Source organism: Lycium ferocissimum, chromosome 7, assembly GCF_029784015.1.
Source record: "Lycium ferocissimum isolate CSIRO_LF1 chromosome 7, AGI_CSIRO_Lferr_CH_V1, whole genome shotgun sequence".
NCBI classification, from domain to species: Eukaryota; Viridiplantae; Streptophyta; class Magnoliopsida; order Solanales; family Solanaceae; genus Lycium; species Lycium ferocissimum.
In genome coordinates, this window is record NC_081348.1 from 15,198,392 (window position 1) to 15,269,580 (window position 71,189).

A 71,189-nucleotide genomic window follows, 5' to 3' on the forward strand; every position below is an offset into this window, starting at 1 on the left:
CCCCTGGGCCAAACAAAAGACAGCCCCACACTTGTCAACATAATATTCACCTAGCCAACAAGAAGTTAATACTATACTAAACATGATAACTAAAACCGAACTAGCCAAACATGATAACCGAGTTTAGTCCAAAACCGACATATGAACTAACGACATACTTAGAGACTAATCACGATAACGATAATTAAAACTAACATCAAACCGAAAACCGGGCTTCAACCAAAGTAATCATGCACTAGCCATACAAGTAGATGACATTATATTAAACTAAAACGAATGTACTTAGAGTATTAAGATCGCTAACAATACTAAACTAACCATTGATTTTAACAACTAATCGCAAATGTTAGCGACCACATGATAGATATGAAATAAAACACACACATAAACAAACTGAAGCAAGCTAATCTAACCACCAAACAAAATAGACCAATGTAAGCACAATGGTTTAAAGAAAGGGGAATTACATCTTCTGTGCACAAGTGGGTGCGAGAGTTTCGCATTTACTCGAAGACTACCAAATCGCAGCTCACGAGCCACGGCTTTCACGGCAACAACAAAGAGTAGATGAAAACGAAAATTGTTTTAGGATTTTTGACTCGATCCCTTGAACTACCACACTACTGCAAGCTTAATATTTGGGAATTTTATGCGGCTCATAGAACTCTATTTTTAGGGATTTTCGATCTGGAAAGCTCCCCTTCACTCCTCCCGAAAACCATCATTTATAGGGTTTAAACTAGGGTTTTACCACTGAAAATTAGGCGGGATCTTTCGAATCAATCCAAAATCAAACGTTAAGGGGGCTTCTTCTTTTTTCTGTCTTTGACCAGGGCACTGAGATGAAGAAGAAAAATACCATTAATTAGCACCACGAAAAATACAAAGGTGGAACAGATTTCAAACCTGCAAGCGGACGAAACCCATTAACCATCTTGTACCCGAAAGATCGCAAGGGCTGATAAAGTAGGATTTGAGCTTGCAAACGGACAAAAATCATTAAGGGATTTCGGATTTAAGCAGAGGGGGAGGAAGAAGAAACAAAAATTCACCTCTTTCAACGGTTGAAATCTGGATGGGGAGGCACAGGGTATTAATTTCCCTTCCCAAATCGACCATGCACGGTGCGTAAGGTGAAAGGCCTCTGTAATCTTTCCATTTTAGTTGAAGAGAGACGGAAGCAAGAGAGAGGAGAGGAAAGGGACGAGACGAGTAACGTTAGGGTTCGTCCCATCTGGGTGCCGAGGGACAAATTTCGTCCACGGCTAAAGTGGAGGGGAGGTGCTGGAAAGGAGGTGGGAAAGAAAGGAGGCGAAGGAGGAAGAGAGAAGAGAGAGAGAGGGAAAAGGGGGGTGCGCGCGTCAAGGAGAAAGAGAGAAAGGAACCACTAGCTTCGTTTGTTTGGGTGACAATTGGGTCGGGTCGGGTCGGATTGCGGTGTAAAGTTGGGTGGATGAATTAAAGGTGGAGCTGATGAGTATGGCTAATGATATTGGGCAATTAGCGGGTAGGGTACTATTTTAGGTGACGATGGGCTTAATTCTAAATATAGACCAATCTTAAATAATTATACCAACGCGTGTTAAAATATTATACGATATAAAAGTATGTATTTATTAGTACTTAGATAAAATAAAATGACGTCGTAATAGCCGTGCGATAATATATTTGAAATCCAATAGTAAATAAACACTATTATTTAATTGCGCGTAAATAAATGCAAGCGTGTGCATACGATGGTAAAAATGCCGAAATGATAAAATCCGAATAATAATAATATTGGTAGTAATAAATAATAGCAAAATAATAGTAGTAGTAGTAATAATAATAATAATAATAATAATAATAATAATAATAATAGTGGTAGTAGTAACGGTAATAAAATACCGTAGATAATAACGATCGACTATAACAAGATAATAAAATGTCGGTATTAGTAAAAGTCAATAATTATAATAGAAATATAAATAATCATTTTTTAAATTGCCAAAATTACTATAAATTTAAATAAATATTTAGGGAAGGCGGGACAAAATTGGGTGTCAACACTTACAGAGCATAATGATGATTTTTGCAATGTGAAATATTCAGATCCACGAGAATATTGTTGCGGGTTACACCGAGAATGTCCATATCGGCATGCCGAATCGGACGTCTTGTTCGTGACTTGAAAAATCTCAAAGCTCAAATCCCAACAAGGTTCTCAATGACCATGCCTTGAACTGATCCACATTCTTGTGAGATTGCCGTACAAAGGATTAGAAAAGAAAATAACAGAATGCTAGCAAGACATTGTAGATTTTACATGCTAAAGTTGGCCGAAGAACAAGCCTCATCAACCGGTAGAGAACTAACATCTACAGAAAGGAGATATGTCTTAAGAAACCCAAAATATTGTTCTGAGGACGATATTGAGAACTTCTATTCTGATGATAATTAGGGGTTATTTTGGTTCACTTGCTTAGTTTATGTGTCATTTAAGTTCCGGACTCATGATTTAGTTTGTATTTTTAATTTATGATGAAGTCATCAATTTGAAGAAAATTAGTATGTTTTTAATTTGCTTTGATTGTTATAGTCTATTATTAATTTATATAAGCTTCGTAGAGTTAATAATACATAAAAAGTTCAACAATTCACAATTTTAAAGAAAACACAAATAAATTAGTACATAAAAGGTGCCGATTACATAATACATGAAAACGTACAACTAATAAAAACAAAATACATAAAAATAACAAAAAAATACATAGAAATAATAAACAACAACAAGATAGCACAAATAATCTTCCAAAATTTCAGTTTTTCTTTCAAAGCATTTTTCTCGTGTTGAGTGTCTCTAAGGTTAGCCTTGAAAAAACTTTATTTTCTTTGGATTCTTTTAGCAAGACCTTCAAAAGGTCAATTTTTTCTTGAGCTTCCATAAGCTTAAACTGCAAGTCAAACTTCACGATATCTCTACTGATACGTGAGGTCGCGGTATCTCTATCAACATGAGGCTTTTCAAACTTCGCCGCCACCGTTTTATCCACGGGAATGCTATCTTCCCATCAAAAATGTTTGCAACCATTCATATCCTATAAACATTACAAGAAAATCAGTTTTTGAAAGTAAAATATGTAAATAATGTGAAAAAAATCTAAACCCTAAAAACTTATAAAAACACTTACTTCGGGCACTTTATAACGCCAAAAACAATGACCCGGATTATCTTGGGTCCTTGATATTCTTAGCTTATAATAATAACCGCATTCACAAACATCGGGTTTTATAGCAAAGTTTGACGTTTCGGAGCTTTGAGAAATGATTTTCGGAGGGCTAAAGTATGTTGAAAGAGTGAAAATGGAGGAGGTGAAGAGTGACTTGAAAATGGTGAAGTGTTAGGGTTTATATTAACCCCTATTGCGCATGATCTTCCTACGCAAAAGGACTTAACAGCGCCGTTAACGGTTAAGTCCTTTTGCGGAGGAATTTCCTGCGCAAAAGGTAGTAACGTAACTTTTTTTTTGGTGGTTTTTTTGGTTCACTTGCTTAGTTTTTGGGTCATTTAAGTTCCGAACTCCTCACCCACTTGATAGTTGAACAAAGTAAATGATACTCCTATGTGTTTTGTCTATCGACTTTTAACTTGATCATATCATGATTCAGTGATATGTATTTTTGCTTTAATTTGTAACTTTTAAAATTAGTTAAATTGTTAGTATTTGATTAAAATATGACGTGCAACTTGCAACTTGTGTTTATCTTGCAAGCAAGGGCAGAGCTACCCTTGCCCGAGGGGTGCGACGCCCCTTCGCCGGAAAATTATATTGTATAAATTGGTGAAATTTTGGTTTTATAGGTATGTATACTAGTTAGGGGTGTACAAAGGAAATCGACAAACCGCACCAAACCAATAACCCGACAAAAACCCGACCGCTATTGGTTTGGTTTGGTTTTAACTAAAAAAAGTCAAACCGAATCAAACCAACTCGACAATACATGTATAAAATTTCAGAAATACTTTATACATAAAAATATTTACTTATAATGTAATTTATAAATATTTCTTAAACTTTTTCATAGTTTTTTGTATTTTAACACATTATTTCAAGCTTGAAATTAGAATTTTGAATGGTCCAATAGTTTTATAGCCCATAGATATTAGTAATTCAAATAAAACCCAATAAAAATCAAATCAATACTAATGCTAACAAAAGAAATTCAATTTTAACACTAGAAATGACAATAATGTTGGATATCTAATTCTTTAGTTATATATTGGTTTAGATAGTAAAAATACATAACTTAATTTTAATTTTTTCTTTAATATTAGTCATGTAATTAATACTTATTAGCCATACTTATTTTAGCATTTCTTAGTAATTTTAGATTAAGATATGTCTTATAAATTAGCCGTATTATTATAGCATGACTTAGTACTTTTAGATTATGATCATTTTATTTTATGCAATTTCATTATGTTTTTTTGTTGAATATTTTAGTACAATGTCATCTCTCATCTCACATTTTGTGTTATTTTCTTAAAAAATATCTTAAATAGATAGTCGTATCATACTAGGACTAAAGAAACATTTGAAGTATAAGTTATATGTTTTGTATGAAGACTTTACCGAAAAAAACCCGAAAAACCCCAAAAAAACCGAGGTTGAAAAACCCGACTTTTGTTGGTTTGGTTTGGTTTATAGATTTAAAAACCCGATGCAATTGGTTTGGTTTGGTATTTAGAAAACCCAAACCAACCCGGTCCATGTATACCCCTAATACTAGTGTCGACACCCCTTGTCACAAGCTGAGGGTTTAGCGTAGTGGTTAAGGGGTTGCAAAACTTCTCTAAGATTGTGTGTTCAAACCTGGGTAGCAACATATTTGTATTTTTTGACACTCCTTAATATATATCCTGACTCTGCCACTTCCCGCAAGCATTGTCTACAATAGGTTTGTATGACCGGTGAGACCGGGGCCGAGGGCAAGTCCAAATGAGCACGAGCATGTTCGGTCTTTTCTTCATACTGAGGTATTGCACCGGATGAGCTGACCCGAGACAAGAAAAGTATGTCCGTTGGTCCGGTTACGCCGATCCAAACTCAACGTGTCCGTTGGTCCGGGTACGCCGATCTAAACTCGACGTGTCCGTTGGTCCGGTTAACCGGTTGCGATGCTGCCACGCGTCAAGAAACCGTTCTGCCATTTTGTACTGACGACCGTACGGGTGTCAGACCGTACAGTCCTACCTTATCCTTTTAGGTTTTCCTTATTCAAAAGGGTTTTGCATTGTATTCAAGGCCCATGAGGCATACCTATAAATAGAGGATATTTTCTCACTTTTTGAGGTTAGCTTTTTCAGATCTAGAACATTGTAATAGCCAAATATATGAAAGCTCTCTCTCTCTCTCTCTCTCTCTCTCTCTCTCTCTCTCTCTCTCTCTCTCTCTCTCTCTCTCTCCAATATTGGTATTACTGTGTTCTTCATATATTTAGTTACTCATCCAATATTTACATATTACTTAACACATATATTTAGTGTAAATCACACACACACACACACACACACACACACACACACACACACACATATATATATATATATATATATATATATATATATATATATATATATTTATACATTTCATATCAACTAAAGTAGATTAAAATTCATCCACATATCCTACACCTCACTTATAAATTTAATTGTTACCAAAATCCGGGGTAAATAGAAATATTGAAATTTTAACAAATATGATTATATTCTGAAATCATAATTTCAAAATTACAAAATAAATAGTACACCTATAAGAACTACAAAGGCAAGTCAAGTTGACATTTTGGATCGGCTGGCCTACTGACTACTGTACCGACTAAGAGAAACTAAATACGTGTTTCATCATGGTCCCTTGATTCAATTTACTTCAAAGAGATAAGATTTTCCTGATAAAGTAGATTTTTGACTTTATTATATACTCCCTCTGTTTCAATTTGTTTGAACCTATTTTTTTTTAATCCGTATCAAAATAAATGATCTCTTTCCTAATTTAGAAATAAATTCACTTTATGAATGATTTACAGCCACACAAATTTTTAAGGCTTATTTTGAACCATAAATTTTAAAAGTCTTTCCTCTTTTTTAAATATCGTATCTAGTTAAATGAATTCATATAAATTAAAACGGAGGAAGTATCATCTTGAGGTATTTGTTCCCTATCTTCCTCATTTATGTCGGATCCAGACAAGTCTTCTAAAAATATCATATCCTTTTCACCTTTTGGCCTGTCTTTAGATATTTTTCATTTCTCGTCAATTTTCTATTTGTAAGCAATAAATACGTAAAGTTGTGCATTTATAGGATGGACAAAGTCCAACTAGCTAGATTTGTCAAGTACTTCAATTAAGGCTTCAACAGCCAGCAAGGTAGAAATTAATACACAGCTAAAAGACATCATCATCCCTAGCACCAAAAGCAATGATATATCCATACATATAATATATACATTTTATATTATATATATTATATACTCCAATCTATTGTCTAGTCTACTTCTGCTCTTGTACCCTGAAAGGCTATATATGAACTTAGAAATGGAGCAATTTGAAAAAATGACCTTAAATCTTGTGCACGTAGTCGAGTTGAACAGAAGATAAAGTTAGTAGCCATGGAAGATTCCTTAAAGCGCATCAAAATTCAAGAACAGGACCAAGAAAACAACGAATCATCGATATTGATTCCTGGTTTGCCAAATCACTTAGCTCATCTTTGTCTTTCCAATCTTGATCCTTCACTTCTTTATGGCGTTTCCAAATCATGGAGACGCCTAATTTACACCTCATCTTTTCCTCATTTTTACTCTCTATACGTTGTATGCTCTCGAAGTAGCCCTTCGAGAAAGATACAATAATAGTAGTACTAGCAACAAGAAGTACTACACAAGAATTGATGAACAAAATTCCGTAGAATTTTTCTGCTTAGATCCAATTTCATCTAAGTGGAGTCCTTTACCAAATCCTCCTTCAGATCCACCAATTCGCGTACTTCGCCATCATCCATCTTTTATATCAAGGAGCCTTTCGATTCAATCTTTAACCGTTTCAGAACATATGGTTCTTATTGCTGCCACTACTCATAAATTTCTTCCAGCACTTGAACGTCCATTGGGATTTAATCCATTGTGTAACGAATGGTTTTTTGGTCCTCCGTTGCCTACACCGCGGCGATGGTGTGGTACGAGCTCCGTGAATGGAAAAGTGTATGTAGCAAGTGGTATTGGCTCAGCATATCATGGTGATGTAGCAAGGTCTTTAGAGAAATGGGAGATGAAGAAGAAGACTAGTGAATGGAAGTGGGAGAAATTGGCAGGGTTAAAAGATGGAAGATTTAGTAGAGAAGCTGTTGATGCTATTGGCTATAGAGGGAAACTATGCATGGTAAACGCTGAATTCTCTGACCATCTCACTTAAAAGTTTAAATTCTTTATGAGTCAACTATGTGAAATTTTCTCTTTTTTTTTTAATTTTTTTTTGTCGGATTTGTGAATATGGATCTTTTAAATTGGATATTAAGATGGATTATATGTTATACTATTTAAGTATATTATTAAGTAAATTGAATGATTAGGAGAGTCATATCAGAATTTTTGGGTCAGATTTATATTCTTACCAAGGGTTTAGTTAGATGACTTTTATGTGATACAAAAAAGAAATAGTAGTACTGAATTTTGTGTTATAAATCTTTACTTGAATTACCAGCAATGGAACATTTCCTGAGATTGTGTAATACCACAACAACAAATTTTAACCAGCTAATCAGGGTATTAACACAATCTCATCGTCCCTCACTATACTACCTCCTTTTGCCTAGTTGTGGAATCAGTAATTTGAATGAGGGTGTTCAAAGATTTAATATGAATGTGTTGAGAGTAGTCCTGATATTTAACCTATATATATATATATATACACACTATAACTCTCCGGCACTGACACTTCTTGACCCTATGTGGCTCCGCTTGGACTGTGTCATTGAATTATGTGATCAACGCATCTAATTAAAAGCTTGACTTAATTAAAAAGCTTAGAAGTATTTTTAATTATTTATTTAATTATGTCTTCCACAGGTAAATATTAAGGGACGTGCAGTAAAACAAGGCGCTGTTTACGACGTAACGAAAGATGAGTGGGAAGAGATGCCAAAGGGAATGCTAGGAGGATGGAATGGACCAGCAGCAGCAACAACAATAAATGATGAAAGCGAGATGTACGTAGTGGATGAGACAAAGGGGTCATTGAGCAAATATGTATCAGAAACTGATCAGTGGGAAGTGTTGATTGAGTCTTGTAATGAATTGAAAGGTGCTGAGCAAATTAGTGCTGGAAGAGGAAGAGTTTGTGTCATTTGTAGGGGTGGACGGCAAATTGTTGTAGTTGATGTTGCGGTAAAACCAGCTAATGTAATTCGAGTTTTGAGTACTCCGCCTGAGATGGAGGCGATTGCTTTGCATATATTGCCAAGGATTAGTGTGGAAGACTGATATGTATAGTAATGTTGAATTATCAAATTAAGGAAGAATCAAAATTCTACTCTTGAATTTACCCTTGTTTACAAATTGCCTCAAATCCTCGTATTTTATCTTGATAGTTCGATTATTAAATACTGATGGTGTAAAGAAAATTAATACAAATAATTATTCATAAACTTTATTTCTTCAGCCGTGGGGATGGGAACGAGGTTGAGTGAACTTAGACTTTTTCTTTGGTCTCTAGAAGCCCCGGGTCCAATAGTGCTTAATTAGCCAGTAATCTCTGACAAATAAAACAAGTTAAACACTATAAATATAAGATGTCTTTACTTTATCGGTTCATGTAACTCAAATCATTTTTTCTCGTACCTTTTACTTGGATATAGTATATAGGGTCATGTGTAATGATGGAAAACAACTTTTTTTTTTTTTTTTGCATTGAGTGTTCACAATCAAGAGTTACACCCTAATTCAAAATATTTGTTTTAAAAGATAAAGTCTCAGAAATCCTTTTCCTAGTTAATAATACCTTTACTTCGTAGATCGTATAGGGGTCATGTGCAGTGATGGCAAACAACTTGGTGTTGCTCTACCACTAACCTAGCTAGTATGCTTTAATTTGTTACTTAAGAATTCGCAATTCATGGATCCAAAGAGACGACTATCGTAAATAGAAATTTACCAAGTCAAAATACTATTGTTAAAAAAGAAAAGGTGTCAGAGACTTTAAAACTTTACTTCAGGAGAAAACAAAATTTCCACGAAATGATAAACATTTCCAGTAGATATGAAAGGAATATGCACCAAGTGTAGTAGCTAGTGCACATAATATATTTTTTAGGAAAAAGGTAGAATTTGTTATATTAGCACATGAGGATCAATTAAATTATTCATTGCATCGTAAAGCATACTCAACAAACTTTAACCTCATGCGCAAAAAGTTTGTCACCTAGCTCGAGTTCCTGGAAAAGCTTTGCACCAACATTATTAAATTGTAATATTCAATTGCCCTAAAGATAATACTTTACAAAAGTTGTGTCCCTAAATTTAATCAACCAGGACCACCTAAAAGTAAGTCAATATGTCATGACTCACAATTAAAATAACCAAAGGCGCGCACAGCAAGTAAAGACATGTTAAGGAATTAATCAATGATATATAGTATACCAAGCCACGATCTTTGAAAAGCCCATCATCTCAAGGAATTCAAAGCGGTTTTGTGTCTTTATCTGTGTGGGTTTTGTGATCTATCTATATGACACAGCCTGCATAAAGTGCATCATATATAACCTTAATACAATAATTAACCGACCTTTGCTTTTGTCTCTTTCTTACCCTTTGTTTCCTTAGTTTCTTTTTGAAAACCTAGTTAAGTCCATTTTAATATCTGATTTAACTATATACACTAACAGTATAATTTTGACCCTATTATTACAGGTTATATATATATATATTATATTATCTTCTAGACTAGATTACTAATTTTACTTTTCATGTGTGTGTATACATATCTTTTAGGTAATTATTATATTGTCCCTACGTGAAAAGTAAAGTCTGTATGATGTAATCAAACCAACCCCTAGATCATGTAGAGGTCCCAAGATTTGCTTAGACCAATGGGGCCTAGCTAACTATTTCCTTAAGCCAAGAGGCCTAGCTAGCGCCTAACATGACCAAACAGACAGTGAAAGGGTCCCAGATCATATATGGGATATTTATATTCATTGATATACAACTTCAGTCCAATAATTCTCATTCATTATGCTACATATATATAAAGTCTATATTTTAGCCCAAAACTTATCCTGCAGAAATGGAGATAAAGTAGTCCCATTATGAAACCTACATATCTCCCCATTTATTATTGGGAAAAGGGTCAAAAATAACCCTCTACTTTGAAAAAAAAGCTAAAAATATCCTCCGAACTTATTTTGGATCAAAAATACCCCTTCCGTCCTTAAAGTTTTCAAATATACCCCTGTCTTGACGGAAATTATCCCCCAAAATAACCCAAAATCATTTTTTAAACCCGCTCCATATGTAAACCCGACCCAACTAAATAATAACCCATAAGATCCCCTTATTCCCCCCAATTGTAACACCTCGTATCGTTAACCTAAGCTTTGACCATGATCCTAGACTTAGAGAAGTAGATAAAGGATGTGAGAATTGGAATTTCCCCGTTCAGGTTGTAAGACGGGGGTTTACGCCCATGAACAGGATCGTATTTCGCTTACGGTCGTAAATCAAGTCGTAAACCGTTACCAAGGATTTCTGAACATTCTGGAATTTGACATTTGGATGTTACATTGTTAAATACGGACCGTATTTCAAAATACGGCCCGTATTTCAAAACGTATTTGGAATTTGGGAAAACGTCCTTGATGAAAGTTGTAGAGCTTTGAAATACCTTTCCAACGTATATTATGGGGGTCAAACGACATCCGTACAAAGAGTTATAGCCATTTTATCGAAGAGACGTTAGCAGTCCTTTTTTCGAATACGGACCGTATTTCAAAATACGGCGATTTCAAAATACGGGCCGCATCGTGCTTCGGACGTAAACCGTAATTTTCCGAAACAAGATATATTCGTCCATATCAGTCAAATCATTATTTTTCATTCCTTCAAGCCCTAGAACGACCTCCTACCCTCTCCCATCATCAAGAACACCAAGGTAAGCCTACTCTAATTATTCCAACTCAATTCTAACATATACTCTAATGTTCTAAATAAGAAATCATCATTCCTAAAACTAGGGTTTTCAAGAAAACCCATCTCAAGGTTCAAGAATTCAAGATTTTGGAAATCCTCTTCAAAGCTCAAGTCTTTAATTCAAGTTTTGGAGCGACTAAGATATGTAGAACTTCCATCCACGCGGGAATCTCTACGTTCTTCCCCATGCTCCGTTTCGATATCCATGAAGTTCAAACCCTAGTGGCATTAAACCCAACATATTGGTAGCCCGTATTTATGTATTTATATACATGAACTTTGTATCTATATTCGTTATTGTATTCCTAATCTTCCATTACTGGTTATTAGAACCCTAGCTTAATCCATGAATCATGAATTCTTCCTCATGTGTTCTCATTATATTTATATGAAATTTTATGATTTTATGTAGCAAGTTACAAGCATGTTTTCAAGTCAAATTATATATATAATTATGAACTATTGTTATTACTCATGAATCAAGAACATGTTTGCAATACTATTACAAGTTATCTTATGAAATCATATTACAAGATATTTCATGAAACCATGTTACAAGTTATTTCGTGAAATCATGATTACAAGTTATTTACAAGTTATTTCACGAAAATCATGGGCTTCTTAGCCAACTATATCATGTTCATGTTTTTGATTGCTTAGTTAACCTAAGGCTCGATAGCCTGAAACTACGTCGCCACCGTAGGATAAGGGTTGTCACAAGGAGGCAACACCTTCATTATGCGCTGATCCTTACACGCTTATTATTACTTAAATCTCATATCCCCCGGCAAGGTGCGAGTGTTCTCCGGTAAGACGCAAGTACCGCATCATGTTGGCAGTTACACTATAGCATTCCCCACGTTACAAGAAGTTTTATATATATGTATTTTCATTGATTTACTATTTTCGTTTTTTACTCCCGTTTCATGCTCATGTTCAAGTTACATTCGCCGCTCATGTCCTATACCTATGTTCGTGCCATGTTCTTCATTTCAGCAGGTTTTACATACTAGTACTATTCACCATGTACTAACGTCCCTTTTGCCCGGGGCCTGCACTTCACGGTGCAGATACCGATTTTCAGGAGCATACACCGCGCAAAGTAGATCACCTCGGTTATCAAATCGCGAGCCCCACTCCTCTCGGGTTCAACATGGAGTCCGTATTAGTATGCAGCTTATGGTAGTCCAGGGCCATGTCCTGGTAGTTAGTATTCGTACATGTTTTAGAGGTTTCATAGACAGATATTAGTTCACGAGTCAGTTATGCTTTCATGTTTGCAGACTATTACGTTTTCATGATTTTTCATGCTATGAGATAATTTTAAGATTTTATTCCGCAAATTACATTTTCATGATTCATTTAAATCGCATCATATGTATATTGTTTTGATGCCCATGTTGACAAGCAAGCCATGAGGTTCGCTCGGACACATGCAAGCAAGGCCCGAGTGCCGTGTTACGCCTAGGCCATGGTTCGGGGCGTGACACCAATTCCCTCAAACTTCATACCTATGTATTGGGGGAATAAGGGGATCTTATGGGTTATTATTTAGTTGGGTCGGGTTTAAATAATGGAGCGAGTTTAAAAAATAATTTCGGGTTATTTGGGGGGATAATTTCCGTCAAGACAGGGGTATATTTGAAAACTTTACGGATGAGAGGGGTATTTTTGACCCAAAATAAGTTCGGAGGATATTTTTAGCCCTTTTTCCAAAGTAGAGGGGTATTTTTGACCCTTTTCCCTTTATTATTCCCAAGTTAGTTGGAAATCCATGCATATTTTCAACAACAACAACAAATTCAAAGGTAATCCCACAAGTGACGTCTGGGAAGGGTAGTGTATACGCAGACCTTACCCCTACCTTGCAAAGGTAGAAAAGTTGTTTCCGGTAGATTCTCAGCTCAAAGAACAATGCAAAATCCATGCATACATTTTGTTTAAAATAAATACTCCTAGTGCAACTTGACAACTTTACGAATTAATTACTGCAGAAGCAAGGTGTTTTAATTTTCACAGTTATAAAGGAGGTCCCTGGTCACGTTTTGACAAGTTTATAATTTTACGGTAGTGCGTGGGATCCATCTTAAACTATAGAGCAATATAAACATATAATTAAAGAGAATATAGAGTGAGTTCTATGAATTTAACTGAATTCTTTGTTTCTAATATATAAAAAAGAAGATTTGTAAAGTGTATTGATAAGATCAAAATTATTCTAAACCTACTAACTCTACATCTTGCTTTCACCTATCATGAGTAACATGGTAACATCTTGAGAACCTGCAAAATAATGTACACTATCTTGTGTCACTACTTTTTGAAAAGAATAAAGCAGCACAAAGTTACCTAACAAATGCCAAGAAGATAACTGCCATGGTAATATGACAAAAAAGGAGTTGAAAAGCCAAAAAAGCCTAAAAGCCAAAAACTTCATTCGTTGTGAAACACTTCAACGTAAACTTTTCCTATATCAACTACTCCATCATATTAGTTAAGTTATTTATTCTCCCTCATTAACCACTCCCAATTTTCTTTATTATCTTTATCTGTACCCCTTGTTAAAGTTATCAATTTTGAACCCCATCCAACTTTTTAATCTGCGTCTTTATTCACATGAATGCGCAAACAATAAAGGTCACTGCAGCTACATGAAAATGCATCCTTTTGTTGGAAATTTTAGCAATAATTGAGATTATTTAAAATCGATCTATATTTTCTTTTCTAGAAAGGTCCTTTCCAAATTTAAATTAGTCTTTGTTCACATAAATGCAAACAGTAAAAATTAATGCATCAACATGGAAAGGCATCCTTTTTTGGCAGTTTTAGCAATTGAAATGATCTAAAATCATACTCCAACTATAATGTTTTTGTTCTAGAAAAGTCCATTGCAAATGTAGTTGAAATCTTCTAAGAAAATTAATTATAGCGAGAAACTGGATATTCAGTCAACCAAATTGGAAGACATTCTGTCCACACCTTATGCTCTCAGTGACTTTAATATATTTATTTGTCATGAATAAGAAAGTTGTACTCCTCTTTTATATCATCAATGTTGTAAATAATATTATCAGTGAATGTCCATGTATTATAAAATATGTATTTATTTACTTAGAGAGCAAGGTTTGGTTGGAGACCAATGTAGGTAATAACTATAGTTACTATGGGACTCATCTAGTTAGAATCTAACTAGTTACTTGGTGACCAAGTATTTCTATTCCTATAATAGGAAGGTTTTATCTCCTTAGCATGAGATCAAAATTATGGCAATAAAATCTCTCCTTAAGCTTCCTTCCTAATTCTCTTGTTTCACTCTCAATTTGTATTATATTATAACACGTTATCAGCATGAGACTCTACCATTTTGAGCACTTACTTTGGTTTAATTTAACGTTTAGGAAGCAATTTAAAGAGAAGGTATGAACGAATCTCGTTGATCGATTTTTAAATGTTTAGTATAATTACAAAGCTACGGAGAAAGAAAGAGATGACAGGTATACATCTTTCTGTTACGAAGAAAGTACAAGATATCAGTAAAGAAGCTTTTTCACCAAGCCATATAAGGACTCTTGGTGTGAAGAACAATAATCATTTTCCTATAGCGGGTATACGTTTTTATGGGTTAATAGGTAAGTATTGAATTTGTTTTTTTTTTAAATTCAGTTTTGTAGTATTAGAGGCAGTTTGACCAAATGACTGCTACGAGCTGACACAAAGTATTATTGTTAACCTCATTCATTGTTCGAAAGTATGTTCGCACTTCTTTATGAGATTTGTAGCTTTATACATGCAAGTTGGCTTTCTCTGCACTCTTCATCGTTTTACTATGTATACATATAGAGTGTATTTTTTCATAAAAGATACAATTAAACTCCCATAGAGTTTGCGATGAAATATATGACCACTATACGTGGTAGTATTTTCTAAGCCTAGTTATTACTAAATTTAATTATGTTTAATTTGTAACCACCAGAAGTGGTAATATTTTCATAAGTATTTTGTGGCTACAATATTATTTATACCATGCCTCAAAAATTGCTCCCCAAGAGCAATATGAAAAATTTGAGAGATATTATGACATGATTTTATGGTCCACTTTGAACTGTAATACAGGTTTCAAGAAATTTTCGACCACAAGAATTGATATATTTCATGTCTTGGTAAAACTTAATTTTTGTTATGCGTAAAATTATAAAGTGGTATTATTTTAAAAGACTCGAGAGTGAGTCTCAGTACACTTTGGTCTATTATGCTTATTAGTTTAGGGTAAGATAGTGGATTCAAGCTTCATTGCACCAAGAGGGTAGGACATCGGGTTAGAGCCCCGGTGCACTATGATGATAATATAAGAAGTTGCGTTCAAGTCCATCACATTATGGCTTAAAATGCCTTTATATGGATAAGACATTGGGTTTAAGTCCCAATGCACAATATTAATGATATAATGATGACTAAGGCAGAATAATGAATTTTTAATAAAAGTTGTGAAGCCCGCCCGGTTTGATATGCTCCATTCCCTAAAGTGAATGTGGTAGCAACACATGATAAGTCTGAAAGATGACAAAATAATTATTGTGTCTGTATGAATGAACGTGGACCAGGCAAGGGAAAAAATAATAGGCATCATTTTGATAATTATAAAAGAAAGAACATTATGGGTTCTCAAAATTGTCACGACCCAGCTACGGGCCATGACGGGTATCCGGGGCTAACCACCGAACACCGCTCATTCTGTTACTTATCTGCTCTCATTCATAATATATATTCATAATCATAGAAAACTATCATCATTTAAAACAAACTATCATCATTTAAAACATATTTACTTTTATAAACATAAGCCCTTCGGCTATCAAAATAATATATATACACGCACGTACATATACATACAAACTATGGGACCATGCTACCCACACTGCGTATCTACGAGCCTCTACTAGAGTACTAGACATATGGACGGGACAGGACCCCGTCGTGCCCAATCATGGATATATACATATATGTACCAAAAGAATAATCAACGGCACCTCCGAAAAATGGAGTGCTCTCAAATCACCGTGCAGCTCCTATGAGTCCGGATCACCTCCCCGTTCACCCGGGCGAACACGGCGTCCGAAGAAAAGGACGTCGCACGAATATTGTACCGAGTATGTAAGGCATAAACAATAATAAGACATCAATGAAATAATGAGGCATCGGTGAGAGCAATCAGAATCGATCGAATCATAAAGAAGTAATACGTCGACTTACTTTCATACTCATCATCATATCATATATGCATAAATGTATAAACTGCTCGACCGTATAGGTGCGGTGTGATAATCAATAACATTGCAATAGCATTAGCTCGCGTCCGGCCTCCCGCGTCCGGGTATCATCGTCACGCCGCCCACTAGTGGTGTTCGCCCATGCCATCTGGCCATGGTGTATAGCTTCCCGCCTTGGCGGTGACTGTCCGGCCAACTAGGCGCGGTGTAATATCATCATAACATGCTTATCATAATATGCTTATCATAATATGCTTATCATAACTCATCGTAGTACATGCATAGAGACTCATAGACAATCATACTCTATCGGGGTGACGTAAGGTCGTGAACCCCCGACTTCATTATGGAACATTCGTTAAGCATCCTGCCTCACCTTGAAGGAAAAATCATAAGGTGAGTGTATACAATGATCAACATCAATAGATTATACATAGCATTACTAGCGCTTTAGGAGCATCATATCATAGACTATAGCATCTCTAGACTTTAGCTTGTCATTATCATTATCTTATTCGTAGCATATCTCTCATCTCGTATGGTCTTTCATGACTAAGGACTCATAGCTTTCGAGAAGATGGGACATTCATAGGAAAGAAGGAAATCATGCCATAGGACTCATGCCTTAGAAAGAAAGGACTAGCCTCACATACCTTCGTCGTTTAGCTATTCTATCGCTTGCTCGTTCTCCTTTAATGCACTTGTCTATACCTTCAAGAGAATTCGTATCGACATTAGCTATATCATCGTAAAAACATACTTACTAAAGCTATAGAAATTTGGGCAGCATTTCCTTTGTTTATACTACTTTCCTCCATATTCCATATCAACTCCCAACATTCATAACAACCATCACAATATCACTAACAACAATCGTCATCCATTCACATGATTCGCATTTCATAACTTTACTTCAATTCTTCATAATTATGGCCAAAGTTCACTATCGCATTCTTTCGTATCCAATGCTTATTTCATGTTTTAAATATAATTTATAACGTATTTATAATCTCAACACAACCATTTCCATGATTCAACTCAACTACTATTCAATAATGACATTATCCTCATTTTTGTAACCCATTTTCTATACTCTTTCACAATCCATGTGTTTCAACCTATAAATACTTCAAATAACATGAAAAGGTCATGAAACTTACCTTAGATGATGGAGGAATGGGCCTTGATTGATGATACACTTTTTGCACAAAAACCCTATTTCATCTCTCTTGGGTTTTCTTGATTTGTATGACTTTTAATGGGTTTCCTTCACTTGATTCACTTGCTTTATTGTTGTTGATCCTTGATTTCTCTTGTTTTATTATGGATGAAATGTTTGGAGTGTTCTAGAGCTTTCTTGAATGAGAGAGGTGAGGAATGAAATAAAATGAAATGGAAAAGAGGTCCCTTATATAAAATGAGTTCAGGCCCGACCAAGATATACGGACCAACATACGGTCCGTATGTCTGGCCGTAGATCTGGTCCAGTGAAGTATTGCATTCTGGGCTGAATCTACGGTTGGACATACGGTCCATACATTTTATACGGCCGCATGTCCGGGCCGTATGTTTGCCCGCCTTTTCCGAGAGTTGTTTCGTCGACTCGTTTGATCTCCGATCCTTATGGAACCTTCTTAACACTTGTTCAACACCTCAATACCAATCTAAGGGACATTATAACTCTTCCTTAGGGCATCATTAGGACATCATTAACTCAACACTCGAAATTCCTATCCGTCACTCAACATATGACTTGCTTTCCTTAACAACTTTCTTTCCTTAACAACTTTCTTTCCTTAACTCGAATGTCTTTGGAAATCTTAATTAGGATCATCAAATACTATTTCTTACTTGTCCAAACCTCGTATACATCATACCCCTCGCTTACCTATTCACTGTACACTAACGGGGAATTTTTCGAGGTGTAACAAAAATGATCCTTCAAAGGGTGAAGGTAATATTTGCCTCAATGTGGTACAAAATGTCGTGGGCACGCGATTGTCGTGCGACCTAAGTTGATAAATTATATAAATTCTCCATCAAAAGAAAGGAATACAAAGTGAAGGCTTACTTGACCTTTCAAAGTGATGTTAAGGTGGGTCATATAAATATGATAAACATTATGACATGGCAATGAGTTTATATCAAATTTATGAAGCACATATATAAAATTATAGTCCATTCCTTAAAGAGAATGCGACTTGTGATAAGCATCGTGAATGCTGGCCCATTCTTGAAAGTGAATGTGGCAAGATATGATAAAAGATAGGGATAAAGACATGCTTATGTATTATGCTAGTACCACAACTCACCTCTAGGAAAGGTTTGAGAGAAATTGTTATTAAGGTATAAGTAGTCATTGATCATCTTGTCGATAATGATTATTGAACGGAAGGGGTTAAAGCAAGAAATGAGTATTGCCTATAATAATTTTGATCATGACCGAAATGATATAATTTTCTCCTTTAAAGGATATGTTCACCATACGGATGGTGTTATGAAATATGTGGTAGTACACAATTAATTGGGAGCTCTGAAAGAGCCAATTTATTACTAATTTGGAGGAATGAAATTGATTATCAAGAAAGCATTATATTGTCATAATTCTCAAAGAAACTTATTTAGTTTCAAAGGTACTGGCCAAAGTGGGCATTCATATTGAGACTACAAATGATGGAAAGATTTAATATCTTCATATTACTACAGTCATAGCGGGTAAGAAGTATAAATGTGAAAGGTTATCCCCGTTCCCTCCTCGTTTGTACTACACAAACACGAGTACGATGATGGAATCACATGCGATAGTAAAATAGAAGTTTATTGAAATAAATATCGGTTGGCATGACCGCTGGACATTCCGCTCTAATGTGATGCAAAAATAATTTAGAATTCACGTGATTATATATATTGAAGAAATAAAAGATATTCTTCAAGAATACTCGCATGCTACTTGTTCTCATGATAAATTGAACATTATACCAAATAAAGTCGATTGAATCCCTCAATAATTCCAAACATAAAATAGGGAATATGGGCCGGTTCCTCGCTATGTGGACCATTTGCTATTATATGATCTTAATAGATGCATCTATGATATGGTCACATGTGCATTTGGTATCAACTTGCAATTTAATTTTTGCGAGGTTGTTTGATCATATTGTTAAATTAAGAGTATGGTTCTAAACTATGAAATTATGTTGATAATGCTGGTTTACATCCAAGTTGGTTTAGCAGAAATTGCATGCCTCTAATGATAGCTAAACAATTGGTTATGAGAACAAACCTCCCAACAAACAGTTTTGTACGAGATGTGTTATTTAATATGTAGCAACAGTATGCATCAAGCCAACAAGGTTCCCTATTACAATTGGTTCAAGGTCGAACCAAATAATTCTATCCAAAATGTGAATGTGGTATATGATTCAATTGCTCCACCATAACACATAAAGATCGGTCCCCAAATAAGGTTGCAAATGTTAGATTTCCTAACATAGGGGAGAGATGACGAGCACCTAGAAAAATAATATTAAATCACTAGTATGATCCTCGTTTAAAATATAATTCAAGTTAATCGCTGAATACGCATTTGCTGACCAAAGAGAAAATCATATTCCAGCTGCAAATGCTCCTACTAGAATTAAAGTCCTTGAAGGATAGAGTCTATGACACGCCTGAAGCGTGATAAACCAATAGGTTCCAAAGGTAAATCTCCTTGAAGAAGGAGAGGCGCAAATGATCAAAATGGCTATAATAATAAGGCAAGTTCTTTAAAAGAGCACCACGACATAACACTTCATGAACCTTGGGAAAGGTTCCGATACCTGAAAATGATGAAAAAAATGAAAGATCTCGATAGGTTATGTCGCATTGGAACCGATCTCAAATGACCGTCGACGGTATCTTTGATAAAATGTAGCGCTCAACATTTAAATGGTGACAAGGATCTTGAATTAAAATCTGTCAAGAAATGTGGACAGATAGATGATTGGCCAAATGAAAATACGCAATTCAAGTATATTTGGTTTCACGTGGTAATTATGAAATATTTTGGATCTATAGTCCAAACATTTCAAGATATAATGTCAGTGGGGTATAAAGAAACTTTTGAGCGAAAAGTGAGATAAAAAATAAATCCACAAGATATAAAGTACGGCTCGTGCCTTGTGGTATAAAGATTTTTCGCAAAAGTCCTGACATTATTGTATGGAGATGTGTTCTCTTGTGGTGCAGGTATCATGTAGTATGGCAATGCATGAAATAAAGACTTGAATGCGTATAATGAAATATTTTCATGTCTAGCTAGACAATGAAGTTTAAATGAAAATTCTTAAAGGATTTAAAAGGTCTTAAAGCGATTCCATTGAGTACCCCAATGGCAGTAAAATCGCTTAACATAAAGAAAGATCAATTTTGGATCTCACGAAAATGGTTAGAAAGTACCATGTCTTATTGCAATTGATGCACTAATGTATCCTGCTATTACTATCTATGAGATAATGCTTTTATTGATATGCAAGCAAGATATAACCTTACTTCTACCCGTGGAGACATCATAATGAACCAAATAGTGATATAAATTTATTAATTCTAACCAATATTATCAAAGGTTTGTTGGTTATGAAATGCAGGGCATTTATATGATCTCTATAAAACTCGAGCTCAAACAAATTATATGTGTGCATATATGGGTGTTGTCATATCATTCATTCTATAAGGCAGTCAGTTATTGCTAGCTCTTTAAAAATGCGAAGGAGGCAGTCAGTTATTGCTAGCTCTTCAAAAATGCGAAAGAGGCAGTCAGTTATTGCTAACTCTTCAAAAATGCAAAGGATTCTCCTTGAAGAATGAAGTTCCACTACATTATATGAAGACAATGTTGCTTGAAAATAATTCAACTGAAAGAATGATACATTGAAGGTGACACGCGAGAAATATATCTCGCCGAAAATTATTATCACACATGATCGTCAAAAGAGCGGTGAAAGTATATTCAAGAAATTCAAGTGACAAGTCAGCATATTTATTAACTAAGGCATCATCGACCTTAACATTTGAGAAGATGGTATACAAGATTGGGATGCACCGTCTCCGAGAAATAAAGTGATGTTTTCATCAGGGGGAGTGAATTACGCGCTGTACTCTTTTTCCCTTAGCTAAGGTTTTGTCCCATCGTTTTTCAAGCAAGGTTTTTAATGAGGCAGCTATCAAGGCATATTATTAGATATGTGTACTCTTTTTCCTTCACTAGGACTTTTTCCCACTAATTTTTCCTAGTAAAGTTTTACCGAGGCACATTATCTATTAATGAACATTCAAGGGGGAGTGTTGTAAATAATATTATAAGTGAATGTCCATGTATTATAAAATATGTATTTATTTACTTGGAGAGCAAGGTTTGGTTGGAGACCAATGTAACTAGGTAATAACTATAGTTAGTTACTATGGGACTCATCTAGTTAGAATCTAACTAGTTACTTGGTGACCAAGTATTTCTATTCCTATAAATAGGAAGGTTTTATCTCCTTAGCATGAGATCAAAATTATGGCAATAAAATCTCTCCTCAAGCTTCTTTCTTAATTCTCTTGTTTCACTCTAAATTTGTATTATTTTATAACAACAGTTCCAAAAAAATTAAGGTGCTGTCAAGTAGCATTCGTATTTTTTATATTCACTATCAATTTTGAACTACATACAAATTGATCATGCAAGTTTATATTTTATGAGCTAATTTTATCACATTAAACTTGCATATATCTAATTATGTGAATGTTAGTTCCTGAAAGGATAAGGCCACATTTAAAAGTTTCATCCTGTGATACGTCGCACTTGCACTCGAGACAAAAAGAGATGAGCTAAAAAGGACCGGAACCTCTCAGATTTAAATGAATAGACCCCAAATTCAATAAGGAAGAAAACTGATTAAATTTGTTCAACCTTCTAAGGACAAATTCAAGAAGAATAGTTCTAGAACAATTAATGATCGAAATAACAAGAATAAGAAGAAGATAGCAGAGAGGACGAGTGATTGATTCACTTTACCAAAACTGGAATAATGGAAATTACATTTGTTCTTCCTCAAAACAATGTCCCAAATTCCGTTAAGAGTCTAACTACACGCCAAATCAGCTTAATTAACGCACAAATTAGTTATACAGGGATTGTAACACAAATAAGATTATTTGTTGTTAGGTGTTTGGTTCATAACACTAACATTGGACATACAAGATATTTATTTATTTATTGAACTAAAAAGTAATAAGTTTACAATCATATACGCTTGAATGCTTGACCTTCATTGGTTTCTAGATAAAAGATAAATATAGTTTTGTCCTTTTGCTACTTTGTCCAGGTACTCCTATAAGTTATACAAGAATTAGTTATTACTACGGCGCCGTTTGGACGTGGTTTGAAAAAACACTTAAATCCCAAATCATGCTTTTTTGTATGATTTGGAATTTCATCTCATAACATGAAACCATGAGATGAAATCATATGTCCAAACACTGGTTTCATCTCATGATTTCAAACCGCATGTCCAAACGCCTACTGCAGGTTGTTGGTGGTATAAAATAATACACCAATTGGTTTATTAAGTTATACAAGGATTATGTTATAGATTCAAATTACAACCAAACATTGGATAAAGTTATACAAAACTATATACCATGATTATTTTCCTTACGCAGCATACCAAACAATCCCTACCTGTCTCAATCAATTTCGACTACCCATTGCTCACTAATATTTGTAGAAGTTGGATGGGATGAAAAGTTTTTGGCCTGTAACGAGCATAAGTAATATGGAAATAACTATACTTTAATGCGGAAATAAAACTGGTCAAAAATGACCCGACTTAAAACACAAAAAGAACTTATAAATTGAAACGCATGAACCGTTCCTTGGTTTAATTTGAACGTACAAGGGTTTGAACCCCATGAAATCTTTTTTGATTTTGAAACTCCAGCAATTTTTTTTAACACCATGAATTCTATCCTTGATTTTGAACCCCATGAAGCTTTCCTCAATTTCCACCTGTTAATCCTTCGAATTCCAGTAGCATTTGTAGGGGCTGTTCGGTATTTTAGTTGAGGTATTTTTGTCCAGAAAAAGTTTCGTGCCAAAAGAATGGCCAACTGTTAATAGCTTTTAAAGTAATGGCTAATATTTGGTATTGAAGTGTTAAAAGTGACTATTTACCTATCACTCCTATAATATGGACACTTGTCCAACTTGGATCCCAAACAAAATCGGGCAATTCGCTGGAATGCCCTTATTTTGGGGTGGTCTTTAATTTTTGTCTATTAAATTGGTGGTATTTAATTTTTAGCCTTCGCTAGAACCCGTTGATTTCGGGTTTGAACCCCCGCTCAATCAAAAATTAAAAAAAAAAATATATATATATATATATATCATAAGGTAGAGTTTGGATTCACAAGGCAGATATTTGCCTGCAAAATTCTGCCCCCTGCATTCAGGTAGAGTTTGAAACTCTATCTTAAGGTAGAATTTGCAGTCAAATTCTCCCTGATCAGGCAGAGTTTGAATCAAACTCTGTCTGATCAGGTAGAGTTTTGAGGCAAAACTCTGCCTTAAGGCTGAACAGGCCTAACTTTACTATGAAATTTTGTCTTGCGAATTTTTTTTTTTCTGAGCTGGGGTTCGAACCTCAAACCTCATGATATTAAGCGAAAAGGACAAAAATTAAAGACCACCGGGGGTAAAAATTGAAGACCAGTGCATTTGGAGCACACTCCGCACAAAAAATTGAACAAAATCCTTCATTTTAACTCCTGGCCCAAATACCTTTTCAGCATCTAAGCCCAATGGAATAATCAGAAATGGGCTTGTTCACAACATGCCACCATTCTGCCAATGAAATCTATTTGCCCTAAGGGTGTGTTCGGTACGAAGGAAATGTTTTCTAATTTTCTCACATTCGTTTGGTCAAAATTTTTGGAAAACATTTTTTTTTTAAGAAAACAAGTTTCTTAAAAATGAGAAAAATGACTTTTCTAATCGAAGTAGGAAAAACAAGTACACAATTGACATTTCACCACGCAACTCATCCCCCAACCACCAAACCTCAACAACTCCTACAACCCCCACCCTAAAAATAAAATAAAATTATATATATATATATATTAAAATTTTAATTTTTTTTTTTTTGGTTTTCTACACCACCCATCCCCCTCCAATTTTTTCTTTTTAAAAAATTTGAAAGGTTTTTTTATTTTGGTTTTCTAACCTCTGTTTGGATGGTGGTTTCCCGTGGTTCATTAATGTATGATTTTCTATGAAACCATGTTTGTTTCCATTGTTCTTAAAATTATGTGGTATGGTCTTGTAAACCCGTGGTTCATTCCATGGTTATATAACTATGAAAAGTCTCAATTTTTGTAACCACGGATTTGGTGGTTTTTTCGTGGTTACATATTTCATTTCTCCATTATACCCCACCCCACCCCCACTCTACCACTGACCCCTACCCCACGCCTGCCCCACCCTTCACCATCCATCCCACCCCATCCCTGCCCCACCTTCAACCCTCCATCCCACACCACCCCCACCCTACCACTCACCCCTACCCTACCCCACCTCACCCCACGCCACCCCCACCCCCGCCCTACCACCCACTCCCACCCCCAACTACCCCACTCCTCTCGCCACCCACCCCAACCACTACCCACTACCTCTCACCACCGCCCCACCCCACCCCACAACAACTCACCCCACCCCACAACAACTCACCCCCAACCTACCAGCCACTAGCCACCCTCATCTTACAACCACCCACCTCACACCACCCACCCCTCCACCACCCCCACCTACTACCCCTCAGCACCACCCAACCCCACCTTCACAACCACCCTCAGCCCATAACCACCCATCTCACACCACCCACCCATCCACCAACCCACCCACTACCTACTTATTTTTTAAAGTTCCTATTTTATTCTTTACCTGAGTTTTATAATATATATATATAAACTAATTTCTAATTAAGAGTTAAGGGTATTTTAGTAAACTTACAAGTAATTATACACTACCATACAATCAAACCAAACAATACAAATGTTATTAAACCACAACAAACGATACAGTCTATCCAAACATGGTGTTCATTAATACAGTACAATACAATACAACACCATACTGTACCATACCATACTGTACATTAATGAACCACGGGAAACAACCATCCAAAAAAAAATCTTTTTTATTTTCTACACCCACCCACTTACCCCCTCCCGAATTTTCTACTTCATATTTAATTTTACCTTTAGAATTTTTTTTTAAAAAATGGAACGTTTGCGTGGTTAGATTTGGTGTGGGGTGGGTTGTAGTTGGGGGGTGGGGGAGTTGTGAGGTGGATAAGAAAAATTTCCCATTTTGTTTATAAAAGTAAAATAAAGTATATGAAATAGAAAATTTTGGACGGGGTGGGTGGGTTCGATAGAGCGGTGGTGTGAGGTAGGGGTGGGTGAAGATGAAGTGCCTTGGAGGGTGGGTGGTGGGTGGGGTGGGTAGTGGGTGGTGGGGGTGGTTGTGGGGTTGGTGTCGTATGAGGTGGTGGGGTTGGGGTTGGTGGGGCATGGGTGGTATTTTTCAAAAAATGTTTTCTACCGACCAACCGAATATGAGAAAATAAGTAAGAAATTCACTTATTTTCCATTACCCAACCGAACATGAGAAAATAAATAGAAACTCACTTATTTTCCAAAAATACATTTTCCTCCGTACCGTAAATAGTTTGGTCTACATCTTATGTAACATTCCAAATATTCCTTCTAGGATGATAAGCTGTAAACATCTGGAGTCTAACATGGGAAGCTACATTTTCACCCTTTGCACAACTATAAGTGTCACAATGTGATTATATCCCCCTTTAATTCGTACCTTTCCAGAAAGCAAGTTTGTTTCAACCTCATCAATACCTATATCAGTTAGGGGCGGTAAATTAGCCCATTAAAAAAGATACACCTAATTAGAGCGGATCATTTTGACGGGTTAATAATTCACTCATTTATTAATTCATTCATCCAATTCAGCCATCTAAAAGTTGAGCTGATTTGGACTAACTAAATAAATTGACTCAAGTTTGAGCAGATCATTTGGGTGATAACTGTTGTTTAACTCATCTTAGCCCAACCCAATTAACCTTTGGACGAGAACAGTGTCCTTCTACCCGCAAGGGTGGTTCAGTTGGTTGAGTATGAGACTTTTATAACAGAAGTCTCAGGTTCGAAACCCCCTGCCTACGACAGCAAGGATTTGCCTTCTGGGTCGAACTCATCGCACAGGGTCTGCCTAGTGCGGGTTATCTCTCATGTATGATTTGCGATTATTACACAGGAACGAGATTTACCTTGTGCGCACCCGTAGGATAGCGATTGTGGGTGCTGTTGTCATTGAAGAAAAAATTGTCCTTCCCCGATAGCGACTCCCAATTTTCCTGTTCAAACTTCATTTCATGGGGTGAATCAGAAAATTCAAATCCTTTGGAGGGCCAAAATGACATTACTTAAGAGTATCTGGTTCAATTTAATATAAATCAAGAAAGTTTCAGTCTGTCAAGAGACTTCCAATGCTAATGCAAAGTCCAACTCATAGGGGAACAAACTGTTAACAAATAATTGAAATCACAGGTTTGCAAGAACATTTGTTCACCTGGGCTTATGGCTTACATAGATAATAAGCAAAAAATTATCCTAGTAGTAATTTTTTCAGTAGTTTTACTGTCTTCTTCTCCTGTAGTGCTTGCTAAGCGTCACCCAATCTCTGTAAGTTCTTTTTTGGGTTTAATCAATCATTTTCTTGTTGTTCATATTGCCTTTTATCTTTATTTTGATCTTTTTATTGGTTGTTGTTGAATACAAATAGGATGCAGAGATCAGAGAGAAGAAACTCCAATGTTATGCTGACATTGAGAGGTACTTTGAATTATAACATCATGTTAAATGTTGCCTATTGTGTTTAAGACCTAACAAGATTAGAACTTTTCTTAATTTATAATGGATCCAGAAAAGGATTCTTTTTTTTTTTTTTTTTACAATTTTGGTTTTGAAAGAGCAGTAACCCACAATATTTGAATTTTGTGTTCTGGGTTTTGAGACCCAAAATCAAATCTTTTTCTTAATTGGTAATGACCTAGATGTAGTTTTTACAATGAAAGACACTGTTGAATATCTTGCTAATTTTTACTACCATTATTTTTGTCTTGAAAGAGGGCTAGCTAACAAATATGTTGAATCTCATTTATTGGATTTAAGACCCAAAGAGTTCAAAACGTTTTGATAATTGGTATGGACACAAAAAAAAAAAGTTGCATTTCTTTATGGAAGGAATTGTAAATTCATTTTGCTAATTTTTGTATATTTTTTGTCTTGAAAAAGTGGGTTGTTGGGTCAGAAGTGCCAGGTTACAGCAGTAGATAAGGAGAATTGTGCTCTACAATGCTTGTCACCAGTTTGTTATGAGCGCGTTTATCAAAGTGATCCTGTAAGAATAATTTAGTTTAATGTTTCTTCTGGCATGTTGAGATGTATATCTTTATGTTCATAATACTGAATATATGTATTGGTGTGTTTTGAATCAGTTGGAAGAAGGGGAAAAAGATACTGTAAGGAGTCAAGAATACAAATACTGCATGCACAAGTAAGAAGCCTTTTGTCTTTGTTGATTTGATGGTTTAATCTCAGAGTTATGAGTTGTTAAAGAAAGTAGAACTTCTTGATATTTTTCTTTGGAACTCGTTCCTATTGTGTTGTTACCTTCCGCCGTCTATCTCTCTTTTTTTATTTTCATATTTTAGTGATGGAATCTGCAGTGTTATGAAAAGTAACATTATATGCTTTCCGAGGAGGATATAATCACAACTATGACCTCTATTTACATATCAAATATCTATGGTCACCATGAGTTTTGACTTTTCAGTATTTCTGTCTCTGCAAATGGCAGAAATTGTATGATGAGTCTGGTTAAGAGTTGGTATGGGGCTTATTTCTATTTAGTAATTTCTTTTCCAAGTTCCCAGTTATTTGGTTCAGCTGCAGCTCCATTTGTCCAGCATCAGGAAATTAGGAACAACTCTATTCGCAGTTGTTATTTCTGATATTGTTAGGTTGTAGTTAATGTGATCCAACAGTTCGAAGCACATACTATTAGTCTATTAGTATAGCTTTCCCTTCTTAGGCTTGAGAGGTCCGGTAGTTGTACTAGTGAAGGTACCTTTCATTCCATGCTCTGTTGCTGATTGTAATATCAGTGAGCTCATCTGTATGAATTTTGTTCATTTTCCTCTCATGATAAGCAATATAAGCAACAAAATGAGCCATACAGAATCTGCCAACATTGTAAGAATGTTTAGGGTCGTCTGACCTTTCCTACGGGCCATTCAATGGGCATTGTCATAGGACTAAATCCGATATGGCTTCTGATATGCAAAGATATAAAATCCTTAGTGGTGGTATACAGTCAAGATGTTTTCTGGTTTTCCATAGCCTCATTATTTGCTAATGGGTGCTGCAGTTTATGGCGTCCCTATATGTTACTTCATATTTCTTTTTTCAACAGTTTACACTAGGCTTCCTTATGAAATCTCTTAATGTTTTCTGTGGCCCTATGTAAACTACGGGTGTAAAAGCTGAGAATAATGTATTCTCATGGGCGAGTAGGTTAAGTTACAATTGGTTGCTATTGGTAGGATAGGTCCGGTGGCATAAGGAAAAATTTGAGGAGGATGATAGCCAGTCGTTGTTAGTGTTATCATGAAGCATGTTTTGATGTTTGCTTGGATAGCAGCATATAAACACTATAATTAGTATATTCCTTAAAAGATAATGCTCAGCTTGAATGTGATGGTGAATGTTGAAGTTATATTCTCAATAGTATAGTCAGAGCGTTAACATAAACTTGACAGTGAACAAAGGCTAACACTAGCATGAATTGCACGTTGTATTGATCCAGGGAAAAGACATTTTCATGACCAAGTTATAGTTAATTACTTTCATGCTTCAACTTGTTAACAAACATATACAGAAGTACAAAGTAAGCTGAGCTCCTCAGGTTTAAGAAGTTAATTTTTCGTGAAAACAAAATGTTTTGACTTAGCAGATCGCACCAAAGATTCCTAAGAATTTGTTGACTGGGATTCAAATTCTTTTTTGCTGATGAATGCTCCGGTTCTTTCAGATAATCTATGCAGAAAGTGGATTACTTTGTGTCATTTTTGAAAGCTTTATTTTATGGAGTGATCAATAAGGATTTGGACATCCCAAAAATTGGTAACAATCTGCATTCAAGCTTAAATACAGATTAGAGGGTACCTTTTCACATTGTGTAATTATCTGTCATTTATAATGGTTTCACCATCTGAACTTAGATAGTTGTTAATCTCTTATAAAGATTTAGCAATTTCCGCCATCTTCACAAGAGCGTCAAATCTTGCTCGTTAAATGAGTTTATGTGTGCGTGGGTGGGACTGAAGCGTAGTAGTAGTTGTTGTTGTTCTCGTGTGTGTGTGTGTGTTCTTTATAACTTACTCTCAGCTTAGAGACAAGTATCAGTGGTTAGTTCAAATCTCACAGGTTTGTTTTATCTGCAAATGAAAATCCCAATATTAGAGAAACAGCACTATAGAGGTTGTTGGACTATCTACATCAGGATCAACCTTCATTTTGCATGTTATAGAGTTAGCTTATGAATTCATTGAACCCAGCTATCAATTAAAAGATTCTGATACCCTCGTTAAATTCATTGAGCCGATCTTTTTTTCTTTTGAGAATGGTAATTTAATTCATTGAGTGAATCCTTTACGAAGCCTCAAGTAAGATGCATAATATATATATTTTTTTGATGAAGTAGATGCATAATATATTGTTCCTGCCATTCCCCCAAGGTTTTTGGACTATTGGTAAGAATTAAGACTACAATACTTGACATGTAGGTTAGGCGCACGTCAGGGGTTCGAACCCGGCAGTGGGCAAAGGCCTGATATATAAGTGGAAAAGGGTGGAGGGAAATCCATTATTCACCGAGTTTCGAACAGTGGCACCATTGACCCTCAGGGATTTCTTGGTTATCAAAAAAAACTAATAAGTATTCTTCCCGCTATTGAAGCTACTTTGTATTCAAAAGCTATTTGTTCTTGCTTGGGGAAAATAAGATTCTATTTTCAGGACTAGTTATCTTCTCATGCTATCCTACTGCAGCTATATCATTAGACTGCTAAGTCCTCTACCTTTGCCAATTCCTATTTAGTTCATTTAATTTGATTTCTAATAGCTTGCTGCTCTTGCAAAGTATGAAACTATTAGGTTTTTATGAAATTTACTTCTTCTTTTCTTTTGTTCTGCTCACCCTATTTCTGAGTCATAGATGCACCTCTGTGCCTGTTCCTCAAGTCTATCTTCGGGGAAGAGTGGGTGAGGGGGCAGTCTCCAGTTATTGACCCTAGAGAGCTATCATATTCTGTGGTGACAGTTTGGAAATCATGAATGTTAGATGAGGACATGAACAACTATTATTAAAAAAAAAAAAAAAAAAAAAAAAAAAAAAAAAACATGAACAACTATTACTCCTCAATTCTAAACTAATTGGGGTCGGCTGTATGAATCCTCACTATCCCTGTCACTCCATTTAGATCAGTCTCAGTCTAATATTTAATAATTTAGGTTCTGAAGTTCTTTGTATCTTCTATTTGCATGTGAATCTCTAATATCGTAAGAGAATCCTAGCTGAACGTTGGACCTGAAGTAAGCTTACAACATGATAGTCTTGATCAGTTAATCCCTACTAGTCAATATCACCTATATAGATTATTTTTCCATTGTGCTCTACTTTCCGTTAAATCTGCATGGATTCCAATGTCCAAAAGATTGCATTTATTTTGGTACAATCTCTTTTCCTGTGATTTTAGGTTTACCTTCCATATTTACTATGGTATAATACATATGGACTGGAGTATCTAAAGGTCTGTGTAGCACGACCTAACCATCTCAAAACTTCTCTCTTTTTATCCTCTAACCTCTATATGTGCAGCAGTATGCTACTTGCACCTTTAGCTGAATATATGCTACTTGCACCTTTAGCTGAATATGTTTTATCTTCCGAGATAGGGGTAAGGTCTGCGTACACTTACCCTCCCCAAACCCCACATTATGAGATTTCACTGGGTATGTTGTTGTGTTGTTGTAGTAGAATAAGAAAACGAAAAAGAAACAAATAAAAGTACATTCTACTCTATTGATGCAAAACTTCCCAATGGACTTGCCAACTATTCACATCCACTTGAAAATATTGCAATCAGTTCACTACTCCTAGATTTTGCTTCCTTCTTAATTACAAGCTACAACAGTCTTAATAGGCTTGGTTCACATTTCTCTCTCAAAATACTGTCAGTTGACAGACTTAAAGCTTGTACACACGGTAATAATACCAGACACTTTTTTTGAGTGGCAACTCGTGTCTGAACTGGCTGGTAACAAGCAGATGAAACTAGCCCTGGAAATAATTCTCTTTAAACCCGTTCTCTTCTACTGTCTACCCCTCTTGTTTATTTTTTCTGTTAAAACAGACACTAGAACATTTGATGTCTGATACCGGATAATGTTCATATACACAGCATGGTAAATAGAATTCACTTTGAGTCTTACTTTCGGCAACCTTTCTTACGTAATTTGCTTCAAAGCAAACCAAATGAGCTCCTTTCACCTTTGTTTACCCATTGGGCTGCAATCTGAATTTCTAGTTTGTGCTTATTCCTTATCTTTTGACAGGCATTCCCTTGGGCAGAGCTTGGATGATATCAAAGGTTCCTTCGAGTGGTAAATTGACAAATATGGCAGCATGGCCTGTGGATTCCTGCGTCTTATCCCATTAACAATTTCCTGTTGTATGTATGGTGTGTGTGTCGTGTGATGCTCATTGATTTATACTAATCTGTAACGAAGTACTCCTTTCAGATATTAAGGTTCTTCTTTCCATTTCTTTCCCTTGGGATGTTTGGGAACAACTTATTTGCTTTTAAATTCCCTTTATCTTCGTGACACTATGTGGGTAATACTTGTACAAATTTATTTCAATTCAACCAGTTATAGCATGTTATTACTCTATTTTTCATGTTACTATATCAAGTTTGATATGAAGAGTTACATGTTGTAAGTCAAACTTAACCTGATGATTTAAAAGACTTATGCATGTCAGTGCACAAATTTTAACTCTGTCAAATAATGCTCAAAAGTGGCAAAAGAACAAATTTTCAGAAATAAGGAGCAAATAATCTTTGCTCTAGTGAGCTTTTCACCAGAGCAAGCTCAAAATGGACTTTTGTAGAGTCAAGATCAACTGAACATTACACCAGATTCTGGTGACCAGATCAGGCTCAAAACTGATTATTTGTAATCTCGCTTTAACTTCTGTACCGGGTTTTGGAGTCTCTTTAACTTTGTAAATCCTTGTGCTGTAATATATGAGAAAGAGGATGAAAAAAGACTAGGCTAGATTTCAAGATAAAAGCAGCATATAATGCATGTGGTAAGAAAAGCTACAACGTGAAAAAACTTGAGTTACTAACCCAAACATGAATTCACATATTAGACTAGTGCAAGGATGTACATGACCAAAATTCACAAGAGACTTCTGGAAATTATTGTAGAATATGTGCAAACAATGAGATGAGATGCTCAAAAATCAAATTGCGAGTGTAGCAGGTGTCTGTTATCATTATACACATAAGACGAAACTTGTCTTTGTTGTAAGAAAAATAATTTCATTATTCCTTAGCCTCAGCTGCTTTCTGAAACATGACAATTGTGAGGGTAACCAGGGAGGCATAAACAGCATTGGGTATTTTCTGCACCACTTTCCCAACACCAGGGACTCCTTCTGTTGTCCTCTTTGTTAAGAGAGCAACTGTTGGTGCTACTGCCAAGGTAATAATCAGTCCCTGGCTGACAGTGATGAAGGTATCCTTTGTTAATATTTTCACAAATTTGGCAAATCCTTCATGATCTAGTTCACCATCAAGATTCATGTCACATTCCTGTGCCAAGGGAAAAAAGAGAGGATAAAATAATACTGTGATAAACAGGAAACAACCCCCTAATACCATAATATGGATTGATCAAAGTACAATATTCCAGAAAGAAACAAGGGTGATTGATATAATACCAGGTAAGTTTGAAGTATTATCCCCCCCAACTCATCCATCTAGGAGAAGAATCAAGTTTAAGTTTCATAAGGCTAAGAAAACACTAATTCTCAGCTATGTTGCTCGGACTTTTAAATAATGCAGCTGCATGTGTCAAACCCTGCAAAAAATGCACTATTTTTGGAGGATCCGACGCATCCGGTGGCATTTTTAAGAGTCCAAGCAACAAAGATTTTTTGGAGAAGGAATATAATGCAACATGCATCGTCGGGACTGATACTAATTATTGTGGCGAAGCCAGAATTTGAAGTTTATGGGTTCTGAACTTGCCACCGAACTCATAGCTCGATTTAGTTATTAGGTTCGCTTATTTATTGGATTTCCTATACATACAAGATCGAAGCACAAGCTAATGAATTTGTCCGAATCCGTGCATAATACTGTAGCTCTGCCACTGATTGCTATAGCAAAGATCAAACTCTAGTTTCCAATCTAAGAGTGTGTGGACAATTAACTCTACCTAAATGATAATCTTCTGCATGGTTCTAGTGACCAATCAGTTAACCCAACATACCTGCATCAAGGCTTTAACTTCTTCTTTAGAAGGAGGATCAAAGTGAGGACCAGGCAAAAGCTTGTTGATATCACTGCAAGAACAGAAGTGATTATATTTAGCACCTTCTCAAATAATAAATAAGAAATAAAAAGGTATAATGTCCTCCACAAGGTATTAGGCTGAAAAAATGCTATTGTCTTTACTTGTAGACAAGTAGAACAGCAATATAAAGTTCTTCAAACTTGAGCTTAGCTGTTCCTGTTTCATTTTTGAAACGATAAAACACCTTGTCTGTAATCTTCCGCATCTGTTTCTCTCTCCATTGCTTGCCTGCAACAAACAGTTAGTAACAACCAAAATTAGAATAAGAATCAACATGCTCACAGTAATTACAAATGTGCAATAATTGTTGAAGAGAACTAAACAAGGATGAAATTACACAAACTCACAATATGCAGCAAATTAAATTGAACGTATAGAGGACTCTGGATTGATTGGTTGTAATGTTCATGAGGTTGTATATAATCTAATGTTCAGTGGTATGACTTTCTTACTGATTGAAATGCTTGAATTAGCTGAAGGTACGAGAGTCTTCTTATTTTGATTTGAGACGAATTTAGATTTCTGCTGATAAGTGCTTTTTATAGGAAATAGGGACACAATATAAAGGTAGCATAATGCAGCAAGACATGAAACCATCTGTTCTTCTAATGTCCTTGTATATTACAAAGGTAACCAGTATTAGAAGACTCAAACTTAGAAATCACAAGAATTATTAGAACACATTCAATAAAAGTAATTCTTCTGATCAGTAGTCACCTTGTCCCAACAAATTATCCATCCTTCATCAATTGAAATTGATTTTTGTCTAAATTATGAGGGTCAAAACTTCCCAATTACCACAAAGGATACTTTTCCTTGGATTTTGCCTTTTTAATAATTGAATAATCCTAACTACTGCAATTGGTTATTTGAACTAAGAAATCAAGTCAAATGAGTTGTTGCTAAACTTCATTCATTCAAAATTCATAAGAGTGCGTTCAGAAAGCCACATGAGAATGGATTGTAGTGTAACTACAAGTTATTATACCATTCGACCTAAACAAGCAGAAAAATACAAATCTAAAACTAAAACTAATGTCCATGAAAATCAGGAAAAGAATTGTTGCATGACGTTTTGTTATGTCAAAGTTTAAGACAACTAAAGTACTCTTCAAGACCACCAAGATCAGTCTTTGAGACTAGAAGTCTTTACCCTTTATATAACTAATGCAAATTTCAGCTAGGATGGTTCACATAACAGACTTAACAGTTTCACAAACAACATGCAAGATACATCTATCTATTCAAGATTCACAATTATATAAGAAAATTTAGAACATAAAAGGGTCATATAATTACCTTGTAATTTGTCAAGAACCTGTCCCATGGCTTAGAGATAAGAGTGAAGACCAGTATTTGGGGTGAGAACTGAATAAGAATGATTGGAACTGGGAAGCTTAGTAAGACTTGTAAGTTAGAGGAAAACAAAGCCAATGTAAATTTGTCATGTGGCAGAAGAAACGTAAGGCTCGGGATCCACTTCAGGTGGGATATTTTATTTTAATTTTATAGAGAGAAGCAACTACTTTGTTGGTTGTTAATAACACAAAATTGTCATACATAAATTACTAAATTTAAAAAGCTTAGTTGGTTGGTTACTGCGAACTTTCAGTTTGTTGGGGAGGATACGTATTACAAGGTGAGGAATCGAATCCTCACCAACAAGGTGAAAGTTCAGCTAGCCAACCAACTGAACTACTAAGATATCCTAACTTTAAAAATGAAAATTTTGTCTTTAAAGATAAGAAAATTTACCCGGACATAATATTTATACGAAATTAATAAATACATGATATGCATCTGATCGGTATATAAAATCTTTTATCGCGTAACCATGAATAATTAATTTTTATTTTCACTTTATTAAAGCATTAAATCATGATGATAAGTTAAATTAATTTGGAGTAAACATCCCGTGCGAGTAAGTATTTATTGTCTTTCCGGCATTATAACACATATTTGTATTTCACGTTCCATCTCGCGTAAAAAGTCACATAGGTTCCTATATAATTTAATGTATTAAATATTTAATACCGCCAAACCTCTTCATTACACGACGATTATTTTTTTCTTGTGCATCCAACTAAACATTGTATTATCTTATTTGAAATTTTATGTATGAATTAACTATTCCAAACAATCAAACCACTCCTTAAGATATAAATAGTATAATTAAGGGATCACCTGCTTCATAATCTAGTTATGCAATGACTACAATAATATATGGATTATTTTAGGTGAATAATAATGTTAGGATTGTTACATGCTAGATAATAATGCCTAGAATATTATCCGATAAATAATAATACAAGAACTGTTGTAAATACATTGCAAAATTTAAGAGTATTTTAGCTATACTTACTCTTATCTGCTTGCTATTTGCTAATACACATTATATTATTTCATATAAAATTAAATTAGTGCTCACTGTTTTTGCGATATTATGCATACTTCACTTATTTTGATTTCTTTACCAATTCTTTTAATTTTATTAACTTGTTATTAATATAAAATATCACAATTAGAATGATTTAACCTTACTTTTATTTAATTAATAATATGTGAAACATCTTTTATTAGTTTTTGCTTTTATATTTATTATTCTATTGACTATTACACTTTCTTCTTATTTTTAATTGGCCAAACCCATCGGGCCCTTGGGGTCCTTAAGATTTTTCACTTAGACATCTCAACTAAATATTGTTCCATTTATATACCTGTGTTAGGGCCTGATTGTGTCATTTAGACACTTTTTGCTGACTTGACACCTTACGTGATTTTCACAGAAAACACGGGCCTGAAAAGCCGAAAAAACATATTTTTTCTTTTTATTTCTTCTTCTTCTTCATTCTTTTTCTCTACCATCACCAAGCTTAATCCTTTAATGGAGGTCGGATTTTCCGACTCAAATCTGTTACTATCTTTATTGCTTCCATTTCCACCACCACCATTGCTACACCAAATAATCAATCTGTTACTATCTTTATTGCTTCCATTTCCACCACCACCATTGCTACACCAAATAATCAATCTACCAAAATTCCATTTCAACATTTGCTTCATTTGGATTCTTCGACTGAAGTTATAACTAATTGGAGGATTCATACGGAACCTTAAGTTCAATGTACTGAAACTACAGCTCGTTAATGTTCCCACGTTGATTAAAAAAATCAAATGGGTAATCGATTTTGTTCTTAACGTTCTCAGATTGATTAATTCAATGCTGTCAATTCATTTCTCATTTAGTGCTCTGTATGGAAATATTCTTACGGAGAAGAAGATGGGTCATTGGAGCAATGAAAAAATGGTGTTTTTGGTGGGGACTTAAAAATGGTGTTTTTGGTGGGGACTTTCTTTGCTTTTTCTGAGGACGAAGTAATAGGAGGAGTCCGGAACTAAAATGACCCTAAAAAAGTGTTTTTGAACCAAAATACCCCAATAAAAAAAAATGTTACAAAAGTATCTTTAGCAAGAAATTCTTTGCGCTAAAGCACTTACTTGACGGACAGTCAAGTGCTTTAAGCCTATGATGGGTCCTTGTTTTTTTTTTTTCTTTTTCTTTTGGTTAACCCTCTTTCATTACACTTTTTAACATACTTTGACCATAAATTAATCATGCTTGGGGACCCCGAAACTTCAATATTTTATATAAAACCCTACATATTTTTATGCGATTAATAAGGTAGGCTCAATATATCAAGGATAATAAAATCTTCGGATTGCCGTTTTAGTGGTTGAAAAGTGCTCGAACACCATTTTTGTTTGAAGGCTTGGTGTCATCAGCTTTAAGTTCTTTTACTATTTTTTAGTCAAAATTGCAGCATTCATACCAATCTCAAAATAATTAAATTGCATCATTCATAACAATATGAAAATACTTAAACTTGTTCATTAATAAAAAACCCTAACTTTTTAAAATACAATCATCAAAGAAAGAAAAAAACTTAAAAACATTCATCAATTAATGCTCTTGAGTTGATCTTCCGCCACCACCGCTAGCATTTTCGAGTGATCTCCCTGGTGGAACATCCATTTCATTATGAATATGGGAGTATGCTTTCTTTTTGAATTTACGGATAAATGCTTTATTTGCAACCATTGAAAATGGATCCGGTGACCAATAACTCTCGCTACCAAGTGGGTAGAATCTTCCAGCATACGTTTTTACATAATTTTTAACTGTATATTCCTCAGCCATGTACGGGGAGGCATTCTTTCCCATTGCGATAAAACAACGAAGGCATGAGAACATGGCATGTGATATGATTGCCACTTGCCGCATGTGCATGTTCTTGGAATCTCACAAATTGTGCGGACGTTACCTCCTTTACCTTGGTGCACACTTGTTGTGAGTTCAAATATGCGCTTTGCAGAGTTGTACTCCATCCGGTCATGTTGCTGAGCGTTAAATTTGTGGTACTCGAACAGTTTTGACGGTTTTGACATCCATCTTAGACCTTCTGCTGCATGTGCTTTGGCCTCTTTTGATCTATTGACGAATCGCTCCATAGCCTGCTTAAAAGTCATTCTCACCATTGCGGTGACGGGTAGTCCCCGTGCAGATTTCAACAAGTCATTGAATGACTCAGAGCTGTTTGTTGTTAGCATACCCCATCGCCTACCTTCATCCTGGTGTAATGTCCATTTGTCTTTATCAATTGGATTCAACCAGCGGAAGGCTTCATCATTCGCCCGCCTAATAATGTCCATCTGCAGGTCAAACTTCTTCTCCTGATGCGCTGTTGCAGCCACCCACATCCAATTACAAAATGCTGGGCTTCGATATACCTTTTGGAAGTTTGCCTTCAAATGCTTTAAACGATAACGATGGTAGGCAAAGAGTGGCTGCCACCCCTGCAAATTAAACATATTGTGCAATATGTTAGCATTTACAATACCGAGATCACACATATTCCCGCGATCCTTAATAACGTATTGCCTTAAGTAGTCCAAAAACATACCCCACGTACTAATGCTCTCATTAGCGCAATTGCAAAAGCTAGAGGGAATATAGCTCCTTTGCATCCATTCCAACTACAATTAGCAGTTTTATGTCGCATACCCCGTACACAAGTGTATCATCTATTGATATTACAGGCCGACAATGAGCAAAATCATCAATGCATGGTTTGAATGCCCAAAACACAAACTCAAAAATATTGCCGGGAACACCAGACTTCGATTTGAGCTTCCATTCAACAACAGTACCATGATTGAAGTGTTGTAGAGCCGCCATGTATCTTGGAAACTTCTTGAAAGAGCCCTCCTAATTGCCGTATACTATCTCATATGCACGCCTACGCCCAAGATACGCCTTCCTCTTACTAACAGTTTTGCTATATACTTTCAGAACGGTTGTAATATAATCTTTAATAGGGAACCTGAATAAGTTGAAATATCAGCATATAGCAACGAGGAACATCATATTAACATAAAAAAAAAAAAAAAAACTTAGGCGAAGGGGATACCTTGGGTTTTTTCCAATGTTGCCAACTAACACACGAGCAATCATATTGGTATCTAGATTGCAATGATCATCTGGGAGGTCACCCATATCACAGTGTGCTTTGTGTAGAACTTTAAAATAGTCCACATCTTTTCAGCAGTTTCCTTACCACGGAGCATCCATTCGCAGCCTTAATATTTTCTCTTGCAGACCAATCGCCAAAGTTTTCGTGTGGAATCATCAACTTTAAACTTCCTCATCCCCTGGATGCAATAAATCTTAATAGCCCTTTGCAATGATTTTTTCGAGTTGAAAATCATGCCTTTTTCAATATGAGCCTTTTGTTTTAAAAGATCCAATGGCTCTTTCCATAAACTTCCCCGAATATGATTATCATCCCTAGTAAAGAAAAAGGTATCTAGGCGATCTTGAAGATGATCAAGATAGGGGATCTCATCAGAATGCCACTGAATCGGGGTCGACTCTTGCTGTTGAAATTGGCTTTGCGGCTGAACCGGGGTCGACTCTTGTTGTTCAAATGGTTGCTGTGAATTCAGTTCCTCCTAGTGTGCCAGAGGCGTTCGTCATGTCTTGCAACAGTTCTACTTGATATTGAGGATTAGTTCCAACCTCAACCTCATCCTCACTTTCTTCATCACTTTCCTCAGCATTAGTTATTTCCTCACTATCGCTCGATGATGTCACTATATAATTCGGATAATCTGGACCATCCATAGTAGGTCTTTGCCTATAATTTGGTGCAACCATCACATTCTCCCTACATAAGAAAGTAGAGTATTTTAACTACTACACATCAAATAATACTATTGATGTTAAAAAAAATAGACGTACCGATAATAATCAACTGCACCGAAACTTGAGGAAGGACCATCGTTTTGAGTAGTTGGATAGGCTAAGGATGTTCTAACCTGATTCATCCATCCCGATTGAGAGGACTGTCTGATATGATCCATATCAGGTGTATAACCCTTAAATAATATAATCGACATCATTAGTAGCATTCAAGTGCCACTACACAATAATAATAATGTAAAAAATGAATATTTACCACTGCCCATCAAATTGCTGACTTAAACTATCAAGAGGCATTTGGCTCGTCAAAATGTCTTCATAAGTACTCATGTCAGGGTAATTGTGTTGATAAGTAGGTTCCGCTTGAGTGACTTCAGCCTGAATTCTAGATGAGGCTTCCCGACGAGGTCTATTTCGGGCTTCCCGAGGAGCCCTAGCCATGAATTCAAGTCGATTAATAAGATTTGAAGTTTGAATATTCAACCAACACATGCATGCAATTAATGTGTCTTGCAGTGTTACGTCAAATCAAATTAAGTCCGGAGTGTTACATAACGCATGAATTAACCGCGCTATGTCAGTGGCTGGCAGTATAGCCCAGTGAAATACCACGTTATGATAGAATAACACAGTAAATTACTGTGTTATATATGTATAACGCAATAAATTACTGCGTTATTTTGACATAACGCAGTATTTTACTGCGCTATACCACTGCACTTATTCTCACCTACGTCATAGAGAAAAACGTCATAATTCGAATCAAACTTTGGGTTTCATGCAGCAAGTGTTATATAACGTAATTAGACGAATAGTTACCAACCACACAAAATTCCACACAAAATTTAGTTTTCTATGTCATTTTTTGACCAATTTAGATGTATTAGTCGTATTATATCGTTCTCTCCAGAAAATATATTCGATGCAATAGGTAGGATGTGGGAATTGGGTGAAGATTTTGAATACTCGAAAAACCCAAAAAGAGATACAACCAACGTTACAACAATATGATGACAGAGGAGTGGAATTGGCTTGTTAGGGAGGCTGCAGCACTGGAGCAAAAGTTAGCGTCAGTAGGGCTTAAACGCAAAAAAAAACGTGCTATGTCAATGCCTCGTGGAACTCTACAAGAGTTTAATTTTGCTCTTAACCGTTTTCGCGAAGAGAACAATCGGATGCAAATACGTTACCTTAAGGTAGAATATGGTATACATGGTAGCACAAGATTTAGATCCAAGTGAGATTCGGACTGTGAGATGTCCGATGAAGATTAATATTTTTTTATATAAAGTAAATAGGTAGGGGATCACCCCCCTCCCAACTAGGAGTACATGGGGTTTGCAACTATATAAGTAGCACTTTCTTTTGTTATTAGACTACAACGTATTCAATGTCAAGTAATAGAAACTCAGCTTGGTCTTTACTCCTTCCGAAAGAACCAAATAGCAGTGATGATGAGAGTTCAAATCATAGCAGTTTTTTTGAGTGATACCAGTGATTTCAAACTAGACGAGCTAAATCCCCACCTTCTTATAGAGCGTAATGATGATTTCTGCAGTGTGAAATATTCAGATCCGCGAGAATATTTTTGTGGTTTACGCTGAGAATGGTCACATCGGCTTGCCGAATCAGAACATCTTGTTCGTGACTTGGAAAATTTTAACGCTCCAATCCCAACAAGGTACTCCATAACCACGCCTCGAGTAGGTCCAGAAACTTGCGAGCTTACCGTACAAAAGATTAGAAAAGAAAACAACAGAATGCTGGCAAGACGATGTAGATTTTACATACTAAAGTTGGCCGAAGAACAAGCATCATCAACCGGTAGAGAACTAACATCTGCGAAAAAGATGTGTCTTAAGAAACGCCAATATTTTTCTGAGGATGATATTGAGGACTTCTATTCTGATGATGATTAAGAATGTTGTGATTTTAGTTTTAAGTTTAATTTATGATGATGTTGTTATTTTGAAGAATATTAGTATGTTTCGTTCTTCATCAACTCAAGGGCATGAATTGATGAATGTATTTTAAGTTTTTTTTTTTTTCGATGATTGTATTTTTACTAGTTTTGATTTATTATTAATGAACAAGTTTAAGTATTCATAAAGAACTTAAAGCTAATGACACCAAGCCTTCAAACAAAAATGGCGTTCGAGCACTTTTCAACCACTAAAACGGGAATCCGAATATTCTTATCCTTGATGTATTGAGCCTACCTTATTAATCGCACAAAAATAAGTAGGGTTCTATATAAAATATTGGAGTTTCAGGGTCCAGCAGTATGATTAATCCATGGTCAAAATACGTTAAAAAATGTAATGAAAGAGGAGTTAACCAAAAGAAAAAAAAAAAAACAAGGACCCTTTAGCGCAGTAAATTACTGTGCTAAAGCACTTGACGGTGCCGTCATAGTTAAGTGCTTTACTGTGCTAAAGGTAAATTTGTAACATTTATTTTTGTTGGGGTATTTTGGTTCAAAAACACTTTTTTGGGGTCATTTTGGTTCCGGACTCTAATAGGAGGTGGGGGGCAGAGGGCGCGAGGGTGCGGGGGCGTGGGGGTGGGGTGGTTTGCTAAATAGATTTTTTTAATTGGTCAAAACCCTTTTTTGTAATTATTTAGGTGTGTGTATAATATGATTGGGTGGGAGGGTTTAGAAAATAAGTTTTTCTTTTCTTTTTTCAAATATTAATTTTGTTCTCAAATTTATTTTTAATATTATTATTTGATCAAATGCCACATGTCCTAACTTAATTTGTTATTTTGCCACGTTATCGGCGTCATTTCTATGTAGACACATTTTACAGCAAAACCAACACCAATTCTGGTGGATTAAGTGCCAATTAATTTAAATTGTGCCAACTCAATTAAATGACTCATTTTAATTGTAAATTCACTAATTTGTAAATTCGTGGAGTTTTGACCATTAAAAATTGGGGCTTTCGGTGGTTGGATGTGCCCCCTTTGGTGTTGATTTTGCTCGATAACGGTGCAAAAGTGTCTAATAGAATAACCCACGGAAGTGTCTAAATGGAATACTCAGAAGTGACGATCACGGTGTTCAAATATTTTTAATATTATTATTTGATCAAATGCCACATGTCCTAACTTAATTTGTTATTTTGCCACGTTATCGGCGAGTGTGTTACACACATTTTACATATTTGGCTGATTGTGCAAAAAGTGCTTAAATGACACAGCAGGGGCCCACCAGAGGTTTCTAGATGGAACAAGGAATACTTGAGGTGTTCAAATAAAAAATCTTGACGACCACAAGCAGCCGCCGATGGGTTTGGCCTTTTTAGTTTGAGGCATCGGCAAACTCACAATTGTAACCAAACATTCCTTCAAAAAAAATTCCTTTAAACGAGAGAAGGGGCAAAATCCTGTAAACGGTATTATACTAAAAATAGTGTTGTAAAAAAAAGTTATCTTTGAAGATGTGTTTGCTATGACGGATCAAGAAAATATTTTTCGGAAAATAAGTGGCTTTTTTACTCATATTTTTTTGTGTTTTGTACACAAGTTGAAAAATGTCACCTTTAACAGCATTTGCATATATTCAAATAAAAACATTATGAGATTTTAGAATACGGAGTAAGTAGGGTGATGGTAGGCAGAGGGTAGGGGGTACGTTGCGGGGTAGATTGGGGGGGGGGAATAGGTACTAGGTAGGCAGGGTGGTAGTAGGCAGGGGGTAGGGAGTAGGTGCAAGGGGTAGGAGGTAGGTTCCGGGGGTAGGCATAGTGGGGGTGTAGGTGGGGTGCGTGGATAGTGTGGGGCAGGTCGGGGATGAGTTAGTGTGGGGGAACGTGCACAAATACTCTATTTTTATCGCGCCATTTAAGTAATACAGGCCTTATATTTTTTCCGCACGAGTACCCACTTCGTGCCTGAAGCTTGGCAACTTCAAATATTCATGTTTGAAAAGTGTGCCCTTGTGAAATGTTTTCGCCTGATGTTTGGTATGGCTTCCCAAGGCAAAGTTCGGCCATTTTTGGCTGAGGTGCATATAAAATTGGTTCAACTTTCAGTCATGTATGTCTGAAATTTTTTTATAGGCCAAACCCATCGACAGACACCTGTGGTCGTTCACTTCTTTCACTTGAGCGCCTAAAGTGACCCTTGTTCCATTTAGACACTTCAGGTGGGTCATTCTTATTCCACTTAGACCCTTTTTGTACCGTTGTCGGAGCAAAACCAACACCAAAGGGCGCCACCTCATTGCACATCCAACCCCAAAAGCCTCAATTTTTAATGGTCAAAAGTCCACGAATTTACAAATTAGTGAATTTACAATTAAAATGAGTTGGCACAATTTAATTGAGTTGACACAATTTAAATGAGCTGGCACACTTTAATTAGCCTCTTAATCCACGTAGGAGACGACTGATGTTAGTTTTGCTCTGATAACGGTGCAAAAAGTGTCTAAGTGGAATAGGAATGACCAACCTAAAGTGTCTAAATGGAACAAGGGCCACTTTAGGTGCCTAAGTGAAAGAAGTGGACGACCACATGTGTTTATCGATAGGTTTGGCCTTTTTTATATATGTCTCACCTTCACTCGTACATGACTGAAATACATGTAAAAGTAGGCTAAAATTTCAGTTATGCATGTCTGAATTTTTTTGTCAAAAATAATTTTTTTGGGTATGTCCACACCTGAGTCATACATGACTGAACTACATGTAAAAAGGGGCTGAAACTTCATACATGTGCGCCTGAACAAAAAATAATAATTTGTTCTTCAAATTTCAACAATCTAACACCTGAATCTACTCTAAAAACTCAGATTGGAAACATAAGTTTCATATATCATAAACAACAAACCCCAATCATTAGTTTGGCAAAACACAATTTAACAAATCCATTTAACACACTTTTTTTTTTCAAGTATGCCCGCACTTCAGTCATGCATATATACACGAACTTCATGTAAAAATGGATTGAAATTTCAGATATGTGCGCCTGAGCAAGAAAAGTGAGCAGACGCAATGGATACTCATGCAAAAAAAAAAAAAAAACATAGCGTGTATTACGTAAATAGCACGTCCAAAATAGGGTACCCATGAATTTTTTTGTTGTTGTGTTTTTATTGATGGAAAAAGTTTTCCCTCAAAATTTCTAAGATAACTACCTCCATTTTTTCCTTTTTTGAGGAAAACATTTTCTCATAAAAAAAAAAACATTTTCTAGAAATATTTAGTGCAACCAAATTAGGGGTGGACATGGTACGGTATTTGAAACTTTGGTACGGTAATTTCGGTTTTTGGTTTCTAAAATACTATACCATTACCGCACCAAATTAATTTGGTATAGTTCGGTATTTTACAGTACGGTAAATCGGTACCATAGTTTGTCCGACTTCGACTTACATATACTCATATCGTTGAGAATTATAACTTCCGCTACTTAAGAAACGTTTCAATTATTATGTACTAAACACCTTACACATGTAAAAATATTCAAAAGAAAGTACAAGCAATCCCCTTCGTAAATCAATTATACAAAAAAGACACTTAAATCAAGATAGCTTAGTAAAAGTTCCAACATTTAAACAATTAGTTTTCTAATAATACTAGTTTATATATTTGTTAGTATTATAATACTAAGACATATGAATTGTATATATAATTATATACTTAGGTATGGTATTCGGTATTTCGGTATTTTCTTTATGAATACCGAATGCCGTACAGAATACCAAACTTTTTAAAGATGCATACCAAATACCGTAACAAATACCATAATATCGAAACTATGGTATAAAAATTTCGATTTCGGTATGGTAATCGATATTTACCATACCATGCCTACTCCTATGCCCAAAACCAAATAAGGAAAAATAAGAAATTTTCTTTCCGGAAAACATTTTGCTGTCATACCAAACACACCCCAATTAGAGCCAGTTTGGATTGACTTATAAGTTGCTGAAAACAACTTATAAGCTATTTTCAGCTTTTTTGAGTGTTTGACTGGCCAGCTTATAAGCCATTTTGTGCTTAAAATAAGCCCAAAAAAATAGTTAAGCCCGTTTGACTTAACTTATCTAAAATAGCTTATAAGCTAAAAATAATTTATAAGTCAAAAAAATAAGTTGTGGCTGTTTTTTTTAAGCCCATCCAAACAGACTAGTTTCTGAGTGCATAAATAAAGTTAAAAGGAAGGGAGTGAAAACCCTGTAACGCCAAGTCCCTCTTAAACCCTCTCCCTGGTTCGCTGCAAGCTCAAACCTAGTTATCTCCGAATTGAGCAGGTCTTTTTCCTCCACTGCAAGACTAGTTAATTCCCTTGGGACTATATAGTGGTGATTATCTATGTCTGTTAGTTGTCTTTCCTTTTTTGCCATCACTTGTCCAAATTTAGATAATTCTTTTGGTCTGTTAATAATGGGGTTTAGTTAATTTCACGGCACAGATTTTGTTAATTTGTGATGAATTCTCACAATATGGAATGCAAGTGGTGAATATTTAGGTTTCATATAACTGACCCAATTAGTTTGAGATTGAGGTTTACTTGTTATTTTATAAGTGTGTTAGCACGTATTGGAACTTGGGAAGAAATAAAGTTATAATTCGGGGTTACCTAAGAGGTCAATCATTATGAGTTTGTAATACTAGAATGAGTTTTGCTGACCTAAAATGTAATACTTTAATAGATATGCTTGCTATATGTTAAGGCTTCTTTCTATCATAGTTGATGTTTTTCTTGAAACTGAGTGTATTTGTAATGCTTAAGTTGTTACAATTACTAAAGAAGAATTATGGGAATCGCATGTTCCTCAAGCTCGGCTGAGACTTGGGACCAAATAATGTTACTAAATTTTTTATAGAAGAGCTTATAGTTTTTCACTAATTTGTCGATTTTATGAAATACATATCACAATTCCCAGTTTGCTAGTTTGGCTACTCTGCTAGAGAAAGTGTACAAGCTTTCTGTTTCTTTGTCTTTTTTGTTTTGATTGATATACAAGTGTAAACATTCTGAGTCGCTGTAATTTGAATTTGAAAGTTTCTTCATCACTAAATGTTGGGCTTTTGATACTGGATGAACTGGAAGTTTACTGAATTCCCTTTTAGTTCTTAGTAGTCCAGTTAAACAAGAAATGAACAAGTTCTGAGCCAATTGCTGGTATGAACTGGTATGCTATTAGGTCAATTGCTTTTAAAGATTTTACAGGAATAAGTTTTGGAATGATAATGGAGGGATAGCCTAGCGGTAAGAACCCTTTAGCTCCAATCATAAGGTTGGGTGTTGGGTTCACCAGGGGAGCAAGGCGAAAGGACCGCTTGTAGGGGTTTGGATTGGGCTTTTTTTTTTTTTTTTTTTGGGGGGGGGTGGGGGGGGGTGGGGTTAGAAGGGAGATCTGGGGTTCACCATATTAGGAGATTATAAAAGGATGTGGAATAGGTTTTAACATGTGGGCAAGTTGTGTAAAGTTATTCACAAACTATAGTGAAGTGGTGAAACATTGCAAACTTTATTTTGAGAAGAGTGGAAAGTTGCAAACTTGATAAAAGGTTCGGAGAAATTAAAATCTGGAAGGGCTTTCGTTGGCTTAGTGCTTGTTCTTGTACAGCTGATTTAGGTTTAGAGGAATAGTATGGATGTTTTCTTCAGGGCAGGTAGGTTGGATTTTAAGATTGTTTTCTTCTTTGAGTACTGATCTTATCCAGGAATATTCTTTCTAAATTTTCTTCTATTCTCTGGTTATCATAGTGTTTACAGGGTTTCTAAATATTGCACATACTTGTGCTGGATAACTCCAATCTCTTTTTTCTTTGCAACTTTCAGGTTCTTTCAATTTCTTCCTTTTCTTGTTTCTTTATTCTGTGTTTCTTTTTCACCTCGTGTGATGTTCAGTTCTTAATAGGGTATTGCTCACTTAAGAGTCTTAGATTTATGTGAAGTAGAAAAACTTGTTAAAATTGGTCAACGTCTGCTGTTTGTTTCCGGGGAATAGTGTTGAGAGGTTGGATGTTAGTCCCTTTAGACACTCTATACTAAAAGAGATAATATAGTGGATACAATGATTTATACACTGGTTTGGCCTTTGCCTTTGGAAAGACATCCAAATTTAGGCATTTTTTAATCTGGATCAGTTTTAGGATGTTGGGGACTTCTTGTCTTTTTTCTTTTTTTCTCGTAAAATTATTCACTGCAGAAGTCTATTATCTCTCGCCTAATGGATAAAAGATTAGTCAATTTTGTTGGGGACATCCGATAAAATTATTTACTACAGAAGTCAATTTATCTGTCACCTAATCGACAAAGATTAGACATGTATGATTGTCACTGATCATGACCCTCCTTTGGATTCTTTTCCTTCTGTGATTAGGTGACGTTGTCTCGGGAAGCTTACCTCTGAAAATGGATGCGTTCCACTTTGACGAAATTATTAAGATTCGAAAGGTGGATGCTGATGGCAAAAAGTATGACAAAGGTATACCTGTTTTATTTACTCCATATGATATTGATACTACATGCAATGCTTTTAAGAAACGGTATTACCATTGTTGGTCTCCAGGGGCTCCCTCTGTTCTATCTTCCTTTATTCTTCTCCAAGCTCACATTTTTTTCCCTGGAAAAGGAATATGTGGGATGAGAGGAAATAAATAGGAAAAGATTGATGCTTTGATATCTCTTGTACAGTCAATATTTCAAAAGCATGTTAGAGAATCTTCGGCTATGGAATTATCACTTCTTTTTTTTTCTTTCTTTTGTGTGGATAAAATAAGGACCTAATATATTTATTTTACACTTCTGTGGCTATACTGTAAAGAAATACTCATCTAGATGTTTGCAGGACCTATACTTTTGGTGTAAGGATAGCATGATAGTTAGCTTGTGTCAATACTTGGATTTTCAAGATATGCTGCAGATTAAGATGTAGCAGCTATCTTGTAGCCTTCTTTGCTTGTATTTTATAGTATCTCCTTGGTACTCTTTTGATAAAATTTTCTTGATAAAAAAACTCTTTTAATAAAATTTACTTTACCTATTAAAAATATACTCATCTAGATGCCATGTAGTTCCATTCATAATTCATAGACACTCTTAAAGAACATTCATTACCAATAGATGGAATGGTGACTTAGATCTATAGGTATCATGAAACAATCTCATATTCTTTCCCTCGAGGAAGTGTTATATGTTAAGGGATATGCAGTAAGGAAGAGTAGAATGAGAATGCCAAGTATATATTTTGATTAAGGAGAGCCCAGTTACTAAAACCTGTCAGGCTAACCTTCTATTTGATGATTAAGCAATATTTTATTGGCAAAAAATGGTTTCGTATACAAGATTTAAGAGGTAGAAAGTATGCAGTCTTTTAGGAATTATTGACTGCATAGATGCTAGATTTTATATTTCTGTTGCAGTAAATATCTTCCCAACTTGGATGTGCTAAAAGAAAATCTTACCAACTGTGCTTAAGCTCTAGCTAACAAAACTCTATCTCGTTACAGTTAGTAATTGGTGACTGCATAAATTCTAGAGTTTCTAAGTCGGTTGCAGGAAAAATCTTCCTGAAATCTTCTTCACTTGGACTTGTTAGAAAAAGAAAAAAGAAAAAAGAAAAAAGAAAAATCTTACCAACTGAGCTTAAGCTCTAGCTGACACCACTAATCAAATTACAATCATTTCTTTTGCCTGTGTCTTTGTTCAAACTAGAAAATAATTATAATGTTAGAATGTCGTTCAGTTTTCCATCTCAAAAAAGGAATGTCACTCAGTTTCATGTAAAGATGTTTATCAAAATCAACATTGGCTGTATAATTATTTTTATTTGGATTTGCTGTGGTTTCTATACCCTACACCAAGTTCTCTTAGATGAGAACTACCTGTGTATTTTGCTGGGCACAGTATGTTTGTTCTGATTTTGTTTTGGGAGTGACAATAGATGTGCGGGGAGGCAAAATTATTATCATTATCAACTTTACTGATGTTCTGCTGTTGCATTTCCATTTTTCTATCATTGATTTTTGGACTAAAGTCTCTGTCAATTTCTTTAGTTTCTCGCATAGAAGCAGAAAGTAATGATGGTGAGACATCGATCCTGCTAGATATCAACTCAGAACTATACCCTATGCAGCGAAAAGAGTTGTATAGGATGGTTATATCAACGACGCTGAGTATGGATGGGTCAGCTGTTACTAGCTATCCCTATCCTCCTGAGGTATTTGCTCCTTTTACTTATTTCAATATTAGTGCATCTTCCTCTTTAATTGTCTTGCAAGGTCCATTTGATGATTAAAAGAAATATTGTAATCTTCTCTCCTGATATGTTAGATTTATCTTTTATAAGATTTTAGTAGGCTGAAGGGGAGCCTTGGCGTAACTAGTAAAGTTGCTGGCCATGTGACCAGGAGGTCACTGGTTCGAGCCGTGGAAACAACCTCTTTCAAAAATGCATGGTAAGATTGCGTACAATAGACCCTTGTGGTCCAGCCTTCCCGGGCCCCACGCATAGCGGGAACTTAGTGCACCGGGCTGCCCTTTTTTAAGATTTTAGTAGGCTGCTTGGTAAGTCCATAAATCTTGTTTGGAGAGGAACTTGTTGATTTTGGTCCAGTTGTTGGTTATCCGTTATCCAGACCGCCCCTTATGGCCTGTCAATTCTTGGGTAGGTTTCCCTTTTCTTTTCCATTTATTTGATAATCTCCAAATTGAAGTAAAGGTATTTATGGAAACAAAGCAACCACTTGGTTTTCATTTACTACTCCAAGGCTTTTTGGCAACATTGATGTGTAGGTTGGGAGGTGTGGCCGCCAAATTTAGATTGTCCTATACTATGGCTATGAATTAACCTTCTTCAATTGCAGGGAAAATCTCTTGCTGACAAATTTGAATACATCGTGCATGGGCTAGTATATAAGGTCTCAATGGATACATCAGGACCTGACAAAAAAGTGTATGTACTTGCTCGTCCCATTTCTTCAATGTATTAGTTTAATTTCTAGAAAAAAAAATTTGGTTTGTTCATTTTCCTTTCCCCTCTTGGCAGAGTGGTTTATGTCTCCTTCGGAGGACTTCAGCTGATGCTTAAAAGTGATCCCGTCAAGGCTCAGAAGTTTAAGCTTGATCAGAAGCTCTTTCTTCTTTTGAGGAAGATGGTGAAGTGACTCCATTCGTTGTTGCTCTTGAATCCTGCGATGGGAGCAGAGACTTTGTTTGCAAGATTTTCCCTACAAAATGAAACCTATGCTGTTGAACTGCATCTTTGTTGGTGAAATTATGTATAGTTCTGAACTTAATTAAGATGTATCGACTCTGTTCTTGGCAAAAATGTTTGTTTTGGAACTGTTTGCTAGAAAACAGGTCTTTGTGAACGCACTTATGGTATCCATTTTGGCTTTGTTGCAATGAACAAGTTGGTTGTATTATCAGTATGCATCACGTCTGAAGATAACTGTTTGTTGTACCGTCATTTTGGCTTTGTTGCAATGAACAGGTTGCTTGCACTTGTCCTATAAAATATGGTTGTAGGCCTTCCACGTGACAGTTTATTCTTGCACCACACCAAAGAATACGCAAGTGTGTGCCCAGCTAGACACTTAAAACTGAAAATTGGTTGATTTATTTGCTTTGCTTATGGGAGGAAAATTCATCTTTACGTTCTAAAATGCGTGTTAATGCTAAAATTCGTGTTTCTTCATGGAAATATGAATAAGCATAGACCTACCAACCTCTTCTGTTATTTTGAGTGAAGTTGGTTGGACTGAGGGCATTTAGAGCATCAAACTACTCTTAATTTCCAAAGAGAATTACATTATTATTCATTTAGTTACCAGTTTCAAAAAAAAAAAAAAAAAAAAAAATCCAAAGAGAATGCAAATTTAAACTTAATTATTCAGTTTGTCCCTATCACTTGGCATAAAATGTAAAGCACAAACTTCTATCTTGGATAAAAGAGAAGAAGATATCTTCTATCTTGGATGAACTTTTTCTTCTTCATATGGCAATTTGTTTCATGCATGCTAGTCTTACAACCAAGCTTCCTCTTCATTTCTTTCCACATGCTTGTTTTCCCCTTTTGAATCTTATGCTGGTAACTACCTCTCTGAATTTCCCTTCTCATCAACTCACATTCTTTCTCCAGATCCATCACCTTGCTTCCCATCTTTTCCATCTCTGCTTTCATCATTTCCTCTTCACTGCTGCTTGTCCCCCTTGCATCTTCCTGGTCTTCTTCCAGCTTCAACAATCGGTTATCAGAACCCTTTGAATCCTCTTGGCCACAGTATCCTTCAACTTCAACTGCACAGGAAATAAAATCTGTACCATTACTCGAACTGGTAGCTTTTCGTTCTGTGAAGCATGCTCACAGGCTTCAGGCGACATTTTGCTGCATTCCAACACCCTGCAAACTTCCTCCCTTTCCCAGTCAGTTAGATATCTGTGCTTGTCTAAGTATATATCAATTGCTCTATACATTCCATCAGAATTTCTATTAGTTCCTCCTGATGCTGCTTGTGATAACTCTGCTAGTTCTAAGAACGTGTTCAACTTCAAATCTATGTCACTAGAAACCTCAGCCAAGAAGTCATCAACAAGTTCTGCTACCACAATTAGGCCAGATGTATCCGTGCTTGAGTAATTGCTGTAGAAATTCTTCAATATCCTTTTCACACTTTCAGTATCATACTGCTCTTCTTTTGCATATCCTTGTGCAGGTATTAAGAGGTCCTTGACAGTTGCCTGGTCTAGTTGCTTTCCTATTCTAATTTCCAATCCACTTTTGCAGTCAGTATTAGCTTCCAAGATTATCGCGGATTGCAGCATTTGAGAGAGCAAAGAACAAGGGATCAGCCCCCTTTCTTGAGGCAACACTCTCTCCACTGCCTCAATGATCTCTCTCTGAGAATTCATCTCATAAGTTGATGGATCATCTTCTCCTTTAGTGCCCGGAAAAACCCATTTATTGAGATATTGAAACAGAGATGATACCACATATTCCAGTGGGACTTTCCGATGAACCATTGCACGAATAATAGGCTCGTAGAGAGCAATGGAAAGTAGTGTCAAGTCCTCTGATTTCCAGTCAAGAACAAAGAGCCTCCTCCTCACATTTGGCTTATAGGTTTTTTCATCGTTCTCACTGTCATCATCCGTTGTTGTTACATTCCTAATGGGTTCTCCAAGAAGACCTGGATCATGCAGTACTTTGGTGATAATGGACTCTGCACAGGCATCAACCAGGGAAAGATCCGCGGCTTGTTGAAGAATGGTTTCTGCAGATTTGAGGGCTTTAATACACTTGTTCCAGCTAGGAAGGATATTATTTTGAAAATAGAAACAAGCCTTCTTCACGAGGTTGTTGGTGCTGTGAATCTCGGACATTCCAAGATAGTGAGCAAGGCAAAGGACTTTAATAACATTTTCAGGTGATAGGTTTATGTCAAAGCCATAGCAGAACCTTGCTACAAGCTCAAAAGTTTGAGAATCAGTGGGAATATCTCCTAGCAAATGAGAAAGGTCATCTTCAGGATTCTCTTTCAGCAAAAAGTTTGCAGATCTTGCAGCCAAAAGTTCCTGTAAGTTCAACACAAACCAACAGCTTAGGAAAGTTGAAAATTAATTAAGGGAATGAAAGACATATTAAAAGTCTATCAAGATGTCTGTTAACTTTTTTTTTTTTTTTGTAAGAATTTGTATCCGAAATTCATTGGCCCAACTAATCCTGATCACACAGGGGGTAGGTCCCCTAAGAGGGTAAACCGCTCCTTTCCAAAGCTCGAACTCCAAACCTCTGGTTAAGAGTGAAAGGCTTCCACCATCCAGCTATATCCTTTGCTGGTAAATTTTTGTTCAAGATGTGTCTTACATGACACAGGAAAATCATGCACGCTTACAATAGAAGATTTTAGTGTTGGAGGATGATAGCAATTCTTACCCTATTCAAGGAGAATGGTACTCCACAAATGTGGAGCTGGACATCTGATGATGAACCATGCATTGGTTTCCTGAAAAGAAAGGGAAATAACAAAACAAAAAACAAGATTAAGAGATTTAATAAGTGAAATAAGTAAAAGTAAAAGAAAACTACTAAAAAAAAATTTAATGAGTGAGAACAAGACTGAGAATGATTATTTAACTCAGTTTATGTGAGCTTATACCTGGATGGAGATCCTATGCTTTTCTTGTGGCCATTTTATCATATCTTTGTTGTTTCCAAGTCATCAAGAGATCAAATTTTAGGGCCTTCCAGCCTAATATTTGGGAATCAGGATCAACCTGCAAAATACATAGCAATAAGCCCTCCTTCATATAGGTAGGAACTCCTTTATATCTTTACAACAATGTTAAGGGGTCGTTTAGTTCACGTTCTAGCTATGCAAAGATTACGAACTAGGATTACTATACTGTGAATAATCATACATGGATTATTATATGCTCTTCTGGTGCATCCAGCCATATGTCTATCTGCTGTCCTTATCTATACATGGAAGTTAGATATACTTGTTTGCTTGGGAGATATGCCATTTTTCTTTAAACGATCTAGAGGAGAATTTAGTACAAAAGTTTTGAGTTCTTTTCACTGTAAAATTTCCCAGAAAATGGATGTCAAAAAGATGTGATGGCGAAGTATTATTTCACTTCCTCTTAGTTCAAGCTGTTCCTCAGCGATTTTTCATTTTCCATTGCTTGAGGCCTCCAAAAAACTATTCTTCTTATACAGGACGCTTACCTAGCCAATAATTAAATCCGGCTCTACCCAAACTTTTCTGGTTCACTCCTACTAAATTGTTTAATTTAAGTATAAACACTGGATACAAATAAATACTAATTAGGAAAAGGGAGAATTTTCTTTTACTCTAATATTTCTATTAATAAGTCAATTTTCTTTTATGGTGAAAGATAACTTTTGGTTTAGGAAAATTTGATTATTGCTTGATTTCTCAGTAGAACTTTCCATTTTAAAAAAAGGAAAAATTAAAAATCCAACCAAATTTATCATGGAAATATCTTTTAATAAGTTATACTTGTAAGTAATACTCCATTTGTTTCACTTTACGCAGTACTATCATTATCAAGTAATAATACTGAAAGAAATTTTTCAAAACTAAATTTTTTTAGACCTAAATATTTCTCATTATTTTGTATTTGCCACACTAAAAGCGACCTTGATCAGTCACTTGTTTCGATTTGTCTAGAACAATCAAATATTATGCGTTTAACTTAAAAGACAAAAGTATAACAACATGAAGTGTCCAATATGTCAAATCTAAAAGTTAGGGTCTGTAAAAGAAATGGTGTCAAGTTTAATGGGCCATTGATGTATTTGGCCTAAATCTGGGAGAGAATTAGACTTTTAGATCAAAATACTGGTAAAAAGTGTACTTTTCAAAACTTTGGCTGCACACAAAAATAAATAAACACTTGCCCATTAACTTTACAACAATTACAGTAGAGCTCTAAACTTCAACCAAATTGCCAGTAACTATTGAAGCAAGAGGTAAGCTGTGATTGGATTTTTTATTTTTTTTAAAATTTTTTTTTTTTATATAGACAAATTACTAGTGGTGGGTATCCAATTTTTGAAGGTATATATGGAAAAGTTTCTAGTTTTAACATTAGCATTGACTAGTGCCTGCAAACTGTTTGATGATATTCCTAAACCAATTTGTGTCCTTCAATCATTAGATACTTCATTATTTGATTGAATAAAATGGACAAATATAAATTGTGGGTATACTGCATTTTGTTTCATTCTTTGGTAATAATTGAATTACTCTTAATTGTTTGCTCAATTTTTGTTTTTGACCAAAATAAACTGTGATTATGCTGCATTTTGTTTCATTCATAGGAAGTATTTGAATTACTATAAATTTCAATATTGGTGAAACCAAAAGTTTTATAATTTGTGGCTAGATTTTCAAATCGGTTAGTAGGTTTGGCCAAACTTTTCTTAGATTTTAGTTTATGAATTATGGTATGCAATATGAAAAGAGGTGAGCTGTTTATAGTGTTTAAGTTATCCTTTAATGTACTAACTAATTCTTTTTTAGTACAATTGGTCATGATTATAACAAGAAAGCCTCAATTTTGTTCATTTGGTATTTGTTTTTCCTCAGCAATGTAATTCATTTAGGTCTGTAATATTTTAGTTTCCCTTATTTATCTGATTCATCTGCTCATCAACTGTTTTCTTGTTTCCTTTTATATGCCTTTACTAGACTTAGGGAAATAATTAGATTAGACAGGTAACCGTGTTTTACATGGAACTCGAGAGATGTCTAACATCTTCCCCTCGGGTTAAATGAACTTCCTGACCTTAGAATCTCAAATTAGTAGACTTTAGGAGTCATTCTAAGGGATTCACTTTTTCTTTTTATTTTTTATTTTTTATTTATTACTTACTTAAAAAAGAGTAAAATGAATTAGGTGACCCAACACATGGCGGCTCCAAAATAATTAGAACCCTTAGAGTTACAAAATTGTCGCACATTTTTAACCTTTTCTTTATTCTTAAACTCAAGGTGTGCGACAAAATGACACGAGGGTTGATATGGGCTACAGCAGAAGACTTGGCAAAGAATAGAGGAAGAGTTTTGTCTTTGTATAGGCAAATCTTGAGGAGCCTTAACTCACCTTCTTTGCCATTGAGCTTTGCAGCTAGACTTCAAAAGAAAGCTGAGGTCCGTGCCATGTTCATGTTGGGTTCCGAGGAGCAATCTCTTCATAACATTCAAGATCTTATTGATGCTGGCGAATACTCTCTTTCCCTTTTAAGAAAAGGCGAAATCCCAAAGCACATTCAAGTTTATCAATAAGTTCGGACAATTTTCTTGTGAGTGCAAAGTTTGTTGAAGGATCTTTCGCATGTTCTTACTTCCCTTTATGCATATAAAGCGTACTGTTTCATTCAGCTGAACTTGAAGTGTGTTAGTTTTTCTTTCTTGCGCAGTGGTGCTTTTTCCCATCAAATGATGAAATAAATAAAATATCATTCTGATGAAGAGAACGAGATAGATAACTCATAGATGTCTAAGGTAAATACTTAAGGACAGGACAAGAATTTCTATTTAACTGGTAGCTACTAAACACAAGACAATCCCATTCTATAAAATTTTCCAGATAGAGCTCATTAGTGGTTCAGAAGCCGAAGGTAGAGAGAGGAAACAAGGAGTGAACGAACTTCAAAGTTATTCTCAATTTTAATCACCTAATGCCTTCATTTGCTTGATAGAATGGATATGCTGTCAGCTGCTTTGGACGTGAACTTTTGTGAACTGTGAAGATGGATCAACTGCACTAAAATTTTGTTTTGCGCTCTCTTGATCAACTAGTCTATTTTGTTTACACTTGGAGGTTGCTATAAGCATGTTGCCGTCATTTTGTTCAGGCAAAGCTGTTATAGTGGGAGGCTTGGAGCTGCTTCTCTTTGAAACTAGGGGTGGTCCTGTGGCAATCACATAAACTGTCCATTTCGAAAGTTCCTACATTTTGGTCACGGTGTTTGCATCAGTTAAACTTTGAAGTATATGATGAACAAAATTTAGCATATTTGAAGAACATTGATAAGATGATCAACTACTTGTAGAGAACTAGCTACACTTGAAATTTCAATTACAGACAAGATCCCAAGCTTATATTGAAGATTTTATGCATGTAATCTCATACTTTGTAGTTTCTGGCAACTTTCCCGTAATTATCTTCCTATTTCTTCGCAAGTAATAACACTTTCCTGAATTATGAACTGAGAGTCCCATGTGAGAATATTCTTGTGTACAACTCTAATAAAAGGACAGTAACAATTGTTTCGGGGGCACATGTACATGATTTATTTTCCTACTAGTTTGCAACTTGTCCTTGACTTTCAAATACTGACATGTTTCAACAGGTGTGAAGCAGCTCAAATTGATATCTAGTACTAGCAAATTAAAGTCTTTATTGAAGATTTCTCTTGTGCAAGACGAGTCACGGAGTATGTCCAAAGAGGCTTCAGCATCCTGTAAATTATTAGTAGAGGTATATGGTTGACCATTGATGGAGGTAGACGATATATGACATTATTCTGCTGCAGAGTATTCACTCGAGGATTGCAGTGTGCGTCTGAATTATTTATCAATTTTGGTCCCCTCAATACAAGCTGAATTAGAGAGAGAATGACATTCCTTGTTTCTACAGATGTTTAGATATGATAAAATAAGAGAAAGCTCATATAATCATGCATCAATTTGGGGGTTGCAGACCTGAGAATTACTAGTACTTGTATTGTTCTCCTGTAACTTTATCGTTCTCTGTTCTGTGCTGTCAAACAGATGTGTTTTATGTGCATTCAAAGGTTAGTACTTGGTTTTTGACCTTTGCTTTGGTTGATACTTTGCTCAACTGTTTTCTGATGTAAAAATGGATTATTTCGTATAAATAGACGCAATGGTTTTGAAAAATCTGGAAAATGCCTGCTTTTAAGCTTATAGCCTTTAGAAAAAATGTTTAAAAACACCCAAAAGAGAAAGGGATATCTAATGCTAAGGCACGTGAGACAGTATCTGAGTTTTTTCACACGATAATTATAGGTTCGATTTCATTTTCTTTACCAGTGTAATTGAAAAAATTACACGATCGATTTACTTTCCAAGGAGGCCAACTTTTCGAGGGTGTTTTGTACTAGTACTTTATCCAATATCAAATTAACCTTACAACTTTGTCTCTTTTTACTTTGAGAGACTGAAAAGTCCAATATTAACTCTTTACTCCATTCGTGTGAACTTTTCTGAGACATTGTTTTCATCCTTTCTAATAAGTAACAATGGGATCGATCTGATGGATCATCCATCAGTAAAAAAGAAAACAAATCCTTCAATTTCAATTAATGTGACAGTGTAATATTAGCTTGGACACAGAGTTTAATTATGATGTTATTTTTATTTATATACTAATAAATTGGCACGCGCTTCGCGCGGTTATTAAAATCTTATTAAATTTATGAAATTAATCCCTACGTTTAGCTTAAATGATTTGTTCCAATAAAGAAAATGACATATTACAATAATGATATCCATAAAAAATTGAACTAATATGCTATGAGCCTTAGATTAACTGAAAGGAAAGAAATACACAGAGAAGGAGCAACAAAGAGAAATAAGCACACAAAAAAATTATCTACAATTTTGTTTGATAAAACACTTAATAATCCAATTGAGATGAACATATAACAATGAAAATAAAATCTATCTTTAAATAAGCTTTAATACTACAACAACCTCGATATATATCTTTCCTTCACTATTCTCTTCTCCTTAAAATCTTCCATTGATCTTCCTATCTGTACCATCCTTCAACAAAATGTGTATTCAACCATTTTTCTCTTTCGCTTTCATCTTCTCAAACTCCTTGCCCATAAGCATAAGAAAATAAAATTCAGAAAAAGAAACTTAAGCAGCAATTTTCGAATCAATTGAATGAAAAAAAAGACTATTAAGAAATACATATATGTTTGGAGATTCCCATGTTTCTTTTTTGAACTATAATTCAAGATCGTTAAACATAAGCTTGCTTCAAATGTCTTTAAGGGTGGCACATCACTTTTCTATTGCCCATAATTATATATTTTTTATTCACGAAAAATTAAGAAAGTTAGATAAATTAGAAGCAATTAATGAAGTAACATAGAATAACAAAAATAGATGGAGTTAAAGAGATTTTTGAATCGGTACATTAACTCTTTAATTGAAGAGTTGCAATGAGTTAGGTGTTTTTTCAGGGAATTTTGTGAAGGTGTGTACCTTCTTTAACAATGCTTATTATGGGGAAGTTAATGCTGCTTATAGGGAATTATAAGGTGGTTTTTTTTAAAGTACATAATTCAAATAGAGGGAATTTAAAGCAAAAACATCGAGGTAAAAGATAAATAAGAATTCTTTTTTTAGATTTAAAAATAATTCTTTAAAAAATAGGGGGAAAAAACAAATTATTAGAATACTTACTTTCCTCTCCAAACCAATTAAATTCCCAGTTTTTCTTCTCGAATCTCTTTTGCAAAACTGTCATTCTTATGGAAAATGCTCGATTATCTTCTCGTATCATTCCTATAAATAATTATAAAAAATTGAAGAGAAAAAACAATAATTGAGTGAGACGCAAAATCATACCCAAAAGTAGAAGCCAGAGTACTGTTAAAAATCAAAACGTAAACTGATAATTAGGATAAATAAAGAGGAATATATTCTATATTAATAGCTCAGTAATCTATACAATATTAAAAGTGTGAAAGGCCTTAGAAATGTTGATTGAACTTTTTGTCCTTCATTAAAAGCCTCCGCAATAGACAAAATAGTAATTTCACTATTTTTATCTAATTTATTACACTAAATAATTAAATAATATATTTTTGGCAAAAGAATTCAATAAGTCACATTAGGATTCCATTACCGTAAAATATTAATAATAGAAGTATTTAAGTTACCATAAACTTTAGGACTAAATTGAACCTCACGTGGAAATTAAGTTACCATAAACTTTAGGACTTTGTATTTTTTTTCTCCAAAATTATCAACTAAAAAGGTAAATTTTTTTAAAAATAATTGCACCTCACGTGGAAATTACCATAAACTTTAGGACTTCTATTTCCATAAAAAATTTGTTGCCAACTTTGTTTAGAAGACATGACTTCTAACGTGAACAAGGGTCATAAATATTTTATTATCTTTTTATATTAAATTTTAAAAGTAAAGTTGTTGCTGCACACTATATTTTCATATTTTGGTGTCAAATAAAATTTCACCACACTATATTTTTATAAAATTCGGGGATAAGATCCGGTTTTTTCCGGAAGGAATGAAAAATAATGTGCTACACCCATGAAAGAAAATGAAGCAAAAAATGATGGTAGTAGTAAGGGATTGGTAGCTCAGTACTTAGGTAGGGTCGAGAAAACAGAAATAGTAAATACTAAACACCCAACATTGATTTCGGCGAACATGATATGTACAGCTATAAAAGAATTTTAACAATGGGAAAAAAACCTTCTTAAAACCATGTTCGATAACCTTTTCTTTTGAGATATTTTTTATCTAATTTATTACACTAAATAATTAAATAATATATTTTTGGCAAAAGTACAATAAGTCACATTAGGATTCCATTACCGTAAGATTTTAATAATAGAAGTATTTAAGTTACCATAAACTTTAGGACTAAATTGAACCTCACATGGAAATTAAGTTACCATAAGCTTTAGGACTTTGTATTTTTTTTCCTCCAAAATTATCAACTAAAAAGGTAAGTTTTTTTTTTTTTTTTTTTTTTTTTTAAAAAAAAAAATAATTGCACCTCAGGAGGAAATTACCATAAACTTTAGAACTTCTATTTCCATAAAAATTTGTTGCCAACTTTGTTTAGAAGACATGACTTCTAAAGTGAACAGGGGTCATAAATATATATTTTTTTTTTTTTAAAGAAAAGTGCATATATTTTCATATTTTGGAGATAAAATTCTACTACACTATATTTTTATATTTTGGTGTCAAATAAAATTTTACTAGAATTAGAAAAGTGCATATGTACAGCTATAAAAGAATTTTAGCAATGGGAAAAAAAAAACCTTCTTAAAACCATGCTCGATAATCTTTTCTTTTGAGATTGTGCTCGTTTTCAATTATACAATATTTCATAATTTACATACGTTATACATGTACATGATTGATAGATGTATGATTAATGGTCTAATTATTTTCTTATTAGATTGGTTGATTGACACCGCAAATTTTATTACTTCGTCCTGCTAATTTCTTCTACTTGCTTCCTAACTCGAAGGCAAAAAGAGGTTAGAGTTTTACTTTTTGTATGACTAATGGTGCGATTATTTTCTTTATTTTATCATAGATTGGTTGAAGGACACCACAAATTCTATTGCTTCGTCCTGCTGATTTCTTCTACTTGCTTCCTAGCTCGAAGGCAAAAAGAGGTTAGAGTTTTCTGTTTTGTATGATTAGTGGTCTGATTATTTTCTTATTTTATCATAGATTGGTTGATTGACACCACAAATTCAATTGTTTCGTCCTGCTGATTTCATCTACTTGCTTCCTAGCTCGAAGGCAAAAAGAGGTTAGAAAACTATTAAAAGTACAAAGCCCTTAGAAAAATGTCGTTCGCTACGTTAGACAAAATTATAGTTTAACTATTTTTCTTATATTTAGTGATTTAAAATCAGCTAAAATTTTGATTTTATAGTTTCGATTTCAACAAAAACTTTCATTGCACATCATAGGGCCTCAACTGGAGTTCAAGAATAAGTTGCATTAAGCCAAAGAAGAGAACTTTTGCGTCCACGTCAAGTGATTTCTTGCTACTTCCAAGAAGTTTTTATTGCATATTTTCTTTAAATTTTTGATTTATTTATTTCAAAGTTTGGCTTTGCAAGAGGGTCTATGTTGAAACGATGAGGTCAGAAAATTCACTATGTTGGCAGAAATTTCTCCATTACATAATAGGCTATTGTTTAGGTTTTGTTCATAAAAAGTACTATATTTATTTTAAGAATTAGAATGTATTTCTCATTATTTCTTTTTCAATTGTTTTGTGCCTGAGGCGAAGGGATTGGATCCCCTCCATTACTATTTAGTCATTAATCTTTAATAGAGTGTTTGATATGTGCCATGTGGACAACAGATAATCGATAGTTTGAAATTATTTTATTATTCAACATAACTTTTTTTTAGCAAAAATGATTTTCTAAATTTCATGCTATTGAAGTTACCGTTTTTCATTAAAAAAAAATTGAGTTTGCGTAGTTATACTTTAAAGTTGTTTATAATTGTAGTAAACATGTATTCTATTCCACTTCTCCTACATTCTTTTTATTGGAAAAATTTCATTAATTCATTTATCTTTTAATAACGTCTGCTTTTGTCTCGGACAAGTAATAGGTACATTCATACTAATTCACCGTGATTTTTTTCTTATGCTATTTATCGTGCAAAATAGCCATGCTTCATAATTCAAATGAGAAAATGATTTATATAGGATATTTAATATTAGGGTTGGGTTTCCACATATTTTTCAAATAAGGAAAGATTTCATGCATAAAATTTGTTGATTTAAACCTCTGAAATATTAGGGGAAATCTAAAATGATAATTTTATCAAATTTGAAGTCTATATTTTTAAAAGGTTTTACAACAAATTTATTCTAAATTGAAGGGATTAAGAATTTTATGCAAATAATATATTTTCAATTAGGAAGGAAGAATTTAATTTTTAGCAACTAAAAATAAATAACATGTCACTCAGAGGATTTAAGCTTTAAAGTATCATCAGGAAGGTCGAGATGCATATCTTTGGATGATTTGAAATAACGAAAACAACATTTGTTTATATGTTGATTGAATTGTTTGCACTTCATTAGAAGACATTACAATAGACTTACTATTAGTCCTTTCAAAATTAAAATATTTAATTATCTCATATTATTTAGGACTTCAAAACCAACTAAAATTTGGTCATTAAATCCTATATAATAGACTATTCAAATTAGTCTAGAATTCGTTTACCAATGCATTAAGCACTTAAATATTACTCACTAGGAAACAATAAGGTTTTGTTACACTGCAAAAATAAAAAAGTACAATAAAAAAGGCATTCTAAGCAATTTAGCTACTAGCAATTTAGCGATGGATAAACGGCGAAATTTGGATTTAAGTCAAACTTTTTTTAAAAATAATGTTTGTTAACAATTTAGCGATGGATAAAGCAAATTTGGTTCAAGTCATTTTTTTTCAAATAGTATTTATTGTCAATCGGGAGTTCAGTCATACGTGAGACTAGTGCAAAAAGAAATGGAAGTGTAAAATCATAAAGGCAAAGCAACTGATTGACGTATATTGAGACAAATCATTATATTTAAGAAGAAAAAAAGGAACAGATCGTTATAGAAATAATGAAGTAGTACCAATGATGTTAATTGGAGAAAGGAACTGCGGTACAGGAATAGGTGTGGGTGGATTTAGCGACAATGAAGGGGAGAGAAAGAGGCAAAATTTGACGCTACTACTTAAGAAAGGCAAGTAGGCAACGTATGGAAACATTAAAAAAAAATCTGAAAGAATACGTCCGTTTATTTTTACTAATTAACTAACAGAGTTAAAAATGAAATGAAGGCATAAAATTGAGAATAAATAAAAATAGGTTTCTTGGCTTTTGGGACGTCACACATCAATAGACCTTTGTCTCCTTTTTATTTTTTTTTTATTTTTATATATATACAAGTTGAGGCCATGAACTCTAATAATCTAACACTTTAAATAAATGAAAATAAATTTGGCTGAGTCTCAAAGGAAGAAAACAAATGTCTTTATTCATAGGGTAACAAACACTTCAGAAAAATCACAAACTATGAAGATAAAGGCTTATATTTGCATCACCAGCAATATATTAGACTTGAATCCTGCAATTTTCAAAAATGAAGAATTAAAGTTAATTAAGAGCTTTAAGGATGAAGGAGGTAGAAAACACTCCGATAAATAAAAAATAATCTTCTGAAGGATAGAAATCAAGTTGAATACCTATAGGTTACACACTAATTTCTTTTCTTGTGTCTTTTCGTTCTCGTAATAATTCTGTGCTCCAATTCTTCAACCATCCTCGAAAACCATGCTGGATTTTGGGTTGCCAACATTATGTATATTACAGACAATACAATAATTAGACCACAACCATAACCCATGAGAAATGTTTGCCAACTGATCATTGCTGAATCTCCTTCTCCTTGATCTCGCTCACCTGGAGTTGTCACTTGTGGTACCCTCTCATCACCACCACAATCTGTTGAGAGTGCAAAACCTTGTAATCCATCATTCCCTTGGTATGAACTGTTCTCAAACGTATCAAATTGTTTTTCTTTGGGGATGCATCCAACAAGATGATTGTGAGAGAGATTTAAGACTTCAAGTGATGTGAGGGATGCAAGTTGTTGTGGAATTTCTCCTCCAATTTTGTTAGATGAGAGATCCAGTGATTCAAGTACATAGAGTTGTTGTAGTGATGCTGGTATATGACCTTCCAAGCCATTGTGGGATAAGTTCAACGTACGAAGCCCAATGAGATCTCCAATAATACTTGGAATATAACCTCCAAATCTATTGTTAGAGAGATCGATAACTATGTTTGTTGTCAAAACACGAGGAAGTTCAAAATCCAATCCCTTTGTTGTCACTATCAAAGAACTTGTGTAATAAACAGGAATTACATCTGCTGCATACTCTCGGGTTCCACTGTTCTCATCAATTATTTTCATAGCTTGGAAATTCTCAAAAAGGTTCACCGGTAATTCTCCACTAAATCCATTCGATGAGAGATCTATTATTCGAATTTGAGCAAACAAGTTTTCAGCCCTTGAATCTTTTATAGGGCCATGCAACTTATTTGATCTCAAACTTAAAATCTTCAAATCAGGTAGGGTTCCTAACCAATTTGGAAATGTGTCATTCAACTTATTGTTACCTAAATCAAGGAGTTCCAAATACTTGCAATTGATCAAAGATCGTGGCACTTTCCCCTGTAGCTTATTCCCATCCAATTTAATGATCATGAGTGTGTTTCCAACATTAATTGTCCCACTTAGACTATTGTTGCTTAAATCCAAAACCAAAAGCTCACTCATCTCACCCAAACATTGGGGAATTGTTCCCTCTAAATTATTACTTCCCAAATCTAGCACTTCCATCGTTTTTGATTACGGATAGTTGAATCAATCTGTCCGCTGAGATTATTTTGAGAAAGGAAAAGCAATTCTAGGCTCTGCTGGTTTAGGAGTGACTTTGGAATTGGACCTTGCAGCTGATTTTGTCTTAAAATAACTGTTCTCAATGTTTTGGACTTGAAATCCTGAATTTTGCCAGTGAAACTGTTATTGCTCAAACTAACAATCCTATGCTGGTGAGATTCCATATAGGTTTAGGAATGGGCCCTGAGATATTTGAAGAGCTCATGTACAATGCTTGCAATGAAGTTAAATAGCTAAATGATTTAGGTATCCTACCAGTACAATTCACGCCATCGAGACTTAAATACATGAGAGATGCACTGCTATTTCATTTGGTTGTGGGAAACCCAACTGTGAGATGAGGATTGTGTGATAAATAAAGAGCTTTCAAGTTGGAAAGGTGGAAAACTCTTTCGGGCAATATACCAAATAACTGTGTGTTGACAAGCCATAGAGTTGTTAAATAAGAAGAGATATTTAGAGGAATGGTGGAAGAGATGTTCACATGGAAAAGGTTAAGCTCTCTTAATTGGGTCAAGTTCTTAAGGAGCAGTTCAAAATTGTGAGGTCCAAATTTAAGCCCAGATGGATAATTTCGGATACGAAGAAAGTATAATTTGGAAAGATGAGAGATTTCAGAAGGGATTAGACCAGAAAAACTTGAATCCCCCAAATCAAGATGCGTCAAACTAGAAAACTCACCAATTTTAGGTGAAATGAACGACCCGAAAAAATTATTATCAGACAAATAAAGCCTTTTGAGATTGGAGAGTTGAAAGATGCTACTGTTAGAAAGGAACTTGCCTTGAAGTCCGCTGCAACGAAGATCAAGCTCAGTCACTTGTCCTGTGGTCTCCTCACAATTAACTCCATCCCATTCGCAGCAATCTATGCTCTTGTTCCACGTAACTGTTTTTGGATGAGAAAAACCACAATATTTAGAAGCATTGGAATTTATGGTAAACATGTGCTTGAATTGTAGAAAAGCATGAGCTTGGTCTTTGGGGAACAAATGAGGTAAGGATGAAGAGAAAACAAGTTGACAGAGAAAGGCTATATATAGCAGAAACAATGTAAATATTCCATAACCCATTTCTGTTACTAAAATGATCAATCTGAGTACTTAAGGTGGAAAAGAAATCAAGAAATTTTTGCATTTTTGCACTACTCCTCTATTCAATAATATTGAGTTATATATAGTATAAAGCAAAGAAAAATTTACTACTGTAGCTTTGGAGTAGTCAATACCAGGAAGGTCACCTAGTCATTTTCAGGTTTAAAATTTTGATTGGTTAGGATGAGAGTGTAACTTGGGGTAAAGACCTTGACTTACAGAATAACATACTTTTCCTTTACTCTGCTTTCTCTATACAATCAAGAATCTCAATCAAGTTCAGAGAAGGTTCCTAATATTTTCCATCAGCACACAGTATTATTGCAAGGTTCCATTTAAATCAAAGTAGAAACCGTCTACCATTCAAATACAGTGCTAAACAAAGAAAATTCTGTGGAGAATTGAAACAAACAAAAATAAATAATAGAGAAATAAAAGAGAAGAGAGAACGTACTTTGTTAGACCCATTTTCGCGTGTATGTACGATTTACTATTGTAAGTTGAAAAAACAGTAAATTTGCAAAGTCAAGCCCTCTTTGATCAAGTTAACTTTATCTTTTTCATCTTGATTTTACTCTCAGATCACCTTATTACTTTAATTTTTTGTTGATTAATGGGTTTTTCAGCTTGCTTTTTTGAGCTGGGTTAAGCTTTTTATTTTGCTGCTTATGGTTAAAGTTTCCACCTTTTTTATTTGAGTCTGTTGACTTCGTCAAATATTGTTTCCAGCTTGTTTCTTTTCATTTAATTGCACGGTTTGCCCTTCAAATGGGCTGGACTTTGATTTTTGCCCTTCAAATGGGCTGATTTTTAATTTTGGGAATAGGTGCAAATATACTCCTCAAATAGTAGATATATCCCTCGTTAAAAAAATAGTACATATATACCCTTGCCACTACAGAAATAGTGCAAATATATCCTTTTCGCTGACAATTTTTTCGTTTTAAGAGCTTGTTATATAATTAAAAAATACCACATGGCTTTAAAAAGATAAGTCTACCTATTTTTTAAGTAGAATTATTTTTTATTAGTGGTCGGGTCTGGTTCGTTTAAAAAAATGGATAGAATTATTATTATTTTTTTAAATCCAAACAGGTATTTTTTTTAAACGAACAAGACAACCCACTAGCCAAAAAAATTGTCTCGTAGCTTTAAGAAATAAGTCTAATAAAAAAATAGGTAGACTTATTCTTTTTTAAATCACGTGACAATTTCTTAATTAAAAAATATGCTAAATGATTTTAAACAAATCTAGTAGCGAAATGGGTATATTTACACCATTTGTATAACGGCAGGAGTATATATGCATCATTTTCTTAACGAAGGTATTTATTCTTAAGGGCAGATATTACTCTATCAAAGTCGGATTATTTATTTCCCACTTCTGAATCCTATTTTCTAACAGCCCTTCACCGGACTCTACTAATGCGGGATGCTTTGTGCATGAAGGTACCCTGTAATCTCAAGAATGCATTCATTTCCTAGTTCTTTATTTTTCTTAAAATCCTATAACCACGTATACTTGTGTGTGAGTTTGGGAGCAACAATAACACATGCATCTTGTTTGATGCCTTATTAGACAAAGATAACACCAAAATGGTATTTGTTTTGGCTTTCTTAACAACCCCACTACACACACACTCCACACGCAGAGAGAGTACTTTCCCCTTTCATTACACACACACAAAATAAAATAAAATAAAATAAAAAGAAGAGAGGGAGATGACAATTTCTACTCTGCTTTCTGTTCACAATCTCAAATCAATTTCTACTTTGCTTTCTATTTCTTTTGGCTTTCTTAACAACCCCACTACACACGCAGAGAGAGTACTTTCCCCTTCCATTACACAGACACACACACAAAAAAAAAAAAAAAAAGAGAGAGAGAGAGAGAGAGAGAGATGACAATTTCTACTTTGCTTTCTCTTCACAATCTAGAATCACTTTTTTTCAACTTCTTTCCTCAGGATATACACGTAAGCATGTCACCTGGTGTTTGTTAGCAAATTCAAGTTTTAACAAAAGAATGTGAGTTTGTTCCAATGAAAATATCAAGCTCAATTCAAATGTTTATTAAAATAGTAAAAGTCATGATATTATGTAAAAAAATCAGAAATTAGGATAAACGAATAGAGAATAGATTTGTGTTATTATTAATTTAACTAATATTAAAACTTGCGCGATACGCGGTCGATATTAAAGAAAATTAATCATATAAATTGTTACCGTATGCTTCTCTATCCAATATATTCCAACACAAAGAGTTTATAAATTGAGTCTAACTAAAAATTTATGATTCAAAGAATTTTTTAAGAACAAAGTGGTTTTAAGATTTTGCAATATATCAAATTCTTTGTAACTACAATAAGATAGACCCTTTAGTATAAATAAAACAGTAACTCAACTTATATTCTCTGGATGTAAACAATACCGATATATATATATATATATAAACAAACTCAAAACAAATTTAGAACCATTTCAATTGTAATGAAGGCAGAAGTACACCACAACTGGGTGTTCATCCTTGTCAGTAGAAAGAGGTTAATAAAAGAAACCCATAGAATCTTTCCACCAACATTCTTCCTTCCAGCCTCCTCGTGGTCCATGATTCCGGCAGAGGTCGTTAATGTATCCAAACTGCCTAGAAGGCAGTAACCTTGTTATCCATCCTTCAATCTCCCCAACACCCAACATCAAAGCTACGACTAATGACATCTCATTTGTTCACCTTTTTTTTTTTTTTTAAAGCAAATCCACTAGGCGAGGTACCTAGGGTTAGTTTTTTATTTAAAAGCGAAACGTAAAGGAAAAGTACAAGCAAGGAGGCTAGGCCTTACCTTACTAATCCTATTTGTTCAGCCTATCATTTTCTTCAACAACAATTATTCCGGAAGAATAAACTTATGGTGACAAAAAAGTCTCCTAATTAGAAATGGTAACAAGTTTGACCAGCCAAGGTCAAACTTGTCTTAAAATGTGATTAACTTAAGTTGGGACTAAATTATAATTTTTAAAACTTATAATCTTTTACAAAATATAAAATGACCCCAACTTAATCCCAAAAAATCCACTAGTCCCCCCTTCTCCTCCCCTACTACTCCCCCCCCCCCCCCCTACTCCCCCCCCCTAACCCTAATTTTTTTTTTTTAAAAAAAAGTTTTAAATTTTTTATTTGCTTTATCACCACCCCCCGCTCCCACCCCTCTTCCGCCACCCTCCCACCCCCCCCCCCTCGCGCCCCAACACCAATTTTTATTTCTAAAAAAAAGTTTAAAATTTTTTTTTATTTATTTTTCACCGGCCCTCGCTCCCACCCCCTTCTCCGCCCCCCTCTCGCCCCCCACCCCTAACACCAATTTTTTTTTTTAAAAAAAAGTTTTAAATTTTTTTATTTGCTTTTTCACCCGGCCCTCTCGCTCCCACGCCTCCTCCCCCCCCCCCCCTCACCCTACCCCCTCCCCGTCCAACCCCAATTTTTTTTTTCAAAAAAAAAAGTTTTAAATTTTTTATTTGCTTTTTCACTCCCCCCTCTACCTCCTCCCACCCCTCCCCCAAAATGATTTTTTTTTTTAAAAAAAGTTTTGATTTTCTTTATTTGTTTTTTCACGCCCCCTCCTCCTCCTCCTCCCAACCCTCCCCCGTCCCCCACCCCCAATTTTGTTTAACAACCCCGCTCGACCTCCTCCCACCCCTCACCCCCCCCCCACCCCCAAAAAAAAATTCTTAAAAAAAAGTTTGCAAGGTTTTTTTTTTTTTTTTTTTTTTTTTTTGCACCCACCACCCTCCCAAAAAAAAATTGTTTTAAA

The 71,189-nt window shown here is 34.9% G+C and overlaps 5 protein-coding genes and 3 pseudogenes across 10 annotated transcripts; 4 read left to right on the plus strand and 4 right to left on the minus strand.

Annotated features, from left to right (window-relative positions):
* Positions 1–6,438: 6,438 nt before the first annotated feature.
* On the plus strand, positions 6,439–8,580 carry LOC132063500 (F-box/kelch-repeat protein SKIP25-like; annotated as a pseudogene).
* An 18,485-nt stretch (positions 8,581–27,065) lies between these two features.
* On the plus strand, positions 27,066–32,602 carry LOC132063505 (uncharacterized). The gene is made up of 5 exons (XM_059456060.1): positions 27,066–27,271; positions 27,372–27,421; positions 27,884–27,989; positions 28,087–28,145; positions 32,267–32,602. The coding sequence occupies exons 1-5, from the start codon at positions 27,167–27,169 to the stop codon at positions 32,316–32,318; spliced, it is 372 nt and encodes a 123-aa protein (XP_059312043.1). The 5' UTR covers positions 27,066–27,166; the 3' UTR covers positions 32,319–32,602.
* A 441-nt stretch (positions 32,603–33,043) lies between these two features.
* On the minus strand, positions 33,044–35,769 carry LOC132063501 (uncharacterized). The gene is made up of 4 exons (XM_059456057.1): positions 35,597–35,769; positions 34,399–34,525; positions 34,214–34,286; positions 33,044–33,531 (listed from the first exon to the last, which is right to left on the minus strand). Exons 1-4 carry the CDS (start codon positions 35,622–35,624, stop codon positions 33,262–33,264), a joined length of 498 nt encoding a protein of 165 aa, XP_059312040.1. The 5' UTR covers positions 35,625–35,769; the 3' UTR covers positions 33,044–33,261.
* Positions 35,770–46,674: 10,905 nt separating this feature from the next.
* On the plus strand, positions 46,675–51,946 carry LOC132063503 (DNA-directed RNA polymerases II, IV and V subunit 8B-like). The gene is made up of 5 exons (XM_059456059.1): positions 46,675–46,815; positions 48,898–49,002; positions 50,573–50,736; positions 51,383–51,471; positions 51,565–51,946. Exons 2-5 carry the CDS (start codon positions 48,930–48,932, stop codon positions 51,680–51,682), a joined length of 444 nt encoding a protein of 147 aa, XP_059312042.1. The 5' UTR covers positions 46,675–46,815; positions 48,898–48,929; the 3' UTR covers positions 51,683–51,946.
* A 669-nt stretch (positions 51,947–52,615) lies between these two features.
* LOC132063498 (BTB/POZ domain-containing protein At5g17580) lies at positions 52,616–55,280 on the minus strand. The gene is made up of 4 exons (XM_059456056.1): positions 54,939–55,280; positions 54,677–54,794; positions 54,454–54,523; positions 52,616–54,092 (listed from the first exon to the last, which is right to left on the minus strand). The coding sequence occupies exons 3-4, from the start codon at positions 54,514–54,516 to the stop codon at positions 52,758–52,760; spliced, it is 1,398 nt and encodes a 465-aa protein (XP_059312039.1). The 5' UTR covers positions 54,517–54,523; positions 54,677–54,794; positions 54,939–55,280; the 3' UTR covers positions 52,616–52,757.
* Positions 55,281–55,861: 581 nt separating this feature from the next.
* On the plus strand, positions 55,862–58,864 carry LOC132063506 (uncharacterized). Of its 6 annotated transcripts, XR_009416387.1 has the most exons (4): positions 56,087–56,277; positions 57,041–57,351; positions 57,469–57,553; positions 57,751–58,160. XR_009416387.1 is itself a non-coding variant. In XM_059456065.1 (3 exons), exon 2 carries the CDS (start codon positions 57,053–57,055, stop codon positions 57,332–57,334), a length of 282 nt encoding a protein of 93 aa, XP_059312048.1. In that variant the 5' UTR covers positions 55,862–56,016; positions 57,041–57,052; the 3' UTR covers positions 57,335–57,351; positions 58,405–58,864. The 6 variants fall into 6 exon arrangements, 5 of the variants coding, with proteins under 5 accessions (XP_059312048.1, XP_059312046.1, XP_059312045.1 ...); XM_059456065.1 differs by lacking the exons at positions 56,087–56,277; positions 57,469–57,553; positions 57,751–58,160 and adding exons at positions 55,862–56,016; positions 58,405–58,864; XM_059456063.1 differs by lacking the exon at positions 57,469–57,553 and having other exon boundaries at positions 56,088–56,277.
* Positions 58,865–64,786: 5,922 nt separating this feature from the next.
* The window catches only part of LOC132063494 (receptor-like protein Cf-9), a 16,759-nt pseudogene continuing 10,356 nt past the window's right edge, over positions 64,787–71,189 (minus strand).
* LOC132063499 (receptor-like protein Cf-9 homolog) lies at positions 65,025–67,027 on the minus strand (annotated as a pseudogene).

Excerpts from the sequence above, each read along its gene's own strand:
- LOC132063505 (XM_059456060.1), top strand. The coding sequence starts at position 27,167 with ATGGCTTACATAGATAATAAGCAAAAAATTATCCTAGTAGTAATTTTT. Across the intron at positions 27,422-27,883 it reads TGTTATGCTGACATTGAGAG|TGGGTTGTTGGGTCAGAAGT; the intron begins GTACTTTGAATT and ends GTCTTGAAAAAG. Across the intron at positions 28,146-32,266 it reads TACAAATACTGCATGCACAA|GCATTCCCTTGGGCAGAGCT; the intron begins GTAAGAAGCCTT and ends ATCTTTTGACAG.
- LOC132063501 (XM_059456057.1), bottom strand. The coding sequence starts at position 35,624 with ATGGGACAGGTTCTTGACAAATTACAAG. Across the intron at positions 34,526-35,596 it reads GGTTCTTGACAAATTACAAG|GCAAGCAATGGAGAGAGAAA; the intron begins GTAATTATATGA and ends TGTTTGTTGCAG. Across the intron at positions 34,287-34,398 it reads GCTGTTCTACTTGTCTACAA|TGATATCAACAAGCTTTTGC; the intron begins GTAAAGACAATA and ends CTGTTCTTGCAG.
- LOC132063503 (XM_059456059.1), top strand. The coding sequence starts at position 48,930 with ATGGATGCGTTCCACTTTGACGAAATTATTAAGATTCGAAAGGTGGAT. Across the intron at positions 49,003-50,572 it reads TGGCAAAAAGTATGACAAAG|TTTCTCGCATAGAAGCAGAA; the intron begins GTATACCTGTTT and ends CAATTTCTTTAG. Across the intron at positions 51,472-51,564 it reads TCAGGACCTGACAAAAAAGT|AGTGGTTTATGTCTCCTTCG; the intron begins GTATGTACTTGC and ends CCCTCTTGGCAG.
- LOC132063498 (XM_059456056.1), bottom strand. The coding sequence starts at position 54,516 with ATGCATGGTTCATCATCAGATGTCCAGCTCCACATTTGTGGAGTACCA. Across the intron at positions 54,093-54,453 it reads TACCATTCTCCTTGAATAGG|GAACTTTTGGCTGCAAGATC; the intron begins GTAAGAATTGCT and ends TTGAACTTACAG.
- LOC132063506 (XM_059456063.1), top strand. The coding sequence starts at position 56,230 with ATGGACAAATATAAATTGTGGGTATACTGCATTTTGTTTCATTCTTTG. Across the intron at positions 56,278-57,040 it reads GCATTTTGTTTCATTCTTTG|GTGTGCGACAAAATGACACG; the intron begins GTAATAATTGAA and ends CTTAAACTCAAG.